This window comes from Schistocerca americana, chromosome 1 (genome assembly GCF_021461395.2).
Source record: "Schistocerca americana isolate TAMUIC-IGC-003095 chromosome 1, iqSchAmer2.1, whole genome shotgun sequence".
Lineage (NCBI taxonomy): Eukaryota > Metazoa > Arthropoda > Insecta > Orthoptera > Acrididae > Schistocerca > Schistocerca americana.
The window spans coordinates 1,117,192,119-1,117,253,066 of NC_060119.1; the positions used below are offsets into that span (position 1 = coordinate 1,117,192,119).

The 60,948-nt window shown below is 39.2% G+C and overlaps 2 protein-coding genes across 3 annotated transcripts; one reads left to right on the top strand and one right to left on the bottom strand.

The window, feature by feature from the left end:
- Positions 1-9,600: 9,600 nt before the first annotated feature.
- On the bottom strand, positions 9,601-11,623 carry LOC124596780. Its single transcript, XM_047135895.1, has 4 exons — positions 10,877-11,623; positions 10,091-10,521; positions 9,969-10,026; positions 9,601-9,906 (listed from the first exon to the last, which is right to left on the bottom strand). Exons 2-4 carry the CDS (start codon positions 10,516-10,518, stop codon positions 9,601-9,603), a joined length of 792 nt encoding a protein of 263 aa, XP_046991851.1. The 5' UTR covers positions 10,519-10,521; positions 10,877-11,623.
- A 1,528-nt stretch (positions 11,624-13,151) lies between these two features.
- Positions 13,152-59,739, top strand: LOC124618910 (dynactin subunit 5). Of its 2 annotated transcripts, XM_047145385.1 has the most exons (4): positions 13,152-13,320; positions 18,049-18,236; positions 47,261-47,372; positions 57,541-59,739. In XM_047145385.1, exons 1-4 carry the CDS (start codon positions 13,273-13,275, stop codon positions 57,733-57,735), a joined length of 543 nt encoding a protein of 180 aa, XP_047001341.1. In that variant the 5' UTR covers positions 13,152-13,272; the 3' UTR covers positions 57,736-59,739. The 2 variants fall into 2 exon arrangements, 1 of the variants encoding a protein (XP_047001341.1); XR_006980056.1 differs by lacking the exons at positions 13,152-13,320; positions 18,049-18,236 and adding an exon at positions 33,978-38,180 and having other exon boundaries at positions 57,541-57,570.
- Positions 59,740-60,948: the final 1,209 nt, after the last annotated feature.

Consider the following 60,948-nt stretch of genomic DNA (forward strand, 5'->3'; position numbering starts at 1 on the left):
CAGGGCACGACGAGAGGTAATCAAAACCCTGGCGGAGAGTGTAGTTCAGTTGACCCAGTCCCGGATGGTACTGAGTTACGAGGGGAATGTTCCTCTGTGGCTGGACTGTGGGACTTTGGGATATGGTGGGAGACTGGAAAGATAAGGCACGGGAGATTTGTTTTTGTACAAGGATGGGAGGATAATTATGGTCAGTGAATGCTTCAGTGAGACCCTCTATAAATTTTGAGGGGGACTGCTCGTCACTGGAGAAGCAATGACCATGGGTGGCGAGGCTGTACGGAAGGGACTTCTTGGTATGGAATGGGTGGCAGCTGTCGAAGTGGAGGTATTGCTGGTGGTTAGTAGGTTTGATATGGACGGTGGTACTGATGTAGCCATCTCTGAGGTGAATGTCAACATCTACAAAGGTGGCTTGTTGGGTTGAGTAGGAGCAGGTGAAGCAAATGGGAGAGAAGTTGTTGAGGTTCTGGAGGAATGTGAATAAGGTGTCCTCACCTCCAATCCAGATAGCAAAGATGTCATCAATGAATCTGAACCAGGTGAGGGGTTTAGGATTCTGGGTTTTTAGGAAGAATTCCTCTAGATGGCCCATGAATAGGTTAGCATACGATGGTGCCATCCGGGTGCTCATAGCCTTACCAGGGATTTGTTGCAGGTTGTTGGTCTGGAATCCATAGGGCATCTGGAAAGGTAGTGTTCGACAGCAGTAAGGCCATGGGCATTACGAATGTTCGTGTACAGAAAGGTGGCATCAATAGTGAGCAGGGCACTGTGTGTTAAAGGGTCAGGAACTGTGGCGAGTCGGTCGAGGAAATGGTTGGTATCTTTTACATAGGAGGATAGGTTCCGGGTAATAGGTTGAAGGTGTTGGTCTACGAGAGCAGAGATTTTCTCAGGGGGGGCCACGGAGGAACATTCCCCTCGTAACTTAGTACCATCTGGGACTGGAGCAACTGAATTACATTCTCCGCTAGGGTTTCGATTACCCCTCGTCGTGCCTTGAAATGAGAAATGTCCTGCCCACTATCCTTGCCACCCCTCCTACCGTGGTATTCTGCTGTCCACCAAACCTACACAATACACTTGTCCATCCTTACACAACCCGTGATCCCAATCCCTTACCTCACTGCTCATACCCCTGTAATAGACCTAGATGCAAGACCTGTCCCATACATCCTCCTACCACCACCTACTCCAGTCTGGTCACTAATATCACCTATCCCATCAACAGCAGGGCTAACTGTTAAACCAGTCATGTGATTTACAAGCCAAGCTGCAACCATTGTGCTGCAGTCTATGTAGGCATGACAACCAACACGCTGTCTGTCCGCATGAATGGCCACCGACAAACTGTGGCCAAAAAACAAGTGGACCACCCTGTTGCTGAACACGCTGCCAAAACCACCAACACCAGCTTTTCTGAATTGCGCAGGCAGGAACTTACCCTGCAATACATCCTACGTTCCCGTAACCCTCCTGGCCTCAACCTTCATTAGTAACTGTCCTCACCTACCCAGCCTCCTTCCTGTTCCCATTCCAGCACTACACAGCCGTCATTCCACCGCCACACCCAGTCTTTTAATTTCTCTCCTTTCCGCTACTTACCCCCTCCTCCCTCCGCATCTTCTCTCCTGCCCTCTGTCTAATATGCAACACTTCACTGTCCACCACTCCCACCATACTATCCCTCCCCCTCCCCGGCCCAGCCTCCTCCTTACCCCCACCCAGTCGCCACTCCCATCATGCACTGGTGCTGCTGCTCGCAGTGTAGTTTCAGCTCTCTCAGACTGCAGACGTGTGTGCAAGTTGCATTTGCATCAGAGTGTGTGTGGACAAAGGCCTTAATGGCTGAAAACTATAATTGTGTGAATCTTTTTGTTGTGCCTATCATGACTCAGCATCTCTGCTATATGGTGAGTAGCCACTTTCCTTCTCTGGTATTGTTACATTCCATCCTGGATTTTCCATTGTTTGAAAAGTGTGAGTTGGGTTTTACATGATCTATGTTTTAGAAATCCGTGCTGGTTGGCATGGAGTGTCATTCTATTTGAGATAGCCCATTATGCTTGAGTTCAGGATGTGCTCGTAAGATTCTACAACAAAAGGATATCAAGGATATTTTATGGTAGTTTTGTGGATCACTCGTGCTATCCTCCTTGTAGACAGGTCTGACCTGTGCTTCCTTCCATGTAATAGCCACAGTTTTTTGTTCAACAGATCTATGATATTTTTTGTAGCTATCAGAGGGGTAACTTACATCATGAATTGCATATAGAACCTAATATGGACCCACCAGGCCCTGGGGATGAGTTCAATTTTAACGATTTCAGCTGTTCCTCAGTATCACTGACACTAATATCTGTTTCACTCTTCTTTTCAGTAGTACGATAATTAAGTTGGTGACAATGCTTCAGTGTTTTGCTTTGTAAAAGATCATTTGAAAACAGAGGTAAGCATTTCTGCTTTTGCTTTGCTACTCTCAATTTCAGTTCCAGTCTCGTCCATGAGTGACTGGATACTAACTTTGGGGCCAGTAACAGCCTTTACACATGACCAGAATTTCTTTGGGTATTTCAAAAGATTGTTTGACAATATTCTGCTGTGTTAGTCATTGAAGACTTCATGCATTGCTCTCTTGACTGCCAAACATGTTTCTTTCAGCATCTTTCTAATTTATAGCCCTATGCTTTGTTAAGCATTAGACACACATTCTTTACAGTGACTGAATACCACGGAGGATCTATCTCTTAATAAACTGTTCTACTGAATAAGTATCTGTCCAGTGCATGGTCGACTATTCTTTTAAACTTGGGAGATAGTTTCTCTACATGCTCCTGTCCTGGGCTACAAGTTTAATGTTCCTCACTGAAGTATAACACTACTGTTACTCTTTTTAGTTTGCTGAACATATAAATTTTTCTGCTTATTTTAGATGCCCTTTGTGTTTTGGTACTCATTGTTGCCATGACTGCTTTATGGTCACTGATACCAATTTCAGAGTGGACTTCCTCAAAGAGGTCAGGTCTGTTTGTTGGGTCATTCCACGTCAAAGGGACCAATGTTAGAAAGTGTCCCCACTTGACCATCTCCAAATCTAATGAAATTTGGTGTGAAAGTTCTACATGGTCTTTGATGGTTATATAGCAAATTTCAGACCAGTATCTTGAGTGGTTGAATTCTTAGCTGATTTTAAAGAGAGGCTACTCACCTCTGCATCATGTACAAAGGTGCAAATGTGCTGACTTAGCTAGGCTTTTTTTAAAAGTTCTAGCAAACATTTGGTCATTTGCTTTAATATACATAGACAAAATTTTATGCTGAATCACACCATGGCAAAAATTAGGGATTTAGCCATAAATAAATATAGATACAAGTCACTAAAGTGGCTAAAAAATTTGTCGCACTATTCTGAGAGCCATGGTTTGACCAACCACTGCTACTTTTCGTATGAGCCAATCACACCAAAACTTCAGGTGGATATCCTTACCTATAAAGTCCATATATCAATCAAATTTAATTAGCACTGGATGCCCAAATGAAAAGATATGCATCTGCAAATTTGGCCAAAATTTTCTACTTGCAAATTTTAGTGTCTTTTTGGCGTGCAATATCTCAACTGTGTCTTCTTCAATCCTTTTTTTCTTGCCACAGGTGGATAAAGCATCCTTTAAGCTTTCAAAGCTATATTGTTTAATTTCTGGAGCTTGCATATTGATGAGTAAGAATACCTACGACAAGTAGGACAAATGGATTACTGATAAATCCAAAAATTACTACAATTTGAAGTTGTAAATAAAATATGTGTAATTGTAGTGCCTTTTAACAGTATATGATTTTCCTGTGGTTTAGGGAAAGTAACTATGCTAACAAGAAGTATTTTTACATTATTTTATGGTGTAGAATATAAATATAATAAAACCCCAGAAAGTGCGCTGAAGATTATAAGAACTAGAAGATCATAATGGAATGTTCTGTTGCTTTAGAAGGTTTTAACCCTACAATGCATTGTCACTCGGTTTCCATTGGTATTTTAAAGCAGCAATAGCTTTTTTAAGGCTCTATCCTCACAGCAGTGATATACATTGCTGAATTTTCGCAGTTTCAGTCTTTTGTGCGGTGTAATCTTTGATGTTGACACTGTACAGTCTTATTGTTGAGTGCTGAGTGTTTGAATAATCAGTAATCATTGTTGTAGCTGAAGGTAAGCTCTAAAACCATATGTTTTGATAGCCTAATTTGTATATTTTATGTAAAAACAACACTGAATACTGTCGGAAGTTATCACCATTCTATCATGGCAAAAGGGAACTGCAATCAGCTAAGGAAATGTCACCAATTGACAAGGAGCTTCTTCAGTGTAGGTATGGGCTTGGTTTTACTGAAGATGCACAAATTTGTTCCTACCAGAATACCTTGTTGATGACAAAATTTCAATTCCTGCAGAATTTCTGCAACCCATTTGGTAAAGAAAAACATATAACCAAGAAGGCTTGACCACCAGTAAACACTGCAATGTCTGATAGGTTGAAGTTACTGACTACTACTACTACTACTACTACCACTGAAGTTTTTTAAACCTGGTCAGAAAATTTGTACCAAATGTAGACAAGAAATGCCCAAAAAGAATCATCCCACCAGGATAAGCAGGAATCACCATCCACTGAAGACATGGGTGTTGCTTCTTCAATGTTAACACTTCATTATCATCACTTGGAGACTCACTACTAAAGCTTCAACAGGTCAGCGAAAGGGATTCAATGGGATACATAAAGTGCAAAGGTCTGAAAGCCCAAGGCAGCATTACTAAGGTAATTGCCACAGCTGCTGGTGTGAGCCAAGTAGTTATTGCTCAGATACAAATGGAAGAGTGCCATAAAAGCAAAGGTATGGACATCTTAATTGAACAACTTAAGATTAAACATCAGACTTCAAGCAGTAGTAGTAAAGTTCAAATGTTGACCCTAGTCCCAAACAGCTGCACTACTGAAAAAATGGCTTAAGAATTTTCTGTTCCAACTAAGATGGTGAAGAAGGCTAGGAAACTAAAGATGGAAGACGGGATTTTGGCAACACCTGCAAACCGAGAAGGGGAAAAGCTCATTGATGAAATAAAACAAAATGTCCTCACTTTCTTTGAAGATGATGACTTTTCTCATTTATGCCCAGGCAAAAAGGATTGTGTTGCAGCAAGAATAAATAGTGAAAGATGCACGAGGAAAAATGCCTACTCCTTTGTAACCTTAAAGAAATGTTCATTGCATATTGTAAGCACTATGGAAATGAACTAAGCTTCACAAAATTTTGTGAGCTCAGGCCAAAATGGTGTAGTACAGCTGGTAATTCTGGATCAATCCAGTACGTGTATGAGCAATTCATCAAAATGTCTTCAGCAACATCCATTCAAGATGACTACAAGGAATTAGTGACGAAAACTGTATGCAGTTCTGAAACAAAAAATTGTATGCTCCAACATTATGAGGAATGTTGAGGAAAAATGTGGCTAGAGGTTTTTCTTGGAGACTCTTTTAAAGCCATCACTTTGTGTCAGAACACCAAAATTTATATCTTAAGCAGCTAAAAACAAAATCTTGCAGAAAATGAATTAATTATATTGATAGATTTTGGTGAGAATTATTCATTTGTTGTTCTGGATACTGTGCAAGGATTCCATTGGGATAATAGTCAGGCCACATTTCATCCATCTCATGTCTATTTCGATGGCAAAGAATGTCAGAGTATTAGCATTCATATGGTTAGCGACTGTTCTGTCATAATACCATTGCTGTCCATGCCTTTCATATAAAATTGATAGCATATTTAAAGACAAAGACTGAAAACATTAAGAACATTTATTATTTCAGTGATGATTCAACTGCTCAACATAAGAATCTGTCATTGAAAAATTTGTAGAGGTGCTTAACCAAAAATGGAACTGACTCTTCAGTACTTTTGTTCTGCAAATTTGCTTTTTTTGTACTATACTTGTTTTTATGTCACGTGTTAAATTAATGTTTGAAACTGACGTATACATTTGAATAAAAATAATTAATTATGGGACTTAATGAGCAAAATATTTGACTTTTCATCTTCTCGAACTGCTAAAATAATAACTTTTGAAATGTATTCTAACTCGTCAAACTGAATGATCCAGAAATTAAACAACATTTTTTTGGAAGCTTAAAGCATGCGTTTTCCAGCTTTAGAAAGAAAATGAGGATTGAAGAAGACAAAATTGAGATATTGGCCCCCCAAAAATACCTTAAAATTTGCAAGTAGAAAATTTTGGCCTACTTTGCAGATGCATATCTTTTCATCTGGGTGTCCAATATATAGGCATCATAGATATGAATAACCCTATGGTGTGATTGGTTCACAACAAATGTAGCAGTGGCCAGCTAAATCATTGCTCTCAGAATGGTGTGACGAATTTTTAGCCAGTTTAGAGGCTTGTATCTATATGTAGGTAAGGCTAAATCCCTAATTTTTGCCATGGTGTGATTCAGCATAAAGCATTCAGCATGTATATTAAAGCAATTGATCAGATATTTGCTACAACTTTCACAAAAGCCTAGCAAAGCTGGCACATTTGCACTTTCGTACATGATGCAGAGGTGAGTAGCCTCTCTTTAAAATCCCCTAAGAATTCAACCACTGATGATACTGAACTGAAATTCGGTATGTCGCCACCAAAGACCGTATAGAACCTCTATGCCAAATTTCATTAGATTTGGAGATGGTCAAGTGGGAGATTCCTGGTCCTCTTTTCGTGGAATGACCCTGTTGCCATTATATGAGGCTTGAAACTTAAACAGTGGCAACTACTTACAACCGATACAAAAGAGTTACATGTTTGCACCCGTTACTGTCCTTCAGAGTAGTCACCAGCATTGTGTAGAACCCGTTGCCAGCGATGTGGAAGGTGTAGTATACCGTTAGCAGAGCCTGTTCTGTTGATGGCGCGGATCAAGCAGTCTACTGCCTGTCAAATCTCTGGAACGGTTTTGAAGCGAATGCCATGAAGTGGTTCCTTCATCTTCGAAATCAAATCAAAGTCACAAGGTCTTAAGTCTGGGGAGTATGGTGGATGGTACAGTACTTCCCACCAGTCCCATCAACTGAACAGAGCAGCCACAGCTTGCGCTGTATGTGCCTGCACATTGTTGTGAAAAATGATGGGTGGGTTCTGCAAAAAGTGTTGCCACTTCTTTCGCAAAGCTGGTCGCAGGTGATGCTCCAAAAATGAACAGTAATACTGTGTATTAATGGCCTGCCGTGGAGGAACGTAATGCGTTAGAGAATCAACATAACTTTAGACTGCTCCATTCACACCATCAACAGAACAGGCTCTGCAAACGGTATACTACTCCTTCCACATCACTGACAACAGGTTCTACACAATGCTGGTGACTACTTTGAAGGACAGTAACAGGTGCAAACACGTAACTCTTTTATATTGGTTGCGAATAAATAGTTGCCACAATTTAAGTTCCAACACTCTTATCCAATATATTTCCATCATGAGTGGGGCTCTGAGCTATCTGTTCTCGGTAGTTTTTGAGAAGGTGTTTAGTAATGTTTCACAGGCTGTCTTGTCATGCCCACCACTAACTAATCTCTAATTATCCCAGTTGATTGCTGTATGGTAGTCTCCTAGAAGATTACAGTATTATTATGGAACTTTGTACAAGCTAACTGGGGGATTCCATTGTCACGGGTGGGACAGTTGCACTACGTTTTTCAACGGTCAGATGCTGATATAACATAAAGTATACATAGAAATAAAGTAAAAATTGACTGGTTGCCTTACAAATAATTGTTTTACCTTCCCTTTAAATCTGAATGTCAGACGTTTACAAATTGAGCTGTTATTCATCTTTAAAACTTTGTCACGGGTGGGACAGCAAACAGACGTAGCATTGAATAACCACCAACATTTTAGAAGAATTCTGTGATTTATGCACTTATTTTCTTTTGAAAATATTGAATTAACATTAATAAAACAATTCTCTAGATGACATAATATCAATAAATATTAGATTAGTAATACTTACTTGCAATAATTGCAATCAAAGACTGTCACGGGTGGGACAAGGAATTGTCACGGGTGGGACTCATGTGAAGTACAATCTTTTTTTTATTTAAACTGATTTTATTATGTCAGTTAGCTATGAATCAGTAGGTAACATATACTTAGAGGGCACTTGAAGTTTTAATAACTTTGTAGAACATTTTTGTTGCTTATAAATAATATACATTTTGGTATAGTATTAGTTTACAATTATGAGTACTTAATTATTTCACTTGAAGAATGTACCACTTTGAAAAAATACACTTGACCTCTCACCCACTTTCGAAAATGTCTAAATTGCCGGGAAACTCATAATATAAGGTGTCTCTAACATGTTTGACATTTGGATTCGGGAGAATAGCAAGAACTTGTTTAAACTCTATGTAGGATACATCCTGCTCGTCAGCTTTAAATACCTTTGCTGAGTCCCCAACGTATCGCGTACACATAATCTATATTTCCCCATTGTCTTCTACACTTCTCTGTGCAATTGCAGCATATCTGTATGTAGTGGATTTCTTTCTTGCAGTTTGGAACTCAACTAAAATAAATGTTCCTGGCATGATTTGTTCCACAGCTGGTTCTGAACCTGTAACTTCTTGGGAATTGGGTGTCAACAGGACATCAGGATATGATTCCTCATCACTCATCTCTGAATCTGTGTAGATTAGTGAAAGTGGGAAAACCTCCACTTTCTCTAAATCTGATTTTAGGAAAGTTCTACCACATACTACGTTACAGGTATTGTAACCGTTGAAGTAATGCTTGCTGCGAATATCTTTTATTTTTTTAACAGCTTTCCAGCGGTCATCCAGAAGGTCTCTGTTTTCATCAATGTGATCTTTTATCAGAAGAAGAAAGTTTATTCCAGAAACAGATGATTAGGCACAGTCTAAAAATTCCTGTGCATTGCTGATGATGACTTTTCTTTGCTTAACTTTGTTCCAAACAGCCCTTTTTGTTACAGCTCCAATGCCATCCACTGCACTTTTCCCATGTGATGTTGCAAAGAGAAACCATTCTCCAGACACTCCAAAGTCTTGCATCATGTACCAGAGGTTAGAAATGGTGAATTTATTCTTAAATTGACCTGCGCAACCATCAGAAAAAATTTGTATCAAGGTCAAATTGGGAAGCTCTTGTTTCAGCTTACTTATTATACTCTTCAAACATGCATAAACAGAGTACTTGTCGTGGCACAGTTCATCGCTCACAATTGCAAATGACTGTAGCCCTGTTTTCATCCAAACACAAATAGTGACCACTGTAATCTGTGTATGACTCCAATGGGCACTTTGTATCTCATCTTGTGCCAGTGCTGCATAGTTTTCTGCAAAATCTATTTGCAATATCACTTCATCATCACTAACTGATGCTTTCACAGTCTTGAAAGCTCCAGATTGCATCCTTTTGACAAAGAAGTGCTCCTTGAACGTTTTTAGTTGAGACTGAAGTTCAGAGAGAGCTTCACAAAGTGTTCCACTGGTAGTAGTCTGTTTAGGGTGACACTCATGTTTGGTCCATTTTCTTCAAGATATTATGTCACACAAATCAAACTTTCCATCTATTAATGTGTGTAAATTCATGATGCATTTCTTGCATTGACTTGTCATGCGTATTTCACTTTCTACATCACAGCAAACAAGATTCATAAGGTGAGTGTGAGTAGCAGGGAAACTAGCTATTTCTTTGTGAATGGCTTCAATGATGAAGTTGAAGTTAGCATGATATCTGCACACACATACATTGTGAGGCATTTGAGACATTAGAACAACATTTTTAGGCCGCAACTCGTAGAATTTTGAAATCTTGATATTAATATCTGGATTGTCTTGCTTAAAAAGAAAAAAAATGCTTCCTTAACTGTCATATTCATGTGATGTTTCTGCAAGCTAACTCTTTTCCCAGTTTCATGGTCTACAATAGACTTTACATCCTTTATACCAGGTGTCTGCCTGCTGATTTCATCATTTGTGAAAAAATTTTGTATTTTGAGCAGATTATCACCCGTAAGTTTACGAGATGTTTTCTTCACTACTGGGAAAAATCTGCTTTACTACCTTTTTAGGTAAGCTTTCACTTACAAGCTTTTTTATTACTGCTGATTTTTTTGAGGGGCTTGAAGGAAGCACCTTCTTTACCCGAGAAACAGCTTTGCCAAGGGACTGAGGACATTTATATGATCCTAACTGGGAAATACAGGTCTCAGACTGATCTTCAATTAATACGGATTTTAGTTTAAGTCTGTACTTCCTTTTTCTTTCAGTTTCCTTCTTTCGAGATTCCAATAAAGATTTTCCACTGGAGGATACCTTCATCTTCACATTTTCCCTTCTTCTCTTATCCCGCTCTCTTTCTTTTTCTTTATGGACATTGTACTTGCTGGTATCTTTCTTCAGTTTTTCTCGAAGTTTTCTCATATGCTCTGCTGATGTTGTTTTCCCCATTTTCTGAATAAACAGTAAGTTTTTATTTAGTGTAAACCATCAAAGCACTTGTTATATCAACCAATTTAACTTAACAATAACAAGAAGTGTTAAATGGTTTAGATTTGAGTAACATCCAAAAAACTGTCACAGGTGGGACACAATTTCTTTTTTAGATTTATAAATGATCATTTACAACTTAGAAGGTGCCTTATGGTTCATTGGATGTTTTTATTTGTTTTTCTTACTTCTAACCTAAAATATATAGAATTACTATAATTGCTGAGTTAGAAGGTAAACTTTTTCATGTTTTTTGTCACGGGTGGGACACTAAATACATAGTAACTTTTGTAAATTAGTTGCATACTTAATAACTTACCTTTCTTTAAAAACTGAAGTTTGTCAGAAAGATAAGATTCTGCTCTTGAAATTTAACAATTAAAACATCAACAATCGCTGCAACCCAAATTTAAACAGCTGCCAACACAAAAAGCAAACCTTTTGTTTTCCATCCTCATCTGTAGAATCGCCAACTTTAACTATATTTCCTCAGATAATTATGTAATTTTTATAATTTTTTCAGGACAGTAAAATTCAACTTTTGCAGATTCTAAAAACTATAACATTGTTAAATTTGGCATTTTTCCAAAAAATAAGCCTCAGGCTCAGTTTGGCATGGAATGACCCAACTGCGGTTTTCTCTGAAGTAACATCAGGATGAGACTCTGGTGGTCTATAGAAGGATGCTATTATAACATTTTGACCATCCTTAATACTAAGTCTTACCCTAACACTCTTCACATACAGCTTCAATTTCTATCTTGGTAGTTTTGAAATTTTTTGTCTACTGCAACAAATACACCACCATCACTTCCTGTTTCTCTGTTCTTTCAATATGCACTTAAATGTTCCCCAAAGTCTCACTACTCTCAGTTTCAGGAATTAACCAGCTTTCTGTGCCTAATATTACAGGAGCTTCAATGCTTTTTAGGAGCCCTTCAAACTCTACCACTTTGTTGCGATTGTTTCAGCAATTAATCACCATGATTTTTATACTCTTATCTGTGGGAGGTATTTTTTCGGCTCTTACACTGATACTTCTGCGTTTCCCACAGCTATTATTATCTGGATTGAATGGAGAGTCACCTAATCTAAAAAAAACCTTGTGTGCGCCCCCCCCCCCCCCCCACACACACACACAATCAGCTGCCTGGTTAGCTGCCTCTGATTTGTAATGCACTCTACAACTCCCATCCCTATGACACAGGTCTAGGAATTCACAGCTTAACTTGTCACAGAACACTCAAGAGTCTCTGGTTCAAGCATTCCACTATACTAAAAACCAGGGGGGCCACAATCTGTTCCAGGGTCAGTGCTGCAGATTGAAACCTTAACTCTCGACAGCCCTCCCAACACACACATTTCACGCAGCTTCCAATCACTTGACAGTAGTCAAGGTGATTTCCGGTTGCTTATGAATAGCATCTAGCTCATTCCCTGCCAGAGAATAGCAAACGCAGTGGGACTACACGAGGCCTGATGCAATATTTTACCAAACAGTGAACAAATAACTTTAGACTAAGCTTGTCGAGTCTCTTGTAATTTAAGAGTTTGATATGCTACAGATATAAAGTAGTCTCTTGGAATTTAAGTAATTTATAGCCAAAAAAGAAATATCTATTGCGCCAACAGCAAACTTGATACAAGTTTTACTACTTCTCTGGAGCGTTTTTCTGCTTATGGTTATTAACAATCTTTATGATGTCATATATCCTGAACTGTGTGTTGTATAATGATTTAATTTTGCAAGTACATTCGGTGGTGTATGTGAACAGTCTGCAAAATATGTCGCGAATACTGGTAACAGTAAATAAGAAATGAATGAACGTCACAACCGAGGCGCGAATGAACAGCGAACGCGTAGTACGGGATAATTTTTTTCCTTTATCATTATTTGGACGGTGTCAGCGAGAAAAAGTTTCATAGAGGTTTAAATTATGTGAAGGTTTTCGAAAACGGGAAAACAGCGTTTCTAGATAAATATCTAATGAATATAAAGTTAAAATTTGAGCCGTTTGCTATGGTAGTTATTAATATAATTGCAGCCCGTTGTGCAAAAGCCGGTTTTGCAGTTTTCTAAGAAACTGCCCATGAACAAATATAGCTTTTATATGCATAAGACACACACTAGATCACCCGTAATGGAAAAGAATCGCCGATTTATTCAATTTGTCTACGCTGGAGGAAGTTTGTAATAGGCCTATTTAAATTTTGCCCCTGTACTGTTGGCATACAAATGGTCGCTACGTCAAGGGCTAGCCAATTCCAAAACACTTGACCCTCATGTCTCTCTTCAACAGAAGAAAAATTCATTTTCGTTACATTTTGGAACAAATTGGTTTCGTGCACGCACCAGTCCAGTAACGTGATGACAGTCACACCACAGTCACTGTTGCCGTGGCCAACTGTGAACTGAAACTGACCATCGTGTGTGATAACGTTAACCCTGTGATACTACTGAGTATTTAATTGCAGTGATTAGTGATCTCACTAGAGATCACAGTACTATTCATAATTCATATTGTGATCCCTATCGACTGAACTTATGATACACGATTAATATCGCGAGTATCGATGGATCGATTTTCTTGTATCGAAATATGTGTCAGTCAGTGCAAGACTGCAAATATTGGTGTTCACTGTTCTGTCTGTGCTGCAAATAGTGTCCAAGTGATGGTTGGGTGTTTGTTGTGTTGCTGAAGTCGAACATCAACAATGGAGTTGACAGATACATATTATAACAAATCTGAATATGTCGAAACGGTAAATATTTTAGCTGCCCTGTGTTACTGTAGTTTTCTTACTCCATTGCATCTCAGTGACTAGGGCAACTGTCAGATTCTAATCAGTTAAAAGACGCGGATGTTGTTACTAGTCATTACAACCACTGACTCTGTGTACAGACGAAAAAACCGAAAAATAATGTTCTTAAAAAATTTGTTTTCACCGCCAAAAGTTAATTTATCACTTTTGCGATTAAATCCGTGAATATAAATTACTGCTTGGAATGTAATGTTGTGCAGGTCCGGTTTGGGATGCTGCTGCTGCTCTTACATGATTAATGATAGAGTGACCGTGTAGCTGAAGTCAGAGCTTTTCATAGCCCATACACATCATAAAACTCGTTCTCCAAGAGCAACTCCAGTGATGAAAACTTGTTTCTTTACTATATATTCCCATTCCCTTTTACAAATATATGAATAATTTCCCTAAGAGTGTCAGGTGTGGGGTAAAAATACTGTTTGTTGATGACAGTGACTACAGACAAAAATTCAACGTATTTAACAGAAAAATCCAATGAAACTCACTGAGACATCCACAGCTGATCACGAAAGAAAAGAGTAACGTTAAATGTGAAAAAGACAAACTGTATAAACTTTTGATTAAGTTAAAAGCCAAGTGATACCACCATCAAAGTAAACGGTGATGTACTAGTGTGTGTAACTGGTACCAAATTCTTGGGGATGAATGTAGATTGTCAATTGAAGTAGACAGAATATGTGGGAAGTTTTTCAAAGAGGGTATCTTCAGCATGCTAGGCTCTGCCAATCGTTGTACATATTTCATGTCTCAATGTAGCCTACTTTGTATATATGCATTCAGTCGTAAGTTATGGGATAATATTTTGGGGAATAAGTGCTGGGAACATGCAGACTATTTTCAAGATACAGAAAAGAACTGTACCAATGGTAGAAACAGGGCACATTGTACAGAACTATTCAAAAAAACTAGAAATTCTGATAGTTCTGTGTGAATACATCTGTCACAACATAATGTATACAGAGTGATTCACGAAGATATGCAAATATTTTGATATGTTATTCTACAAGAAAAACTAAAGAAAAAAGTCCATGTAAACATAGGTCTGCAAATGTTTAGTTACGGCTAATAAAAGATTTTGCCCTAAATTTAGCAACTTTGCTAATATGAAGCCTTCACAAAACTATATGATGTTAAAGTAAAGCACAATTTCCATTTATTTTATTGTCACTGGTCTGGTGAATCTAATAAAACATGTCCCACACATGTATCTGCATTACTTGCTTGTATTATGAATGCAATAGGCCTAGGTGAAATTAAGAACAACCCTGTGAAACTGAAACAAGCAACAATATCTGTTCATACACATAGAGCTAAATGCCTTGAACTCAATGGAGACATTTTTTAACATTTGTTGTGAATTTGTATGTACACTGTACAACTTCCTTAACACTAAGCTTTGTTTTTTCTGGTTTAACATGAATTCACATGTGCTATGGTATTAATAAATGCAGATTATCTGACACATTCATAAAGTTTCAGTTAATGTTATTACCATCATTTTCCAAAATTAAATTCTCTACCTCTTCTGTTCAAAACTTTTTGCAGTTGTATGGAATTTTTTTCAAAAAAAAATAATGTCTTTGCTTCTTTGGATGTTCTGGAAAACTGCTGTAGATATACATGTCTGGGACATGTTTTACTAAATTCACCAGATCAATAACAAGAAAATAATGGAAATTGTGCTTTACCTTAATCTTGTACAGTTTTGCAATGGCTTCACATTAGTGAAGTTGCTAAATTTCAGGCAAAATCTTTTGCTACCCGTGACTCCGTAAGTAAACATTTGTGGACCTATGTTTATATGAACTTTTTTCTTTAGTTTTACTTGTAGAATAACACGTTAAAATATTTGCATGTCTTCGTGAATCACCCTGTATAAGAAAAATTCTAAATCTGGACACCACAAACATCACTCTACATGACCATAAAATAAAATCCACACACTTTTTGCATATAAACAGAGGAAACAATTGAAAAACTCAATATAGTGTATTATTTCATGGAATAAAATTGTGCAATAGACAGCTACAAGAAGTAAAAGCTGTAAATGATCCCCACACCTTTTTTAGCCAAAGGAGAAAAAATAATATTACTAAATAATAGTTTCTACACTGTAAATGTATTCTTAAAATAACTACAGATAGCAACTTAATGAACATTGTACTATATATTACATAATTGGAAAAGTAGGGCCTAGTATATGAGCTATAAAAACTGTAAGAGAAATAATTTTTATAATAAATATTGACAAACATTTGACAACAGCCTTACAATGTGTATTGTTCAACAGATGAATCAATCAGTCATTATAGATTCAACCATTTGCCTTCTTAACTTGTATATTTACTTTTCTTCTTCTTGCTGACTTTCCTCTTGAAGTTGTTCACTTTTTTATTAGGATGAAATAACATGCAGATTTATGACATGTCCGCTTCTTTCCAATGACCTACTTGCTTGAAGATTAGAGAAGCATATGGGCTTACTGGCAAAGTTTTGAGTGTGATAGTGGCCACATTCAAGATGATGGTTGTGGTGACAGATTGATGTGTAGTGCAGGCTGTCGTCTCAGTTAGGTTAGAAGGTGACAATTTGGTTGGCAGTTGGCAAAATTAATTGTATTGTATTTTTTATTGGTCCTGTTGTCAACATAGCAGCTTATGCATAAGACATTGGACAAGTCAAGTTATAAATATACAGGCTGAAAGTCATTTCAAGGCATACATACTGTATTTAAGGTTACAATAATGCACTTTACATGTAAGTATTTGTATAACACATTTCATAAATTTAATTATTCTTCAATGCAGTAAAAGCAGTGAAGCTGTAAATAGAACTTTAGAGATTTTCCAAATGTATTGACCTCTGTGATAGCTTTTATGTTTTCTGGAAGTTTATTATAAAGCTTAATTCCCATGTGAAAAGTACCTTTTTGGCACAGTGCTGTGCTGATTTGAGTCATATGTAAGTTTCTGTTTTGTCTGGTAAAGTGATCATGTATATCACAGTTTTTTTGCAGTCTCCAGTCCTTACCTATTACATTTAATTTAAAGATCAGAAGGGTTTTTATATAATGTATACACATGGTAATGAGGAATACCAGATTTCGTAAACAGGGGTTTACAAGAGTCTCTAGGCTTGCACCCAAACAAGATTCTAATAGCCCTTTTTTTTGTAGTTTAAAAGTGCTATTAGCTGTTTTAGAGTTTCCCCAGAAGGTGACCCCATATCTAAGACGAGAATGAAAGTACACATGATATACATTCAATACTGTTTTCTCACTACAGCATGATTTTAATGAACAAAGAAGGTAACATGTTTTGCTCAGTTCTGCATTGAGATATTCAGTATGCTTATTCCATCTGATGTTACTCTGCAGCCAAAGTCCTAAGAATTTGGTTTCAGTATTGTTACCAACTGGTTCGTCATTGAATAGAGACTGATGCGATAAACATGTCCTTGTTAGCAACATTGTGGAATTTTAGAGCAATGGTTTTCTTACTGTTTATTACAAGCTGATTACTCTGTGCCCAGCTGCTAAGTTGTTTCATGACCACGTTTACTGTCTGCTGTAACTGTTCATCGTCGTCTCCTTTTAGTAGAATTGTGGTGTCATCTGCAAATATGATTGTTTTGTGTGCATCAACATTTAAGCTTAGATCATTTATGTACAGAAGAAACATAAGGGGTCCCATTACTGATCCTTGGGGTACACCACATTTAATTTGTTTATAGTCAGATAAGTGATTAGATACAGTTTTTAGTTCAATATTTGTGTGCTTGATGCACACTGCCTGCTTACGATTAGTCAGGAAGGAACTGATCCACTTGTTGGACAAACCTCGAATACTATATCTTTCAAGCTCTGATAGCAGAATTTTATGGTCCACCATGTCAAAAGCTTTTGACAAGTCAATAAATACTCCTATTGTTTCCTGTTTTTTGTCCATCAGGTTTAGGATGGAATTGATGCACTCATAGACAGCAGTTGTCATTGACCTCCTATTTCTGAATCCTTGTTGTTCATTACATAGGATGCTGTTTTTATTTATAAATTTCATAAGTTTGTCACACATAACTTTTTCCAGTACTTTAGAGATGCAGGAGGAAATTGTGATGGGTCTGTAGTTATTTACATTCTCTTTATCCCCTTTTTTATATACAGGGATAACTTTTGACGTTTTCAACACATCGGGAAAGTGCCTGCCTGAAGTGAGCAGTCACATAAGTGTGTGAGTACTTCAATTAGGTTTGATGCACTCTTCTTTAACATTGTTGCAGGTGTACCATCAGTACCTGCCGATTTGGAATTTTTTAGTCCTTTTATTGCTTTAGCTACTTCATTTTGTGAAACAGAACTGATGTACATTGATCCTCTACATGCACTTATTCTATATTCATTTGCCTGGGTGCTCTTAAAATTTGATTGTAACGTATTATCAGCAACACCTGTGAAAAAGTTGTTAAATGTGTTGGCTACTTCTAAGGGGTTTGTTACTTTTTTATTTTTATGAATGAATTTGAATACAAAATAAAGCCTGTTTTAGATATGAACAGTTAAAAGGGATGGGTGAGACTCTACATAACAGATACTGCTAACTAAGAGATAATATGGTTGAAGTCCATTCAAAGGTATTTCAAGACCTCGCATAAAACCTCTTGTACTTTCAGGCATCAGGAAACAAGGTTAGCAGGCAGACAGTTTTGTGTGGCTCACAAAACATAGTACTGAGTGGAAAAGTAATTGTTCAATCTGATGCCATAATTAGAGGAGATTTAGCTAATGTACGGGCAGGCCGGCATTGCATTATCAGTAAGCATGCAGTCATTCGACCACCATTCAAAAAATTCAGTAAAGGGTAAGTGCAAATTGATTATTAGCTGAGATAATTGTTGTTAAGAATTAAAAATAACACTGAAACCATTATTTATTGTCGGTAACTTGTCAATGAATGCAGTTGTATGCCTACATAAATATGTATAAAGAACATATACATATGTGAAAAAGAACCTCACACAGATACATGTTGATTACAATGTAAAACTCTAAATGGCTATTACATGTTTTCCTCTTTCTTAAAATTTTCCACATTAATAAAATTTCCTTTTATAGCATTTTTAGTGTTTGCATTTGCAGTTTTGCATATATGTAAATAGAACACTTACATCAATTAAAACAAGATACATATATTCACGGAGATTAAAATGTAAAAATTTTCAGCATATGGTAGTTATCTTCCTCATTTATAAAATATTTCACACTGTGATAACATTTGCTTTTTAAGTATTTTACAATGTTTGGATCTGTAGTTTCTGCCTTGTTGTGCATGAACTTCAACCTTATTTTATTGCTTAGTTCAAAGCCTTGTAGGCTTTGTCAGTGACAAGACAACATATAGTCTGAAATGTGCTTTATTTAATATTTAGTTAGTTATATGTTCCATAGATAATTTGAATGATTCTTTTATCAAAATGACGTGGAATGCAACATTTTACAGGATATTTGTACATGATTAGCATCATAATTATGAACCCAATATTATTTTAGTCCTACCATTCAAGTACACTTGAGAAAGAGATTTTTCCAGTTTGTAAATAAAAATTCATCCATGGAATAGAATGAGTTGCCCAATAGAAATTATTTTAGGTTATATTTAAAACTAACTTTGCTACCTGTCAGACATAGTATGTTATTGGGCAAATGATCAAAAATATTTGTTGCTGCATACGGAACTCCTTTCTGAGCCACTGATGGCTTCAATAATGAGTCATGAATGTCATTCTTTCCTGTAATATTGTAGGTATGGACATCAATGTTCTCCACAAATTGTTATGGATTATTTACAATGAATTTCATTAGCAAATATATGTATTGTGATGATGCAATTAAAATACCTACCTCCTTGGAGAGTTACCCACATGATAACTGCATATGAACACCACATATTATTCTTACAGCTCACTTTTGTGTAATCAGTACTTTCTTTCTGACTGGTGAGTTAACCCAGAAAATGACATTAGGGATGAAAATATGCAAAATGTGTCAGGAGGTTGATTGATTTGTTTCCAAGATTAGTAATTATATGAAGAGAAAAAGTAGCTGAATTTAATCATTTAGGAAGCTCATTACTATGCTTCTTCTAGTTAAAGTTTTCATCAGTATGGGTACCCAAAAATATCTACATCTACATACATACTCCTCAAGCCACATTATGGTACATAGCGGAGAGTACATTCTGACACTACTAGTCATTACCTTTTCTGTTCTTCTTGCAAATAGAGCAAGGGAACAATGGCCATCTCTATGCCTCCATATGAACTCTAATTTTTCTTTTCTTCGAGGTCCTTACACAAAATGTATGTTGGTGGCAGGAGAATCGTTCTGTAGACGACTGCAAATGCCATTTTTCTACATTTCCCCACTAGTGTTTCGAGAAAAGAATGCCGTATTCCCTCCAGGAATTCTGATTTAAGTTCACAAAGCAACCCTGTAATACTCACATGTTGAACATCCCCATAATAATCACATGCTGCTTTAGCCTACCAGTAACAAATCTAGCAGACCGCCTCTGAATTGCTTCAAGGTCTTCCTTTAATGCTACCTGATGGGCATCCCAAACACTCAAGCTGTACTCGACAATGGGTCACACTAGTGTTCTCTCGCTGATCTTCTTTATAGGTATGCTGCACTATCCTAAAATTCTCCAAATAAACTGAGGTTGACCATTTTCCTTCCCTTTCACCATATTTACATGCTCGTTCCATTTCATATTGCTTTGCCATGTTATACCTAGATATTTAATCAACTTGACTGTACCGCATATCACATTACTAATGCTGTATTCGGACATTATGGTATTGTCTTTGTACCTATTTGTGTAACTTAAATTTTTCTACATGTAGAGCAAGCTGCCATTCATCATACCAATGAGAAACTTTGTTTGAGTGATATTGTATCCTCCTACAGTCACTCAATGGTGACACCTCCCTGTTTGCCACAGCATCACTAGCAACCAGCTGCAGAGTGCTGCTCACTGTGTTCATCAGTCCCATATACTCGCACCTTTCTTAACAGTCTGCGGTGGATCACAGTGTCAAATGCTTTCCAGAAAACTGGGAATATGGATCTGCCTGTTGCCCTTCATCCATGGTCTGCAAGATATTGTGGGGGAAAAGAGCAAGCTGAGTTTCGCACAAGTGATACTTTCTAAATCTGTACTGATTTGTTGACAGAAGTTTTTCTGTCTCAAGGAAATTTATTGTCTTCAGATAGAGAATATGGTCAAGAATTATGCAGCAAACCAAGTTGCAAGATACTGGCCTGTATGTTTGCAGGTCTGTTCTTTTACTCTTCTTAAGAATAGGAGTCACCTCTGCTTTTTTCCCAGTTGCATGAGACTTTGTGCTGAATGAGAGCTTTGTGGTAAATGCAACATAAGTAAGGGGCTACTGCTGTAGAATACTCTATGTAAAACTAAATTGGGACTTATTTGTTTTCAACTCTTTCAGTTGCTTTTGTACACCAGGGATACCTATTACTATGTTCTCCATATGTGAGCCTGTGTGACGGTCAAACAATGGAATGTTTGTTCAATCCTCCTGCATGAATGATTTATTAAAAGCATAATTTAAAACTTCAGCTTTCGTTTTTTGCTGTCTTCTATCGCTACACGTGTCTGGTCAGAATTTTCTTGGTTTCTCAGCAAGATCTTTTGCTGTGGTATGATGGTGGAAATTGTTGTATGCTTCACGCATCCATCTTTTTACTGGTGCACAAGTTTCTGCTAACTTTTGCCTGTTAACATTTGCACTTTTTTTTAATGGAGAGTGCAACAATCTCTGCTTCTTCAACATTTACTAAATTTTTTTTTATTAAATCACTGTGGGGCTTTTTTTGTCCTTAATCCATTTACTTGGCACACACTTCTCCAGAGCCAATTTACAGTCAGTTTTACTTTTCCCATAATTCCTCTAGATGTCCATTATATTGGAACTAAATGGTATCTATTCATTGCCTAAGTGGAACGCTAACAATTACTTACCTGCTCTTTCTAGCAAAAGTACTGTCCTACCCTTCTTGATGAATTTATGAACTTCAGTAACCATTGTCACTGTGGTGACATCATGATCACTAATCACTGTCTCTATACTGACATTGCCACTAAGGTCAGGCCTGTTTACAGCTTCAAGGTCTAAAATATTTTCATTGTGTGTAAGCTGTCAAACTAACTGTTTGAGATAGATTTTGGAAAATGTAGTCAAAATTACTCCACAAGACTGCTTGCCCATACCATGTGCCATGAATCCATAGACATTCCAATCTATCCTGGGTACGTTAAAGTCGCCTAAAACTAATATTGCATGATCTAGATATTTCCGCTCTACTCAGCGTAGACTTTCTTTGAATGATTCTAAAACTATCACAGTAGAATTGGGTGGCCAGTGAAAACATCCAATTATTAACTTGAGTTTGCCTAGACTTGTTACTCGCATCTAGATAAGTTCACAGTCAGACTCAGTTTTGACCTCGATAGACACAATATTTTTGTCGACTGCAGTGAATACTCCCCCTGCTCTGACATCTAATCTGTGTTTATAATATAAGTTCCATGCCTAGCTAAATATTTTGGCATTTTCTTCCTCATGATTTAGCAAGCTTTCGGTTCTGAGAATAAGTTGAGTGTGACAACTTCCCTGAATAGCAGTAAATTGGGGAACTTTGTTAAGAATACTTTTTTTGTCCGGTAGTGAAGCTTGTAATCTCCTCCCTCTTTCCTTATTCCATCTATTGTCCACATTAGTCTTTTTTGTAGATTTGAGATGAGCGAAGATTACAGTAAACTTTCTAGTTTACTTAGCTTTTCATGTAGAGTTGGCTCCAGTTCTTCTTGTCTAGGGGTCTGATTCTTGAAGCTGAAAATGTCACATTTTAGATCCACATTGTTAAATTGGTCTAATGAAATTTGAAGAATTTTTGTTTTTACATAAATAAATTTTTTGACATTTTAGTATATCATATAGTCTTTTGATTTTTCACAGTAACAAAGCCGAAATTACATTGTTCGCAAGTTGTTGTTGTTGCTGTTGTTGTTGTTGTTGTTGTTGTGGTCTTCAGTCCTGAGACTGGTTTGATGTAGCTCTCCATGCTAATCTATCCTGTGCAAGCTCTTTCATCTCCCAGTACCTACTGCAACCTACATCCTTTTCTGAATGTGCTTAGTGTATGATTTTTACCCTCCACACTGCCCTCCAATGCTAAATTTGTGATCTCTTGATGCCTCAGGACATGTCCTAACAAACTGATCCCTTCTTCTAGTCAAGTAGTGCCACAAACTTCTCTTCTCCCCAATCCTATTCAATACCTCCTCATTAGTTACGTGACCCACCCACCTAATCTTCAACATTCTTCTGTAGCACCGCATTTCGAAAGCTTCTATTCTCTTCTTGTCCAAACTATTTATTGTCCATGTTTCACTTCCATACATGGCTACACTCCATACAAATACTTTCAGAAACGACTTCCTGACACTTAAATCTATACTCGATGTTAACAAATTTCTCTTCCTCATAAACGCTTTCCTTGCCACTGCCAGTCTACATTTTATATCCTCTCTACTTCAACCATCATCAGTTATTTTGCTCCCCAAATAGCAAAACTCCTTTACTACTTTATGTGTCTCATTTCCTAATCTAATTCCCTCAGCATGACCCAACTTAATTCGACTACATTCCATTATCCTCGTTTTGCTTTTGTTGATGTTCATCTTATATCCTCCTTTCAAGATGCTATCCATTCCGTTCAACTGCTCTTCCAAGTCCTTTGCTGTCTCTGACAGAATTACAATGTCATCGGCGAACCTCAAAAGTTTTTATTTCTTCTCCCTGGATTTTAATACCTACTCCGAATTTTTCTTTCGTTACCTTTACTGCTTGCTCAATATACAGATCGAATAACATTGGGGAGAGGCTACAACCCTGTCTTACTCCCTTCCCAACCACTGCTTCCCTTTCATGTCCCTCAACTCTTATAACTACCATCTGGTTTCTGTACAAATTGTAAATACCCTTTCGCTCCCTGTATTTTACCCCTGCCACCTTCCGAATTTGAAAGAGAGTATTCCAGTCAACATTGTCAAAAGCTTTCTAAGGCTACAAATGCTAGAAATGTAGGTTTGCCTTTCCTTAATCTTCCTTCTAAGATAAGTCGTAGGGTCAGTATTGCCTCATGTGTTCCAACATTTCTTCGGAATCCAAACTGATCTTCCCGTTCCAACATTTCTTCGGAATCCAAACTGATCTTCCCCGAGGTCGGCTTCTACCAGTTTTTCCATTCGTCTGTAAAGAATTCGCGTTAGTATTTTACAGCTGTGACTTATTAAACTGATAGTTATCTGTCAACACCTGCTTTCTTTGGGATTGGAATTATTATATTCTTCTTGAAGTCTGAGGGTATTTCACCTGTCTCATACATCTTGCTCACCAGATGGTAGAGTTTTGTCAGGACTGGCTCTCCCAAGGCTGTCAGTAGTTTAATGGAATGTTGTCTACTCCCGGGGCCTTGTTTCGACTCAGGTCTTTCAGTGCTCTGTCAAACTCTTCACGCAGTATCATATCTCCCATTTCATCTTCATCTACATCCTCTTCCATTTCCATAATATTGTCCTCAAGTACATCACCCATGTATAGACCCTCCATATACTCCTTCCACCTTTTGCTTTCCCTTCTTTGCTTAGAACTGGGTTTCCATCAAAGCTCTTGATATTCATGCAAGTGGTTCTCCTTTCTCCTTTTTGTACAAGGTTGGAGGGATAATTATGGTCTGTGAAGGCTTCAGTGAGACCATTGATATATTTCGAGAGGGATCGCTCATCACTGCAGATGCGATGACCATGGGTGGCTTGGCTGTATGGAAGGGACTTCTTGGTATGGAGTGGGTGGCAGCTGTCAAAGTGGAGGTATTGCTGGTAGTTAGTAGGTTTGATATGGATGGAGGGACTGATGTAGCTATCTTTGAGGTGGAGGTCAGATCAGTAATTTTATCTGAAATTATAAAGTACCTATTTAATTCTGCATAGATCTGTCTGGTGTCTGCAACAGTTTCCTCATCAGTTTGTAATTTAAGGTTAAAATCAGTAGTTTTCTTGGTACCTACTTGAGTTGTGACAATCTGCAATACAGCTTTTGATTTGTTTATGGCATTTGAGATGAGCTTAATGTTTGCCATTTGCTTTGGATGTTTAATAAGTTTGCTAAATATTCTTTTGTATTTGCTTACATATATGAGAAATTCTGTATCATAGTTGGTCTTTGCTTCCATGTGAAATTTCCTCTTTCTGATGCTAGAGACTTTGATGCCTTCAGTTATACCTGAGTTTTGTACTAGATTTTTCACAAACTCTTATGAAAGGAAAACATTCATTGAATATACTCTTGATTTCTGATACAAAAGCTTTGTAGTTAGTGTGTACTAAACACTGGTTGCTGAATTACAAAGAAGTTTCATTCAGTTTTGAGACAAATTCACATTTTGTCTTAAGTTCCTGAACTTTTCACTGCATGTTGATTTAAATTTGGCGATGACACAAACAGGACTGATTGGTCATGTATCCTTCAGTCTAAATTGAACTGCCAGATAAATCACTGCTTCTGAGGAAGTAAGACAAGACTAACAACCATCACTAATCAGTAGTCTTACCAATTGCAACATGGCCGCGTGTACAAACAGCGATCCAATACTGTCAAATGTTTTTTTATTTTTCCAGTCTTTAACCATAATACCAGTTCTTTAGACGATGACCGGTTTCACTCCGTAATGATCATCCTGAGATACACAATATACAAATACATACACCTAGTGAGCAGTGTGTCTTTCAACATAATACAGCAATATGTATCACAATATACCATCAAAGGGAAATGCATAGATAAAATATGGTAAAACGTACATTTTTACACCATGTCCTAAAGTGATAAGGCTTAATGGCATCGTCGAAACATATAAATATAATCAGCACAGCATCATCACATATATCTAAAATTAAGGTGTAGAATAGGCCACAATGTCCACACAGTCATTATTGCAACTGGCTACTGAAGTACAGTAGCTGCCAGAAATCTGTTTGCCTACATTCTCCCTAGATGTCGCTATTGTGGGCTTAGATGTAGCCATCATTTACGCAAAAAAACATGTTGTTGTTGTGGTTTTCAGTCCTGAGACTGGTTTGGTGCAGCTCTCCATGCTACTCTATCCTGTGCAAGCTTCTTGATCTGCCAGTACCTGCTGCAGCCTACATCTTTCTGAATCTGCTTAGTGTATTCATCTCTTGGTCTCCCTCTATGATTTTTACCCTTCACGCTGCCCTCCAATACTAAATTGGTGATCCCTCGATGTCTCGGAACATGTCCTACCAACCGATCCCTTCTTCTAGTCAAGTTGTGCCACAAGCTCCTCTTCTCCCCGATTCTATTCAATACCTCCTCATTAGTTATGTGATCTACCCATCTAATCTTCAGCATTCTTCTGTAGCACCGCATTTCGAAAGCTTCTATTCTCTTCTTGTCTAAACTATTTATCGTCCACGTTTCACTTCCATACGTGGCTACACTCCATACAAATACTTTCAGAAACGACTTCCTGACATTTAAGTCTATACTCGATGTTAACAAATTTTTCTTCTTCAGAAATGCTTTCCTTGCCATTGCCAGTCTACATTTTATATCCTCTCTACTTCGACCATCATCAGTTATTTTGCTCCGCAAATAGCAAAACTCCTTTACTACTTTAAGAGTCTCATTTCCGAATCTAATTCCCTCAGCATCACCCGACTTAATTCGATTACATTCCATTATCCTCGTTGTGCTTTTGTTGATGTTCATCTTATACTCTCCTTTCAAGACACTGTCCATTCCATTCAACTGTTCTTCCAAGTCCTTTGCTGTCTCTGACAGAATTACAATGTCGTCGGCGAACCTCAAAGTTTTTATTTCTTCTCCATGGATTTTAATACCTACTCCAAACTTTTCTTTTGTTTCCTTTATTACTTGCTCAATACACAGATTGAATAACATCAGGGATAGGCTACAACCCTGTCTCACTTTCTTCCCAACCACTGCTTCCCTTTCATGCCCCTCGACTCAACTGCCATCTGGTTTCTGTACAAATTGTAAATAGCCTTTCGCTCCCTGTATTTTACCCCTGCCACCTTCCGAATTTGAAAGAGAGTATTCCAGTCAACATTGTCAATAGCTTTCTCTAAGTCTACAAATGCTAGAAATGTAGGTTTGCCTTTCCTTAATCTTCCTTCTAAGATAAGTCGTAGGGTCAGTATTGCCTCACATGTTCCAACATTTCTACGGAATCCAAACTGATCTTCGCCGAGGTCAGCTTCTAACAGTTTTTCCATTTGTCTGTAAAGAATTTGCGTTAGTATTTTGCAGCTGTGACTTATGAAACTGATAATTCGGTAATTTTCACATCTGTCAACACCTGCTTTCTTTGGGATTGGAATTATATTCTTCTTGAAGTCTGAGGGTATTTCGCCTGTCTCATACATCTTGCTCACCAGATGGTAGAGTTTTGTCAGGACTGGCTCTCACAAGGCTGTCAATAGTTCTAATGGAATGTTGTCTACTCCGGGGGCCTTGTTCTTTCAGTGCTCTGTCAAACTCTTCACGCAGTATCATATCTCCCATTTCATCTTCATCTACATCCTCTTCCATTTCCATAATATTGTCCTCAAGTACATTACCCATGTATAGACCCTCTATATACTCCTTCCACCTTTCTGCTTTCCCTTCTTTGCTTAGAACTGGGTTTCCATCAAAGCTCTTGATATTCATGCAAGTGGTTCTCCTTTCTCCAAAGGTCTCTTTAATTTTCCTGTAGGCAGTATCTATCTTATCCCTAGTGAGATAAGCCTCTACATCCTTACATTTGTCCTCAAGCCATCTCTGCTTAGCCATTTTGCCTTTCCTGTCGATATCATTTTTGAGACGTTTGTATTCCTTTTTGCCTGCTTCATTTACTGCATTTTTATATTTTCTCCTTTCATCAATTAAATTCAATATTTCTTCTGTTACCCAAGGATTTCTCCTAGCCCTCGTCTTTTTACCTATATGATCCTCTGCCGCCTTCACTACTTCATCCCACAGAGCTACCCACTCTTCTTCTACTGTATTTCTTTCCTCCATTCCTGTCAATTGTTCCCTTACGCTCTCCCTGGAACACTGTACAACCTCTGGTTTAGTCAGTTTATCCATGTCCCATCTCCTTAAATTCCCACCTTTTTGCAGTTTCTTCAGTTTTAATCTACAGTTCATAACCAATAGATTGTGGCCAGAGTCCACATCTGCCTCTGGAAGTGTCTTACAATTTAAAACCTGGTTCCTAAATTTCTGTCTTACCATTATATAATCTATATGATACCTTTTAGTATCTCCAGGATTCTTCCATGTATACAACCTTCTTTTATGATTCTTGATTCAAGTGTTAGCTATGGTTAAGTTATGCTCTGTGCAAAATTCTACCAGACGGCTTCCTCTTTCATTTCTTAGCCCCAATCCATATTCACCTACTATGTTTCCTTCTCTCCCTTTTCCTACTGTCGAATTCCAGTCACCCATGACTATTAAATTTTCGTCTTCCTTCACTACCTGAATAATTTATTTTATCTCATCATACATTTCTTCAATTTCTTCGTCATCTGCAGAGCTAGTTGGCATATAAACTTGTACTACTGTAGTAGGCATGGGCTCCGTGTCTATCTTGGCCACTATAATACGTTCACTATGCTGTTTGTAGTAGCTTACCTGCACTCCTATTTTTTTATTCATTATTAAACCTACTCCTGCATTACCCCTATTTGATTTTGTATTTATAATCCTGTATTCACCTGACCAGAAGTCTTGTTCCTCCTACCACCAAACTTCACTAATTCCCACTATATCTAACTTTAACCTATCCATTTCCCTTTTTAAATTTTCTAACCTACCTGCCCGATTAAGGGATCTGACATTCCACGCTCCGATCCGTAGAATGCCAGTTTTCTTTCTCCTGATAACGATGTCCTCCTGAGTTGTCCCCGCCCGGAGATCGGAATGGGGGACTATTTTACCTCCGGAATATTTTACCCGAGAGGACGCCATCATCATTTAACCATACAGTAAAGCTGCATGCCCTCGGGAAAAATTACGGCTGTAGTTTCCCCTTGCTTTCAGGTGTTCGCAGTACCACAACAGCAAGCCCGTTTTGGTTAGTGTTACAAGGCCAGATCAGTCAATCATCAAGACTTTTGCCCCTGCAACTACTGAAAAGGCTCCTGCCCCTCTTCAGGAACCACATGTTTGTGTGGCCTCTCAACAGATACCCCTCCGTTGTGGTTGCACCTACGGTACGGCTATCTGTATCATTGAGGCACGCAAGCCTCCCCACCAACGGCAAGGTCCATGGTTCATGGGGGGAGGCAAAATAACATAATCTGATACAAACACATAAGGTAAAATACATGTAGCAACTTTTAAAATTGATAACTATCATGGAAACCAATAGCGATACATTAAAAGATGAATACAGTTACCCATATAAAATTATTAAACGGAAATATATGAAGAGAACAGGACCGATCTTTTTTATGGTGAATATGTGGTCAACAATTAATATACATAATACATTGCCTGTAGCAACCTGTAAATTGGCTATGAAAGCTAAAATGTCTATATGACAGCTGAAAAAGGACAGATCAATGATTAGCGCCCTCTGTTGGGTCGTGCACCAGGCTGTTATGTAGGCGTGCACCGATCTTAAGAACTTAACCACTAGAGGGCTTTACATACAACGTGATATGTCTCCCACATAAAACGTTTAAACAACATATTAACAGTCAATACCAACTGCGACATGGCCGCGTATACAAACAGCGATCCAATACTGTCAAATGTTTTTTATTTTTCCAGTCTTTAACCACAATATCAATTCTTTAGACACTATATATATATATATATATATATATATATATATATATATATATATATATATATATATATATATATATATAATAGAGGAAAACATTCCACGTGGGAAAAATATATCTAAAAAGAAAGATGATGAAACTTACCAAACAAAAGCGCTGGCAGGTCGATAGACACACAAACAAACACAAACACCTTCAGCATATCCTTTCTTCTCGCTATCCGCCAGGCCTCAATCTCCGCTAATTTCTAATTTCAATTTGCCGCCGCTCATACCTCACCTGTCTTTCAACTTCATCTTTGCCTCTGTACATCTGCCCCGACTGACATCTCTGCCCAAACTCTTTGCCTTTACAAATGTCTGCTTGTGTCTGTGTATGTGTGGATGGATATGTGTGTGTGTGCGAGTGTATACCTGTCCTTTTTTCCCCCTAAGGTAAGTCTTTCCGCTCCCGGGATTGGAATGACTCCTTACCCTCTCCCAAAACCCATATCCTTTTGTCTTTCCTCCTCCTTCCCTCTTTCCTGACGAGGCAACCATTGGTTGCGAAAGCAGAATTTTGTGTGTATGTTTGTGTTTGTTTGTGTGTCTATCGACCTGCCAGCGCTTTTGTTTGGTAAGTTTCATCATTTTTCTTTTTAGATATATATATATATACACTATCCAAATTGAACCATGCCTGGAACAGTTCCGTCCTCCGTCACAGCGGGACCCACCTCCTCTTCCTCAAAATCACCCTCTCCTAACCTTCCAGGAATTTCTGACTTCCAGCCTTGCCTCTCAATCCTTCTTAAAAAACCTTAATCCTACTCCCAACATCACCACTGCTGAAGCCCAGGCTATCCGTGATCTGAAGGCTGACCGATCCATCGTCATTCTTCCGGCGGACAAGGGTTCCACAACTGTGGTACTTGATCGTCGGGAGTATGTGGCTGAGGGACTGCGTCAGCTTTCAGACAACACTACTTACAAAGTTTGCCAAGGCAATCCCATTCCTGATGTCCAGGCGGAGCTTCAAGGAATCCTCAGAACCTTAGGCCCCCTACAAAACCTTTCACCCGATTCCATCAACCTCCTGACCCCACCAACACCCCGCACCCCTACCTTCTACCTTCTTCCCAAAATTCACAAACCCAATCATCCCGGCCGTCCCATTGTAGCTGGTTACCAAGCCCCCACCGAACGCATCTCTGCCTACGTAGATCAACACCTTCAACCCATTACATGCAGTCTCCCATCCTTCATCAAAGACACCAACCACTTTCTCAAACGCCTGGAATCCCTACCCAGTCTGTTACCCCCGGAAACCATCCTTGTAACCATTGATGCCACTTCCTTATACACAAATATTCCGCATGTCCAGGGCCTCGCTGCGATGGAGCACTTCCTTTCACGCCGATCACCTGCCGCCCTACCTAAAACCTCTTTCCTCATTACCTTAGCCAGCTTCATCCTGACCCACAACTTCTTCACTTTTGAAGGCCAGACATACCAACAATTAAAGGGAACAGCCATGGGTACCAGGATGGCCCCCTCGTATGCCAACCTATTCATGGGTCGCTTAGAGGAAGCCTTCCTGGTTACCCAGGCCTGCCAACCCGAAGTTTGGTACAGATTTATTGATGACATTTTCGTGATCTGGACTCACAGTAAAGAAGAACTCCAGAATTTCCTCTCCAACCTTAACTCCTTTGGTTCCATCAGATTCACCTGGTCCTACTCCAAATCCCATGCCACTTTCCTTGACGTTGACCTCCACCTGTCCAATGGCCAGCTTCACACGTCCGTCCACATTAAACCCACCAACAAGCAACAGTACCTCCATTATGACAGCTGCCACCCATTCCACATCAAACGGTCCCTTCCCTACAGCCTTGGTCTTCGTGGCAAACGAATCTGCTCCAGTCCGGAATCCTTGAACCATTACACCAACAACCTGAAAACAGCTTTTGCATCCCGTAACTACCCTCCCGACCTGGTACAGAAGCAAATAACCAGAGCCACATCCTCATCTCCTCAAACCCGGAACCTTCCACAGAAGAACCCCAAAAGTGCCCCACTTGTGACGGGATACTTTCCGGGACTGGATCAGATTCTGAATGTGGCTCTCCAGCAGGGATACGACTTCCTCAAATCCTGCCCTGAAATGAGATCCATCCTTCATGAAATCCTCCCCACTCCACCAAGAGTGTCTTTCCGCCGTCCACCTAACCTTCGCAACCTCTTAGTTCATCCCTATGAAATCCCCAAACCACCTTCCCTACCCTCTGGCTCCTACCCCTGTAACCGCCCCAGGTGTAAAACCTGTCCCATGCACCCTCCCACCACCACCTATTCCAGTCCTGTAACCCGGAAGGTGTACACGATCAAAGGCAGAGCCACGTGTGAAAGCACCCACGTGATTTACCAACTGACCTGCCTACACTGTGAAGCGTTCTATGTGGGAATGACCAGCAACAAACTGTCCATTCGCATGAATGGACACAGGCAGACAGTGTTTGTTGGTAATGAGGATCACCCTGTGGCTAAACATGCCTTGGTGCACGGCCAGCACATCTTGGCACAGTGTTACACCGTCCGGGTTATCTGGATACTTCCCACTAACACCAACCTGTCAGAACTCCGGAGATGGGAACTTGCCCTTCAGCATATCCTTTCTTCTCGCTATCCGCCAGGCCTCAATCTCCGCTAATTTCTAATTTCAATTTGCCGCCGCTCATACCTCACCTGTCTTTCAACTTCATCTTTGCCTCTGTACATCTGCCCCGACTGACATCTCTGCCCAAACTCTTTGCCTTTACAAATGTCTGCTTGTGTCTGTGTATGTGTGGATGGATATGTGTGTGTGTGCGAGTGTATACCTGTCCTTTTTTCCCCCTAAGGTAAGTCTTTCCGCTCCCGGGATTGGAATGACTCCTTACCCTCTCCCTTAAAACCCATATCCTTTTGTCTTTCCTTCTCCTTCCCTCTTTCCTGACGAGGCAACCATTGGTTGCGAAAGCTAGAATTTTGTGTGTATGTTTGTGTTTGTTTGTGTGTCTATCGACCTGCCAGCGCTTTTGTTTGGTAAGTTTCATCATCTTTCTTTATATATATATATATATATATATATATATATATATATATATATATACACACGCACACACACACACACACACACACACACACACACTTACTGGCTATACATTCCATGAATAGGTAGCATAATCAGTTACAGGATTAGAGCGACTAATGTATGGAAGTAAGGCAAATATCTACTGTTCTCGACATGGATCATCAAGTAAGGCTAGGTAAAATTAGATTCAGGGAGCATTTGCAGGCACATAACAAAACTGCATTGGGAATGCATTTGGCGGAAACCGGCCGTACTGTAGGCAATATCGAGAGTTGTATGCGTATTCTACATAGGGCAGAGAAGGGTCGCGCCCTCAACTTGTTGGAGGAAATGGAGATTTGCAAAGTCAAAAAGCATGACTCCACTAGGGTACTCAATGGACAAAGCAATTTTGTGCCCAACGCCTACTTTGTTTTGTGTGATAATGTACTACGATAACCAAATAATGCCTCACGTATTATACTTAGCCTTACTTGATGATTCATGTCGAGAACAGTAGGCATTTGCCTTACTTCCATACATTAGTCACTCTAATCCTGTAACTGATTATGCTACCTATTTATGGAATGTATAGCCAGACTATATAATTTTATTTAATGACTGTTAATGTGTTGTTTAAACGTTTTCTGTGGGAGACATATCACGTTGTATGTAAAGCCCTCTAGTGGTTAACTTCTTAAGGTCGGTGCGCACCTACATAACAGCCTGGTGGCCGACCCAACAGAGGACGCTGATCATTAATCTGTCCTTTTTTCAGCTGTCATATAGACATTTTAGCTTTCATAGGCAATTTACAGGTTGCTACAGGCAATGTATTATGTATATTAATTGTTGACCATATATTCACCATAAAAAAAGATCGGTCCTGTTCTCTTCATATATTTCTGTTTAATAATTTTATATGGGTAACTGTATTCGTCTTTTAATGTATCGCAATTGGTTTCCATGATAGTTATCAATTTTATAAGTCTGCTACATGTATTTTACCTTAAGTTTTTGTATCAGATTATTTTTTTTGCGTAAATGATGACTACATCTAAGCCCACAGCTGGTAGCTATTGTACTTCAGTAGCCAGTTGCAATAATGACTGTGTGGACGATGTGGCCTACTCTACACATTAATTTTAGATATATGTGACGATGCTGTGCTGATTATATGTTTTGTTGATGCCATTATGGCCTTATCACTTTAGGACATGGTGTAAAAAAGGTCCGTTTTACTGTATTTTATCTGTACATTTCCCTGGTTGTATGATAGTATATTGTGATACGTATTGCTGTATAATGTTGAAAGACACACTGCTCACTAGGTGTATGTATTTGTATATTCCAGATCTGAGGATGATCATTATGGACTGAAATCGGTCATCGTCTAAGGATTGATATTGTGATCAAAGACTGGAAAAATAAAAAACAATCAGTAGTCTCACAGGACTTCTGTGTTGCAGTGGAATTTAAATGGATACCGATAACATTTGGAAGAATTACAGGTCCTGGTCCAGGAGGAAGGAGGGACAATATTACAGGAGACAGGGCTAAAGGTGGAATGGCTGTTTTCATTGAAGACAGATGTCACTAGTCTCCTATACATCTTACAATTGCCATGCAAGCAGTTGCCATGAAAGTTCTAACGCCACAATGCATTCCTTACATCTTCCACCTGATGATACTTTTGGGCACTCCCACACCCATTCCTCCTTGTGGGGGACTTCAGCGCACACAATGTGTTGTGGGGCTCAGCTGTCACTTGCTCCAGGAGTCATATTATCCAGTGACTCTTCCATTCTGAGAATATCTACCTTTTGAGTTCAGATCAGCTGACAACTTTTCCACAGCTAAAGAGATTTTTATGGCCTTAGACCTTTGTTTTTGCTCCCCAGCTATTGCGGACATGGTTCAGTGGTAAGTGGCTACAGATTTACATTCTAGTGACCACTTCCCAGTGTGGATCCGTCTGCCAGCTCGGATAGTGGTCAATAGGAGACCATGAAGATGGATGGTTTAAAGGGCAAATTGGTTGCTGTACAGTTGACAGGTTATTTTTTTAACAAAAGGATTGTGCATAGGACATGGTGGCCCATATCACTTGTGAGATCCAATGGGCTGCAACAAGAGTCCACCCCAAGCCTAGCAATCACCTCAGATGACGACCTGTACCTTGGCGGAATGATGACTGTTGATTTGAAGTCAGAGCCAGACGAACAGCTCTACAGAACTTCAAACACCATCCAACTACAGAAAACCTTCCTGCCTTCAGATCTGGGAGAGCACATGGGAGGCAAGAGATAAAAGAATGGAAGACATGTTTCTGGAAGGAATTCATGACTTACATTAATTGATCCATTTCCACTGCACAATTTTGGGGATTTCAGACAAGGGCAGTACGCGTCCCCTTACAGCCTTGTTGAGAAATGGAGTCTTGGCGGATGCACCTAAGATATGGCTCAGGTTTTAGCTGAACACTTTTTTTACAGTCACTAAGTTGCCCAGCCAAGCTCCTATGTTTCAGGTGTTGTAGCACAGTGGAGATGAGGAAGCTCCATTTCTTCTCACATAATGTAGTCTACAACCTTCCATTCTCCATGTGGGAACTGGAACCAGCTCTGTCAGCAACCAGAGACACTGCTCCAGGACCTGATGAGATTCAGTATGCCATGCTCTGTCATCTGTGCCCTGAAGTGAAAGGACAGCGCCTCTCATTTCAGTCAGATCTGGTTGAGGACAATACCCCACTACCTGAAAGGAGGCAATATTAATTTCATTATGGAAATCACGCAAGGGCCTTAGCACCCCTAACAGTTACCGGAGTGAAGCCATTACCACTTGTATGGATAAGACTCTTGAACGCACGGTCAACCACTGCCTCGTCTGGCTGCTAGAATTCTGAGGTTACGTGAGCCACTCCCAGTGTGGTTTCAGACACTACCATTCCACCCACGGGAGTGCAAATGCGACCTCCCACTCCTTTATCTGCCATGATGAATCTCGAGCTGTGACATCACCTGGCAGCTACTGCAGTGTGTTTACAACGGTGTCGCTCAGTGTTTCTATCGAAGGCGTGTATGTGAGTTCGTGTTACACGTTAGTTTGTATGTAATTCTATAAATACGTCGTATTGTGCAGTTGCTGAATGTCGTAATAGTGGACGTAAGACTGAAGGCGTAATTTATCATCGTTTTCCAAAAAATGTTGAACTACAGCGTAAGTGGATTGTTCGTTGTAAACGAGAGGACAAAATTAATGTTAATAATGCAAGAGTTTGTTCTGAACATTTTTGTGAAAGCGATTACAAACGAGACTTGCAGAATGAATTGTTAGGTCTACCTACACGGAAACTGCTACAGGATAATGCTGTTCCGTCTCTAAAAATACCAAACTGGCATGGAAATGTATTCAAAGTTCCAGGTCCCAGGACCGCGAATGTTACCAGTAGTGTTCTAACAGAGAGAGAACGTTGCTGTGACACCAGAACAGTAAAAAAAGAGCTCTCTCAACGTTGAAAACTTTATCTCCCAAGAAAAGTAAGCTGGACAAATCCAGCAACACAGACGTTTTTACTGATCTGCTAATTTCACTTAAAGACCAGGAAATTCAAGCACTGAAGAAAGAATTGGTTAGTTTGAAGATTAAAAATGTTTGACTGGAACAAAGAATTAAGTCCATGAAAGAAGTTATAAAGCAAGCTACATCTATAAAACATAATGTGTCTCACACTAAGAAGCACAAATGTGTATGCTCGGATGTGAGAAGTACACTTTCTCAGTGTTTCACACCAGGACAAATTTGTTGTCTGTTAAAGAAGAGGAAGCAAGTAAAGTGGTGCTCAGAGGACATTGCAAATGCTCTCACATTGAGAGCTTTGTCTCCTAAAGCATATGCCTACCTGAGGAGGAAGAATTATCCTTTTCCCTGCAGGTCAACACTCCAGACATGGACGAAACAGTTCAAGTGCCAACCAGGTATTTTGAAACCAGTTTTGGAGATAATTAAAGGTAGGTCAGAAATGTTCACATCATTAGAGGCGATTGGTGTCCTAAGCTTCGACGAGATGAGCATTGACGGTCGTGTGACTTACGATTCGTCCGACAATGTAGTACTTGGACCACACAACAATGTCCAAGTCGTCATGGTTCGCAGCTTGTTTTCAAAATGGAAGCAGCCAGTGTATTATGACTTTGATGTTGCAATGTCTAGTGATTTGTTGCAGAATGTCATAAAAGAAGTTGAAACAGCAGGAATCCGTATCGTAGCTGTTACGTGTGACATGGGACCAAAAAATATGTACGTGTGGAAGCAACTTGGTGTGTCTACATCCAAGACATTCTTTTCAAATCCTGTTGATCGTAGCAGAAAAGTCTGGGTTATTTTTGATGTTCCACATTTGCTTAAGTTATTAAGAAATCATTTTCTTGATGACGGAATCACTTTGCCTGATGGTACTGTGATTACAAAAATGGTTATAGAAGATTTTCTTCGACATCAGAAAGGCGATCTTTCGATCAATCACCACATATCGGAGGTTCATCTTAATGTTAGTGGACGTGATCGTCAGAATGTCCAAAGGGCTGCACAGATATTTTCACGTCGCACTGCCCAAGCTGTGAGATATGTTTTGCATGAAGATCGCGAAGGAAGCTTCATTGAGCTCGTGAACGATGTTTTCGAAGTGCTGAATTCGAGATACCCTCAAGATGAAAAAGCTCCCCTTAGAAGTGATTACGGGTTTAATATCAGAAGTCAGGAAAACTCTCTAAAAAGATTTCTTGAAATGTGTTCTAATATGCGAGTAGGAAAAAGAAACAGTCTTCTCCCGTTTCAGAAGGGATTCATTATATCAATAAATTCACTTTTTGGACTTTACAATGATATGAAAAATTCCGGAGCTACTTACATGTTGACAGCCAGACTTAATCAAGATTGTCTGGAAAATTTCTTTTCCAGAATCCGTGGCCTTGGTGTCTTCTACAACAATCCCACTCCTTTCGAGGTAAAAAACAGAATTCGTTTATACTGACTGGAAATGCAAGTGAAACACCTTTGTCTTCTGGTGCTTCAACTTCAGAGGACAGAAATGAGAATTCTGCTTCTGAAAACTACCTGACACCAGCTGATGAAACTGAGGAAGATTTTGCACGTTTTCTCTCGAGTGAATTATGTATAAGAGTAACTGATAAATCATTTGACGTCGCCACAGATGACGAAAACTTGCTCTTAGATTTCGAGCTCAGTGATTCAGTGTGTACCAGTGAAGACATGAATGATGATGCTTTAAAATATCTAGCAGGATATATAGCATTCAAGTGCAAAAACGTTGACAGTTCTTTGGGAAATACAGCAGGGCAGTGTGTTGTTGATACAGAATTTAGTCTGAAGCAAGACTGGATTACTATTATTTCAAAAGGGGGCATCATTTCTCCCTCTACTGACTGGTTTGCTAAAATACATGAGTTTGAAATTATATTTGCTGCTTTTCATGGATCAAATATTTCTCATTGTAATAGAGTGATGGCAACCTTAGCAGATCATGTAAGTGCGAAATTTCCCAAACTTAATAGCAAAATAGTTCAGTTATACGTCAGAACAAGAACTTTTATACAGACTAGACATTTAATCAAAAGAGCCAAAATTGATGCAATGAAACGGAATTCGGCAAGGAAGAATCGGCTCTGGTCAGCGTTGCCTTCAGCATCTTCGACATAGCTTCTACATCAGCTTTGTAAGGTAAGTTCGAAGATTACTATCTTTTTATTTACAAAAACATGTGTAAAATAGGCAGTACCCAACTGTAAAACATTTACAGTAGTCAGATGCCTAAAACACGAGCATGAATGCGGATGCGAACATCGGCCACTAGTTTTGGGTGGCGATATATCATCATTGCTACTAATATTTAATGTAGTTCTTTCGGAAACCTTGTATAAAATATTAACATGAAGTGTGTTCAACCCTGTGAGCGCGAAACTTTAAGTTATATGAGAAGAGACGTGAAAACAGTTATTTTGCAATCTCTCATATTCTACAAACGGAGACTGCTGCCGTCTGGCTGCCGGGTGACATAACAGGTCGCTGACCAATGAGAGCACACTAAGCCAATCTGGCATACCTTTTTTATTCTATGTTCCTTGCATTCCACCCATGACAAAGATTCTACTGGAGACGGCGATACAGGAGTCCTTCTTATGCAAAAACCATTTGGTTTGTGTGTTTTTTGACTCGAAAAAGCATACAGTACCACTTGGAGGTACAACATCCTTCACCAACTTAATTAATAGGGACTACGTGGACATCTGCCACTTCTTATCCCATCCTTCCTGAAGGACTGGCGCTTTCGATATTGCATTGGTAATGCTTTCTCTGACAGCTATGTTCAAGAGAATGGGGTCCGCCAAGGCAGTATACTCAGTGTCATATTGCTTGCCATTGTTATCAAGGCATTTTCTCTGCAGTTAGAAGCCCTGTCAAATGCTCTTTTTTTTGTGGTTGACTTTGCAATCTTCTACTCTTCCTCCAATCTTACAGTGATGACGAGGGAGCTACAGCTGACCATCAAGAGGCTGGAAATCTGGGCCAAAACAACTGGTTTATGGTTCTCCCCGGAGGAGACTATGCGTGTCAGTTTTAACCATGCTTGTTGAAGTTTTAACTGACTAGTATTCACAAAGGGGGATAATATTTTACATTTTCAGTAAACTGGTCGCTTTTTGGGTTTATTATTTGACTCAAAATAAACTTGGCGCTCACCTGAAAGACCTATGAACAAAGGGGTTTCAGTTACTGAATATTTTGAAATACCTTAATGGAAAAGCATGGTGATGGGTCTGGTCTCCTCAGTTTTATAGGGCATCTGTTCGATCAGTTTAGATTATGGCAGTGTGGTCTATGGATCAGCCTGTACTTCCTACCTCAAGATGTTAGACGCTATCCACCGTGAGGGCATTTGGATATCAACTGGAGCCTTTTGGACCAGTGATGTTCAGAGTCAGTGTGCAGAAGCTGGTGGGACTACCACTCAGGATTTGGCAACATATCCTTTTGGCACATAAGCACTGAAAATATCAGCATCATCTCAGTCATTGGCATTTGGTGCAGTGGGCGAACCCAGCTTTGAATGGCTGTTCAGGAATCGGCCCCATGCGACGAAGCCATTCAGGGTAAGTGCTGCTGTCTGTCTAAAAGATCCAGATCTATCAGACCTCTGAATACACAGCCAGGAATGGAACATGTTGCCACCTTGATGTCTTCAGAGCCCAAGGTGATTTTAATCTTGATGTGATACAAGAAAACGTATACTCCAGATTTCATGTTTACAACTTTGTTTTCTTCCATTTTAGGTACGTACCACAGTTTTATCGTTGTTTATATAGATGGATCCCAGCAAGAGAATGTCCATGGTTGTTCTGCTGTTTTTCCTGACAGTGTGTCTTCCGGAACAGTTTACAAATTATGATGCAGAGCTATAAGGCATTATGGCGACACTGGAGAGGATTCAGACATCACCATATAAGGTTTCTTGTCTGTTTCGACTCGCTTAGTGCACTACAAGCACTTCACCAGATATATCCAGTACACTAGTTGATTCAGCTCATCCGTGACTCCTTAGAATGGCTCCAACACTGTGGCAAGGGGTGATCTTTTGCTGGGTACCTGTCCACATTGGGATACAGAGAAACGACATGGCTGACAAAGCAGCCAAGGAAGCTTGTCGGGATGGTGGTGTCTGTCAGTGCCCCATCCCATTCGTGCTGTGATCTCATTGTCTGACAGACACATCATGCATCAGTGGGAGACTGAATTGTTTAAGATGACAGAAAACAGACTGTGGTCACTCAAATTGACCACACAGGCATGGCATACTTCATATCAGCGTCACCGCTGGAAGGAGGTTCTGCTTACCAGGCTGCACATAGGACATAGCCCTTTAACACGTGGCTTCCTCCTGCAGTGGGAGGTGAGGTTTGTGGCATGCCACTTTCAGTTCAGCATATTTTGGTGATGTGTGCCTTATATACTGATATCAGGGCAGCCCTCAATCTTGATGGAGATCTCCTCACCATCCTCGCCAATATTGATTCCAGTGTTACAAGAGTGGTAACGTTTTGTGAACTGTCAGGCCTCATCCCTAAATTGGTAGGGAAGGGAGACAGATTTTAATACATTATAAATAGCCTTTGTCCCACCCATGAGATTGGCATGCTGACGTTTTGTCAGGGCACTGATGACAAAGATGTTGCTTGCCCCTCACCTAAAATATTGTCATCATCAGGTTCAAGTCTCAGTTCAGCACACAGGTTTAATCTGTCGGGTAGTTTCAACATAGAAGAATTCAGATAGTAAAAATGTTGAGTCACTTCAGCTAATTTAGTCACTGTGAAGATATATGAAAAGGGATGAGTAGGTTTTATTTTTTTTAAATTTTTTATTCTAGTGATTTGTCTGCCTTTGATTCCCATGCACCCTCCCACCACCACCTACTCCAGTCCTGTAACCCGGAAGGTGTACACGATCAAAGGCAGAGCCACGTGTGAAAGCACCCACGTGATTTACCAACTGACCTGCCTACACTGTGATGCATTCTATGTGGGAATGACCAGCAACAAACTGTCCATTCGCATGAATGGACACAGGCAGACAGTGTTTGTTGGTAATGAGGATCACCCTGTGGCTAAACATGCCTTGGTGCACAGCCAGCACATCTTGGCACAGTGTTACACCGTCCGGAATATCTGGATACTTCCCACCAACACCAACCTATCCGAACTCCTTCAGTATATCCTCTCTTCTCGTCATCCGCCAGGCTTCAATCTCCGCTAATTTCAAGTTGCCGCCACTCATACCTCACCTGTGTTTCAACAACTTCTTTGCCTCTACACTTCTGCCTCGACTGACATCTCTGCCCAAACTCTTTGTCTTTAAATATGTCTGCTTGTGTCTGTATGTGTGGATGGATATGTGCGTGTGTGCGAGTGTATACCTGTCCTTTTTTCCCCCTAAGGTAAGTCTTTCCGCTCCCGGGATTGGAATGACTCCTTACCCTCTCCCTTAAAACCCACTTCCTTTCGTCTTCCCCTCTCCTTCCCTCTTTCCTGATGAGGCAACAGTTTGTTGCGAAAGCTTGAATTTTGTGTGTATGTTTGTGTTTGTTTGTGTGTCTATCGACCTGCCAGCACTTTCGTTCGGTAAGTCATATATATAAAAATATAAAAATGCAGCAAATTAATCAGGCTAGAGGAAAGATGCAAAACTATAGAAACATTTATAACTTGGAGAAAGATAGATGGCACCTATAGCAAAATTACAGAGTCCTTTGGAAAAAAGAGATGCAGCTGTATGAATATCAACAGCTCAGACAGAAAACCAGTACAAAGCAAAGAAGGGAAAGCTGAAAAGTGGAAGGAATATATAGACAGCCTATACTAGGGAAATGAACTTGAGGGCAATTTTATAGAAAGGGAAGAGGAAGCAGATAAAGATGAGATGGGAGAAATGTACTACAAGAATAATTTAATAGAACACTGAAAGATGGATGGAGGGCTAACCATGACAAAACTTTTCTTCCTGGGGTGCAAACTTTATAGACAAAATACCCTCACAGACTTCAAGAGGAATGTAATAATTCCAACTCCAAAGAAGTCAGATGCTGACAGGTATGAATATTACCGAACTATCAGTTTAATATGTCATGGTCGCAAAATACTAACATGATTCTTTACAGAAAAGGAAAAAAAAAACTGGTAGAAACTGATCTCAAGGAAGATAAATCTGGATTCCGGAGAAATATAGGAACACGCAAGGCAATACTGGCCCTACAGCTTCTCTTAGAAGATAGGTTAAGGAAAGGCAAGCCTAATTTTCTAGCATTGGACTATGCTGACTGGAATCATTTTTAGATTAGATTAGATTATTACTTGTTCCATAGATCATTAATAAGACACTTCGTAATGATGTGGAACGTGTCAGGTTAATAAAAGGAGTCTATACAAGATATTACATTACACAAACTACTACATGACATTCAATTTTTTTGTGGGGGTACATGACACTTAATATTTTTAATTTTTTGTGTGTGTATGTGGGGGGGGGGGGGGGGGGAAATTACCCACTTACTATATCCAAAAATTCATCTAATGAGTAGAAGGAGTTGCCATTAAGAAATTCTTTTAATTTCCTTTTAAATGCTATATGGCTATCTGTCAGACTTTTGTGGCAGCATAATTTACCCCCTTCGGAGCCAAAGTTAGATTTAACCTTGAATAGTGAAGATCATCCTTTCTCCTAGAGTTGTAACCACGTACACTGCTATTACTTTTGAATTTTTGGATTTGTTAATAACAAATTTCATACTTGAATATATATATACATATATATATATATATATATATATATATATATATATATATATATATATATATATAATGGAAGGAAACATTCCACATGGGAAAAATTATATATAAAAACAAAGATGAGGTGACTTACCGAACAAAAGCGCTGGCAGGTCGATAGACACACAAACAAACACAAACATACACACAAAATTCAAGCTTTCGCAACAAACTGTTGCCTCATCAGGAAAGAGGGAAGGAGAGGGGAAGACGAAAGGAAGTGGGTTTTAAAGGAGAGGGTAAGGAGTCATTCCAATCCCGGGAGCGGAAAGACTTACCTTAGGGGGAAAGAAGGACAGGTATACACTCGCACACACACACATATCCATCCACACATACAGACACAAGCAGACATAAATATGTCTGCTTGTGTGGATGGATATGTGTGTGTGTGGGAGTGTATACCTGTCCTTCTTTCCCCCTAAGGTAAGTCTTTCCGCTCCCGGGATTGGAATGACTCCTTACCCTCTCCTTTAAAACCCACTTCCTTTCGTCTTCCCCTCTCCTTCCCTCTTTCCTGATGAGGCAACAGTTTGTTGCGAAAGCTTGAATTTTGTGTGTATGTTTGTGTTTGTTTGTGTGTCTATCGACCTGCCAGCGCTTTTGTTCGGTAAGTCACCTCATCTTTGTTTTTATATATAATTTTTCCCATGTGGAATGTTTCCTTCCATTATATATATATATATATATATATATATATATATATATATATATATATATATATATATATATATATTCAAGTATGAAATTTGTTATTAACAAATCCAAAAATTCAAAAGTAATAGCAGTGTACGTGGTTACAACTCTAGGAGAAAGGATGATCTTCACTATTCAAGGTTAAATCTAACTTTGGCTCCGAAGGGGGTAAATTATGCTGCCACAAAAGTCTGACAGATAGCCATATAGCATTTAAAAGGAAATTAAAAGAATTTCTTAATGGCAACTCCTTCTACTCATTAGATGAATTTTTGGATATAGTAAGTGGGTAATTTCCCCCCCCCCCCCCCCCCCCCCCCCCCCCCACATACACACACAAAAAATTAAAAATATTAAGTGTCATGTACCCCCACAAAAAAATTGAATGTCATGTAGTAGTTTGTGTAATGTAATATCTTGTATAGACTCCTTTTATTAACCTGACACGTTCCACATCATTACGAAGTGTCTTATTAATGATCTATGGAACAAGTAATAATCTAATCTAATCTAAAAATGATTCCAGTCAGCATAGTCCAATGCTAGAAAATTAGGCTTGCCTTTCCTTAACCTATCTTCTAAGAGAAGCTGTAGGGCCAGTATTGCCTTGCGTGTTCCTATATTTCTCCGGAATCCAGATTTATCTTCCTTGAGATCAGTTTCTACCAGTTTTTTTTTCCTTTTCTGTAAAGAATCATGTTAGTATTTTGCGACCATGACATATTAAACTGATAGTTCGGTAATATTCATACCTGTCAGCATCTGACTTCTTTGGAGTTGGAATTATTACATTCCTCTTGAAGTCTGTGAGGGTATTTTGTCTATAAAGTTTGCACCCCAGGAAGAAAAGTTTTGTCATGGTTAGCCCTCCATCCATCTTTCAGTGTTCTATTAAATTATTCTTGTAGTACATTTCTCCCATCTCATCTTTATCTGCTTCCTCTTCCCTTTCTATAAAATTGCCCTCAAGTTCATTTCCCTAGTATAGGCTGTCTATATATTCCTTCCACTTTTCAGCTTTCCCTTCTTTGCTTTGTACTGGTTTTCTGTCTGAGCTGTTGATATTCATACAGCTGCATCTCTTTTTTCCAAAGGACTCTGTAATTTTGCTATAGGTGCCATCTATCTTTCTCCAAGTTATAAATGTTTCTATAGTTTTGCATCTTTCCTCTAGCCTGATTAATTTGCTGCATTTTTATATTTTTCCCTTTCGTCATTTAAATCCTATAATAATGAAGCTTTCTACTAGGCCTTCTCTCTTTATGTTTGTAAACCTCTGCTGCCTTTACAGTTTCAGCTCTCAAAACTACCCATTCCTCTTCTGCTTTAGTCCTTTCCCCTATTTCAGTCAAATGTTGCCTAATGTTCCTTTTGAAACTCTCAGTAATCTCTGGTTGTGTCAGTTTGTCAGGGTCCCATCTCCTTATAATTTCATATCTTTTTGCAATTTCTTCAGTTTTAATCTGCAGTTCATAACAAGTAAATTGTGGTCCTGGCAATGACCTACAGTGTAAAATCTGGTTCTGAAATCTCTACCTTAGCATTATATAATCAATCTGAAAGCTTCCCACCCCTCCAGGCCCTTCCTTAAATGCAGTATTATTTAATGGTCCTTGATCCAAGTGTTGGTGATGTGTAAAATTCTATTAGGTGGCTTCCTCCTTCATTTCAAGCACTCAGTCCATGTACTTCTACTATCTGTCCTTCTCTTCCTCTTCCAACTATTGAATTCCATTTCCTCAGCACAAATAAATCTTCTTCCCTCTTAACTATCTGAATAATTTCTTTTACCTGATCATACATTCTTTCTATTTCTTCATAATCTGGGGATATAATCGGCATATAAACTTGTACTTCTGTTGTGGGTGTTGGCTTCATGTCTGACTTGGCTACAATAATGCATTGACTTTGCTATTCATAGGAGTTTACCCATATTCCTGCTTTGTTATTCATCATTAGACCTACTCCAGCATTACCCCTGTCAGATTTTGTGTTTGTAACCATGTACACACCGGACCATAAGTCTTATTAACTTCAACTTATCCATTTTATTTTTTAAATTTTCTAGCCTACCTGCCCGACTAAGGGATCCAAGAGTTCATGCTCCAACCCGTAGAATGTCAGTTTTTCTTTTGTTGATAGTGACTTCCTGAGTAGTCCCCACATGGAGATACAATTTGGAAAATATTTTACCTCAGGAATGTTGTAGCCAATAGGACGCTATCATTTTTTAACCATACAGTAGAGCTGCACGCTCTTGGGAAAATTATGGAATTCAGTTTAATTACTAAAAGAATTAAAGATATAAGTGACTACACACAGAAAAAGGTAATTTGTGGTTTGAACTGAGGAGGCCATTGCTGGAGTCTTAATGCTGGACATAATACTGATAACTCTGAATTTCAAGATATCAAGTGCAGATCCTTGTGTTTATAATGGAAATTGAACAAAGAAAATGTCCACATTGCAGTTGACACAGATTTTTTTTAGTGATTCCTAACAGGAGAAAAGTTTTCAAGAGAAGCTGGATGAAAAATTCGAATTTGTGGATCCTGGGGAAATTGGAACCTGCTAAGACATTATGAGAGAGGGCTCATTATGTGAAGCAAATTCTGGGTAAGCACAAGATTAAATACTGAAATTTTATCTCAGTACCACAATGCAAAAATCAACCCCTTGCCCATTGATTTGGTTTTAAAACTGAAGACCAAAGAGGAGCAATGAGGAATCTTCTTTATAGAGAACATGTTTGTAATCTCAGACATGCACAGTTCTGTGACCAGACTGAATCTTGTGTATATGCTGTTGCTATAAGTCCATCCAGTAATAATCCTGGTATGGTGAGCAGTGTAGATGATTTGGGATTATCTCAAAGTGATCAAAGACATGAAAGAACATGTCATGAAAGAAGATGGCCTCCACATGGTTAAATATTGTGATGTAGATTGGGCAGAAGATTCTGAAGATGAAAAATATGCAACAGAATATGGAGCAGTCATGTTCTGGATCAGCCAGGAACAACAAACAGTAGTTCTTTCAGCACCTGGCATTGACTTCATCATGTCTAAAGGCATTATAACTGCAAATATTAATGAGTTCATCTCCATTTTTTGAAGATGGTGCTATCCATCTTTTGCGTGACAATAAAGGAGTGATAGATTTGTCAAAAATAAGTTAATATAAGGGTCACATAAACCATTTTCTGTTAGAGAGAAGACTGACTGAACTAAAATATTTGTGGAAAATATCTTAATAGATCATACCACTGATATGATGACTAAGGGTGTGACAAAGTTCTGACATCTGATTGACTACTTTAGACTATTAGTTCCAGATGATGCATATTACGAAAATCTTGTATGCCTGGTGTGCTGTATACCATGACGTGCATGTAAGATACATATAATTTTCAGAATGGTATTCTGGCATACAGCTCATTATCAGTGACATATATTATGTCTCGTATGTGATATCTACAATGTTAAAATTGATTTGGAGCTCAGTGGTACACAGATTGTCATGAGCACATGTTATAGCCATTGAACACTAAAAGGCCTCACTTCTTGGTCATATTGAACACTACTGTCATAGGATGAAAACATGTTCCGTATTCTTTTAAGATCTTTGTAAATTTGGCATGTCTTGATCATCTGTTTATAACAGTACAATACATGTGTGTGAATCATTGTTAAGTCAGTGAACTAATAAATACCACTTCAATTACAGTGTGGCCTTTTTCCCAATACACATGGGTGATCATGTGTTTGTTGGTGAACGCTCAGTGGTAAATGCAGCAAATGTTGGTTCATACGTTTACATCGGCAAAAACTGTGTTATTGTGAGTATGGTATAAAATTACAAACAGTAGTTGACAGTGTAGTGTTTTACATTAGTGCTTGTTTTCCAAATAGTTGGCATACTTCAATAAATTTGATAACTAAGGATTCAGTGTATGTTGGAAAGTATTTCTGAAAATAAATAAACGATGTCTCAAAAATTCAACAGCAGTCAGCTAATCCTTGGGCACGTCAGCGCTGACCTGCTGTGCTACTCAGCAGCACTTAGGATGTAGTGGGTTCAGACTACTCTGGCAGCCCATTGCAATCAAACAGTTAATATGCACCACTTGTTTTTAACATGTATAGAATTTAAGCAAATATAGTTCTTCCATATTGAAATAATTACTAATGAAACACAATAATTTTTATGTTACAGGAAATTCATCATCATCATTAGTGTTCTGCCAAAAGGCAGGTTTTCACATAGTGGTTCTCCAGGCTGTCCGGTCTTCTGCCATCCTCTTCAGGTCTACATAATTTCCTCTTCCCTTTACATCATCTATCATCTTGTATCTACTTCTTCCTCTCAGTCTTCTCCCACAAACCAGTCCTTCCAAAGCATTTGCTAGGAAGCACTCCCTTCTCAATGAATGCCCCATCCAGTTCTTTTTCCTTTCTCTTATAACCTTCAGCAGACATTTTCTACATCTACATCTACATATATACTCTGCTAGCCACCAAGCGGTGTGTGGCGGAGGGCACAATTCGTTCCAAAGTCATTTTTCCCCCCCTCTGTTCCACTCGCGGATTGCGCGAGGGAAAAATTACCGTCTGATTGCTTCAGTACAAGCTCTTATTTCCCTTATCTTTGAATGATGATCATTACGCGATTTGAAAGGTGGTGATAATAATATATGCTCTACATTCTGGGTGAAGATTGGATTTCGGAATTTAGAGAGCAGCCCCTTCTGTTTAGCGTATCATCTATCTGCGAGTATGCCCCACTTCAAACTTTCTATGAGACTTGTAATGCTCTCATGTACCAGTCACGAATCTTGCCGTTCTTCTTTGGACCTTCTCAATCTCTTGAATCAGACCCAACTGGTAAGGGTCCCATACAGACGAACAATACTCTAAGACTGGACGAACTAACATATTGTAAGCTAAGCTATTTCCTTTGTTGAAGGACTGCATTGCTTCAGGATTCTACCAATAAACTGCTATCTAGAGTTTGCCTTACCCGTTACTTGTGTAATCTGATCATTGCATTTGAGATCATTTTGAATAGTCATGCCCAAATACTTGACTGATGTTACCGCTTCCAAAGACTGATCATTTATTTTGTTCTCATATATTAATGGGGATTTTCGCCTTGTTATACGCAGTAGATTACACTTACTAATATTGAGAGATAACTGCCAGTCATTACACCACACATTTATTTTCTGCAAATCCTCATTGATTTGTTCACAACTTTCGTGTGATACTACTTTCCTGTAGACTACAGCATCATCAGCAAACAGTCTAAGGCCGCTGTCAATACCATAAACCAGATCGTTTATGTAAATTGTAAAAAGCAGAGGACTTATTACTTTGCCCTGGGGCCCACCTGAAGTTACTCTTGTTTCTGTTGAAGTTACTCTGACCAGGACAACATACTGCTCCCTGTCTGTTAGAAAAATTTCTATCCAACCGCATATGTCAGTGGATAGACCAGGAGCACGCACTTTTTGTAGCAAGCGACAGTGTGGAACTGAGTCGAACGCCTTTTGAAAATCGAGAAATATGGCATCAACCTGGGAGCCAGTATCATGCACAAAGAGGGCCAACTGTGTCTCGCATGACCGCTGTTTCCTAAAACCGTGCTGGTTTCTGCAGATGAGCTTCTCAGAGCCTAGAAAGGTCATTATGTATGACCACAAAATATGATCCATGATTCTCTTACCAACCCTTTCCAATACTCTTTCATTACTCACTCTTTCCATCCAGCCCATCCTCTCCATTCTCCTCCACATCCGCACCTCAAATGCTTCTAACCTTTTTTCATCCTCTGGTCTCAGTGTCCATGTTTCAGCCCCATATAGTGCCACACTCTAGACAAGACATTTGCCAAACCTTTTCCTTAGACCTTCATCTAATTTGCCACATAAGAGTCTCCTCTTTTTGCTGAATGCCTCCTTCACTGTGGTAATTCGAGTTTTCACCTCCTGGTGACATCTCAGATCTTCAGTTATTGTGCTTCCAAGATATTTAAATGCACTTACTTGGCTAATGGTAGCTTGTCATATTTTAATATTGGACAGTCTGGAGTCTTGTTCTGATGACTGTCCTCTTTGTTTTTGCTGTGTTTATTTTCATCCCTTATTCCACACAACCTTCATTCGGTTCTTTCAGCACGTTATTCACTGTCTGCTCACTTTCTGCCACTAATACCATGTCATCAGCAAATCTTACACATTCTATTCTTTCCACCAATACATACTCCTCTTTTCCCATCTAAGCCTTTCTCAATAATCTCTTCAAGATATGCATTAAACAACAGTGGGGAAAGGCAACAACCTTGTCTAACAGCTCGTCTAGTGCTGCGTCCTTCTGACATTTCATTTCCAATCCTTACCCTTACTTTCTGGTGTATATACTGATTCGGTATCAGTTGTCTCTCTTGCCAATCTACACCTTTCCTCTTCAGAATATTCACCAGCTTGTTCCACTGAACTCTGTCAAAAGCCTTTTCTAAATGTATAAAAACAGCAAAGATTTCTCTATCTTTTACCATATATCTTTCCCCTATAGTTCCTAACAGGCCAATAGCATCTCTTGTTCCTTTTCTTCTTTTAAATCCGAACTGCTCCTCTGCAATCCCTGTATCCAGCATGCCATATAGCCTCCTGTTCAACATTCTCAGCAACACTTTAGCTGCATGAGACATTAGACTAATGGTCCTATGCTCTTCACATTTTTTAGTGTTTCTCTTTTTCTCTATTGGTATCATACCTGTTGCAAGGAAGTCCTCAGGCCATTCCCCTTTGTCATATATCTCATTACAGAGGTAGACTATTTCTTTTCTTGCCTTGTTTCCCAGACTCTTCAACAGTTCTGCAGGCAAATCATCAATTTCACATACCTTCCTATTCTTCATCTCCTTCAGCACCTTTTCTACTTCTACTTCCAAGATGGTGAATCTCTTTCTATCTTCCGGCACATATTGCTCCTCTTCAACCTTAATTTCACTTTGTATTTCATTGCCTTTATACAGACATTCAATATATTCTTGCCATCTGTTCAAAACCATCTATTTTTCCCTTTCTTTTTAATTCATTATTCAGTTTCCTGTACCTCTTTTTGCCTTCTTCAGTTTCTACATTTTTCTACTTTCTCCACCTTTTTCAACATGTGTTCTGTTATCAAAAATGGCTCTGAGCACTATGGGACTTAACATCTATGGTCATCAGTCCCCTAGAACTTAGAACTACTTAAACCTAACTAACCTAAGGACATCACACAACACCCAGCCATCACGAGGCAGAGAAAATCCCTGACCCCGCCGGGAATCGAACCCGGGAACCCGGGCGTGGGAAGCAAGAACGCTACCGCACGACCACGAGCTGTTCTGTTATCCATTCTTTCCTGGTCCTATGGGATACTGTAATTCCCAGTACTTCTTTGGCAGAGTCCATGAGTCCTTCCCTCATTTTTATCCATTTGTCATTAACACTTTCATCAACACTATGTCTGTCCCATTTTTCCATAAATCTGTTTTCTGAATCTGATGCCTTTCCTACCTCTTTGAGTCTTTCTATGTTTAGTCTTTCTTTTGCTTTCCCTCTCCAGACTTTTTTCAACTTCACTTTTATTTCTCCACTACTAGGTTGTGGTCTGAATTTATATCTGCTTCTGGATAAGCTTTGGCATTCTTCAAACAGTTCCTAAACCTTTTTTGTATCAGATTGTAGTCCATCTGATATCTTTCCCTACTCAAATTTGATATCCATGTGTAACATCTCCTTTTATGGTGTTCAAATAATGTGTTACCCACTGCTAATGAATTTTCTTTACAGAAACTACTTAGTCATTCACCTCTCATTTCTTATTCGTAATCCAAATTTCCCTATTGTATCTTCTTCTCTTCCTTCACTCACCACTGCATTCCAGTCCCCCATGATGATAATGCAGGCATTTCTATTTTCTTTTTCAGTGGGTTCTTGTATTTTCTCATAATATTCTTCCACTTCCTCATCTCTATGCTGGCTGGTTGGCAGCTGTATTAACACCAAATCTTTTGAACTACCCTTCAGTCGTGTCATCATCAGTCTTCCATCAATATATTGTACCTTCATTACCTTATTTTTCAGCTTTTGCCCTATCAATATTCTTACTCCGTTTTCACCACTCTTGATTTCTCTTGAGTAAAAGAGTTTATAATCTCCACTTTCTTTCTCCCCATCTCATTTCACACAAACCAATGGCATCTAATCTGTTCCTTTTCATCTCCTGTTTTGCATTCTCTAACTTTCCTGCTTGCAGTGGTGTCCTCGCATTCCATGTACCAATCCTTATCTTTCATTCATTCATTGTCCCTTTCTTCCTTTCAATATGTCTACTCTCAATGTGTTCTCCTCTCGGGTATCCAAATGAGAGAAGTTTTAACTCCGCAATCTTTCACTTGGTGAGCCATACCATGTACTGCTTGGGAATGTAATGTGGTAGTTTCCCATTTATTTCCACATAAGCAGTAGGTTGCCCAGCATAAAATCAGCCACAAACTATGAGTCAGTCACAGTCTGTAGCCATCACTCTGGGGTACAGTCACTACTTGTACTCTTTTTGTACCCAAAGAGAAGAGGTGCCTCTTCCGGAAGCTTCACCGTTCCGAAAGACTCTTTCTCCGCTGTTGAGGTCTTATACATATAACAGGAAATGACAGGAGAATGACATGGTGAGGACAGGTTTGGGTTAGGAAAGGGGGAGCGATAGGCTGTGGTGGGACACACTTTGTCTGGCTCCTCCCCTTTGGCCTGTCTGGTTTGGGTGACCCTTCTGGTAGCTAAGCTACTGCTGGATAGCCCTTCGGATCCAGAGAACGGACAGTGCTACGTTACGGCGGTGTCCCCTGAGGAGGACGGGAAATACAGTATGTAATTTTTTGTTGAATACTATTAGAGGGTAGTGAAGTGGAAGAAACAAGTCCTATCCTACATACAGGACTTGCACAGGCAGAGGTATAATGCAGAGATAGCATCTCCTGTCTCTCTCAGGCAATGACTGTAGTTTGACTTTGTACTGAGCCTCTGTCCTCACTGTGGATAATGAGCTTTCTTTTCCAAAAAGTGTTGTAGACAATACTTACATTGGACTGATACTGCTTCATCACCTATTCCAGTACTAACAGCCCAAACTCATTACAGCACAGCAAACTGTAAAATGGCCTTCAACAGTGGCTATTACAGTGCTGCTGTATACAGCATTGCCTGATCGCTAATGCTGGCAGTGGCTAGATACAAAATATTATGTGACCAAAGTCTCCCAACTTCTATAGATTTAGAAGTTGGGAGTGGAGCATTCAATAAAAAGTTTACAGGCTAACCTACACTTTCACCTGTTTTCTGCAAGTCAACAAGTGGCTGTGATGCAGGAAGCACAGTTTACTGTTGTCATTTACTCTTCTTGTTCCACTTGTGAATGGTGCTAGAGATGAAATACCATCTATAGAACTCTGGGTCTGAATTTTTCTAATTTCATCATTTTGATTATTATTCTCAATGTAAATTTGATTAAAAGATATCTAATAGGTACAGAACATAGCTTTGTTTATAGAATGTAACAAGTAACTTATTAGTAAATACAAAACCAAAAGCAAACTTTCAACTAAGGGACTGAAAATGTGAAGGGCTCAACTTTCAGATGTATGTTACAAAAGGCAATGTTGAATCAGAAAGATTCACTGCAAGTTATGTCTTGAATAAAATATGTTTGTGACTGACAGATTGCAGTACCTGGAGACAGTGTTGAAAGTATGCAGGCAGTCGCACTTGACAAGGCTCTGCATGCACGTGCAAAACACAGCAAGCATTTGGCGGCTGAGGAACAACTATGAATGGTGTGTAGCTGGTCACTAGTGCCCAACTTTGAAATGTCAATCACAAAATTGTTGTAGTGAAAGCTTGATGGTAGTATCAGAAAGTTACTATGAACACAAACTGAAAAGAAACCAAAGTTTTGCCAAGAAACTAAGTCTAAATAGATAAGTGGGGCACAAATATAGCATAAAAGTTGTACTTGGTGCACTAGAGCAGAATTGAATTCTCAAAATTTCCCAACAATTATGGCACTTATTTAAAGTTAATTAACAGGGCAAAAACAGCTTCTTGAAGTTCACATTACATGTACCAAAACAGACCATGACCAGTGTGTGCTGAAATTTATAATTCTGTCTTTAACACAGTTCCGTGGAAAAATAATATGAGGGCTATCCATAAAGTAACAGACAATATGGTCAAGTGTGGCAGTGGGCAGAGCTACAGCCGCCATGTTGATGCCATAATGTTCCTACACTCAGTACACATCTAGTGGTGGTAGCATGTGGTCTGTGTCTCTGCTACTTGTGATGTGTTAAAATATGCGCTGCAATAGAAAATCCTGCCATTTGTGAAGTGTGTTCTGTGATCATGTTTTTGTTGGCAAAAAACTGCAAACCACTTGAAATGTATCAGGACCTTTGTGGCGTGTATAGAAAAGGAATAAAGAGTGAAAGCTGAGTGAGGCAATGGTGCATTGATTTAAAAAATTGCCATATCAATGTTCATGATGAGGACTGTAGTGGTAGCTCTGTGCTGTTGACGTGACCAGCACTTGGATGGGTGACAGTCCAAGTCTGCCAAGCACTTTTGGCAAGAAGGGAGCACTTAGACCTTGTGAGACCAGTTGAATAACTGCTTGATTGAGAAGTAGTTACTCTGGTCAAGAAAACTGACAACAGCAGGGAGGACAGTGTGCTGACCACATGCCCCTCCATATCTGCATCCAGTGATGTCTGTTGGCTGAGGGTGACGTGGTGATTGATCAGTATCATTTGGCCTTCTCCAAGGCCTGTTCGGGTGGAGTAATATGTTTACTACCAGAATGAGTGCTGAAGCAGTACCTACTCCATTGAGGGCATTACCTGCAACTCTTTTTCGAAAAGTGAGAGGAGATGCTCCATACAAGACTAAAGTACAGGCATTGTTTGAGGGTGACAGCAACCATTTCTCTTCCTGTGCCAGTCTTTGTGCAGAATAGAACTTGCTTCTTCTACTCCCAGCAACCCACTCTCTTATGGCTTAACAAAATGAATACAGAGTGTTACCTGTAATACACAAAATTAGTGTGTTTCATCAGTAATTATTTCAACACTCTTCTTGCTTTACAGACTGTGTCATTTCGAATAAATCATCGAGTTTTTTTAATTTGAAGTGACACAACTCATAATCCAAGAAGAGATTGTCATGCACACCGCCACAAGAAACTCAGAGAGCAACACTAAATGAATTTTGTACCATATCTCTATTTGCTTAGATCCGCATTCAAGCTGTATGTGTTCAACACAAATGCTGAAAATTAGTTCCATTTTGCTGCAATGGACTGCCATAGTAGTCTAAGCTTGCTGTGTCCTGAGTGCTGTTGACTGTTAGAACAGCTCAGCACTGTCTTGCCCATAGACTGGTTGACAGCTGTTGAAGTATTAAGACATTTGCACGTTTACCTCTTAGCTGTGGCAGAATACAAGATCAGTTTGAATGCAGTTCTATTGGTGGACTCTCACTGCATCACATCATTTGGCGTAAACCTAAAGATGGCCTTTGAATGTGTAGTAGATGATTTTGTTGTCAGATCTATGTCAGTGCTGTAGATGACTGATTAACACTGATCTATGTAATTTACTGTAAACCTAACATATGCCATTACAGTTGTCAGTAAATGATTTCATTGTGAGTTCAATGTCGGCACTTAAGGCAGCATTTCGCATCACTTTTTAGTTTGTTATAAGTTCAATAGATAATGTTTTAATCAAATGATTTCTGTTGATTACACATATTCACACTTTGCTGTATTGGTGTTGACTGTAGTAAAAAAGTGTCCATCCATAAGGAAAAAAAAATCTGCAAATGTTGAGTTTTTTTTAATATTCAGCACCCATTGCATAGTGAGAGGGATGGCAATGTAACACCTAAGGCATGGCAGCCAGTTCTTACACTTCCAACATACTTTTAGTTTGTTGTATTTACAGTTATCAGTACCAATTCCTTATACCTCATTTCACTGCTCTTCTTATGGTTAATTTACGTACCATATCAAGACATGTTATGGTTAAAATACTGAAGAAGTACAGTTCAAAGCCTTGACCATACTCTATCTAAGTCACTGTGATAGACGGCTGAGGGCAAATTTCTATGTAGGTACTGATGTGATCCTTCTGTGAGAGACATACAGGAGAAAGTAATATGTTACTTGGTTGTAATATGCATTCTCAGAATTTTAGCAGCACAGTGCCTCTCTTGCAGAACCAGCCGCTTGAGTGTCTTTGCAATGATAACACATTTCCTAAATAAACCCATGATGAAAAGTGTTGGTTTTTTTCAAATATTTCCTTTCTCTGCTGTTAATCCAACCCAGTAAAGGTCCCGAAGTGACGTGCAATATTCAAGATTTGATTAAACAAGGGCACTGTAAGATATATGAATTACCTTTCCTTAGAATCCATCTGAATTTCAGTCTGTATGTGCTTTTTCTACAACTGGTTTTTTCTACAGCTGTTTAAATTGCTCAAGATGCCTTGTACCATTGTGACTGTCTCAAGTAACGTAATCATACAATAATGAGTCTTTGCACCTATTTATGTGTGGTATGTTACATTTGTGAATATTCAAGGTCAAGTGCCAATCCATTCACGAAGTGTTTGTTCTCTGCATGTCTTCTAGTTTCTGTGCAACAGCACCATCTACAAACGACCTCACAGAATTCCTGATTGTGTTCACCAGGTGACTTACATATATTGGTTGGTTGGTTGGTTTGGGGAAGGAGACCAGACTGCGTGGTCATCGGTCTCATCGGATTAGGGAAGGATGGGGAAGGAAGTCGGCCGTGCCCTTTCAGAGGAACCATCCCGGCATTTGCCTGGACTGATTTAGGGAAATCACGGAAAACCTAAATCAGGATGGCCGGACGCGGGATTGAACCGTCGTCCTCCCGAATGCGAGTCCAGTGTCTAACCACTGCGCCACCTCGCTCGGTGTACTTACATATATTCTGTACAATAAAGGCTTTAAACTGTCCATTGGGTAAAAGCAAAGCTAGTTTCACATAAAATGATTTTCCCCTTAAGAACAATGTGCTGAGTTCTATCTGTTAGGAACTCTGCAATCCAGTGACAAAGTTGATCCAATGTTCTATAATATGTTGCTCACTAGAATTGTGTGGAACTTCTTTCAGTATTCAAGGAACATGGTATTAGCCTAGGCACCACTATCCACTGGATTGTTGGATCCCTTGAAAATAGCTTTCTGTGTTTCAGAAGATAGCTGCATGCTGATTCTCACATATGAGATTTCTGGTCTCCAAAAAGGTTGTAATATCTATCTATCTATCGCTTGTGCCTTGTTCCGTGGTTATGCAGAGTTGGCCATGGTTAATCAGATTTGGCACGTTAATTTTAAGGGGTGGCTGGATGCCCTTCCTGCCGCCACCCGGTACCCCTCGGGACGAAGTTAGTGTACCCCATCTGTCTGTGTCCAGTGTATCCATGGAATAGTGCGAAGGTGTGCAGATGTCTGTGAGCCGTGGAACTTAGGCGGAACGTGGGGACCAGCCCGGTATTCACCTAACAGGATGTGGAAAACCGCCTAAAAACTACATCCAGGCTGGCTGGCACACCGGCCCTCGTCAGTAATCCACCGGGCAGATTCGATCTGGGGTCAATGCGCCTACCCAAGTCCAGGAAGTGGCGCGTTAGTGCTCTCGGCTACCATGGCAGGTCAAAAAGGTCGTAATATGTGATCCCATAATTCTACATCACACTGACATACTAAGTCTAGGCTTATAGCTCTGTACATCTGTCCAATGATCATTAAAGTGACAATGGTCGGCATCTTTTTTATCATATGATCTATCACACGTATGCTTTGTCTGTATATCATTTCACTTGCAAATGTAATTCGAAAGACAGAAAAGTAAGTTCATGTTTGTGTTCTACAGGGCAGACGATGTGTTCTCAAAGACTGCTGCATGATTGAAGATGACACTGTACTACCTCCAGAAACAGTTGTTCCATCATTTACGCGCTACGCTGGATCACCTGGTGTCTGTGTTGGTGAATTGCCAGAATGTACACAGGATCTAATGATAGAATTTACACGAAATTATTATCAGCATTTTCTACCAGCAAAATAAGACATGTATTTGTGTAAACCTACTGTGTGACACTTTTTCTGTTACAAGATTGCTTCAAAGTTGATATTTACTCATATAATTCAAGTGTACAGTTGAAGTGTAAATAACAGCAGTTACATTGGAACGATGTGCAAGTTCTCCTTACAAGGAATTTGCACCAAAATTTTGTGATACTTTTGTCTGCTGCCATGTTAAAGCAATTTCGTTTTTCTACCTTTATTTATAGTAGTTTCATTTTAGTTCTTTTCGTTAACATATGTCCATTTACACTGAAAGGTGTGTGTGAAAGAACGCTACAATCAGTTATGAAATTTTTCTTCTTTGAGCAGTTTATGCCGCAGGAAGAAATCTGCAGATTACTAAGCTCACTGGACAAAAGAAGCAAAATTTAATACCCTGTAATTCCACGCCTGGACCTAAAAACTATCTGGATTTGATTAGAAAGTGAGACCATGGGGTTGTGCGGGTACACAGCGTCCAGATTAAGCCACCTGCTGCGGATTTGATCTTGCAATTCCACCAGATGTGGGGATGCTGATGTCGGTATTTTACGTGGTGTTCTATATCCCACAGATTTTGAATGGGATGCAAGTTAGGTGACTTTACAGTACAGACGAGATGTAATAGTGTGGGGGAGTGTTCATAAGACCAGTGGCACACACTTTCAGCCTGATGTGCTGTGCTGTTGTCATTATTATGTGCTTGCATGAGTAGTGGCATCTTGTGAGGTGACAGACTCTGAATGTTGATTTCATACAGTTCTTGTCAGAAGGTTCTCTCACTGACAGACTAGGATGGACCTTCATTCACTGCCTGAGGCAATTACTGCTGGGTTTGGAAGCAATTTTGATTCACAAGCTTTGAAACGGGTCTCCGATCCCTCTCAGTCAGAATCGTTCTGTGACCACAACTCTGATGTGTTTTGTGGCAACATGCATTACACCACTGCCTGTAGGCATGTTCAACAGTCTGCTGTGAAATACAAACAAATTCAGTAACTTCACACATGATATGACCATGGGCATGGCCAAACACAATTGCCCCTTTTTGCCACTCTGTCATACCCTTACATTTACCCATGTTTATGTACAGTGTCCACTTCAAACATAAATGTCTCACTAATCACTACTGCCTCAAGCTCACTGAGAGGCAGTGCTTGCACTGTTGAGCACATGACTCAATCACTGCACCACCTGTAAAGGCGTGACGATTCGTCTGTGTCTGTGTCTGTGCTGGTGAGCTTATGTTTGATTTACATACCAAACACTGTTTAAGTATCTAAAACTGACAATGTTAACAACTATATCATTAATATTCTATCAGAATCATACCATTAACATCGCATGAGTATTTAGTGAATGATTTTTCCATTATAAATTATTATCAATTAGTGGAATAAAAAACTGGTTCAGACACATATACTTAGTGACATGAATGTGTTACAACTAAAGGTACGGGGCTGGATAAAGTTAAATATTCCACTAATTTATCAGATGCATTGGTAAAAATTGCTGCTTTAGGCATTCAAATACAATATATAATGAAAAACGCTATTTAATCTTGTAGAACAAATCAGTGTGAAGAGGCTCATGTAACAGTAGAGGAATTCTACAAATGGTCTAGAAATCTCATAAAATGAAACAGTCAACTGATATTTATACTACTTTTATTCATACTACTTACTGCAGCATACATATAAAACTTTTTTTTTAATACCTGCTGAAGCCTTTCCTTTCAGTACTATTGTAAAAGAAAATCTTATGATCTGAAGTGTGTGTTCTTAGTGTACAAAATGTGGAGGACGATGTGTACTGAAGGAAGTTATATTAAGGAGCTTGAACACAAAGTTTTCAAATGTTACAAATGACGACTATTTAGCAGCCAGTCTTTGTGTGTTTGTAAGCACTGATCATTGAACTTTTATTTACTTTTTTCTCTATAGTCATAAAATTGAAAGCTTTTGCAAATACAATGATTATGATTGAACAAAATTATATAAAACAATCCATGCCTTATATACACTCCCAGGCAAATGTAATAGACCACTATTATTTTCTGTATACATAAATGATATGACGGACCGAGTGGGCAGCAATCTTCAGTTGTCTGCTGATGATACTGTGGTGTATGGCAAGATGTGTACTGATGTAGATGTAGATGTCAAAGTTGAGTGGCTATAGGAGGGACAAGATGACCTAGACAAAATTTCTAGTTGGTTTGAAGAAGGGCAGGTATCTGTAAATGTAGAAAAAATTGTTAATGAAGATGAGTGGGAAAAACAATTCTGTAATTTTTGGAAACAGCATTAGTAGTATCCTGCTTGACACAGTTATGTTATTTAAATATCTGGGCATAACATTGCAGAGAAATAGTAAATGGAACAAGCATGTGAGGATTGTGGTAGGGAAGGTGAACAGTTAGCTTCAGTTTATTGGAAGAATTTTGGGAAGGTGTGGTTCATCTGTAAGGGAGACAACATATAGGTAACTACAGTGATGCATTCTTGAGTACTGTTTGTGTGTTTGTGATCTGCACCAGGTCAGATTAAAGGAAGACATTGAACCAATTTAGAGGCCGGATGCTAGATTTATTACCAGTAGGTGAACAACACACTAGTAATACGAGATGCTTCGGGAACTCAAATTAAATTCCTAGAGTGAAGGCAACTATTGAGAAAATTTAGAGAGACGGCATTTGAAGTTGACTGCAGAATGATTCTACTGCCACCAACATGCATTTCGCTTAAGGACTGCGAAGATAAGATATGAGAAATTAGGGCTCATACAGAGGCCTGTAGATAGTCACATTTCCCTCGCAGTTTTCGCTAGTGGAACAGGAAATGACAAGTAGTAGTACAGAGTACTCTCCGCCATGCACTCTATGGTGGCTTGCAACGTACGTATGTAGACGTGTATGTTGAGATCCGCTTTATACATTACATTTTAGTTCATGTGTTATGGTCTCAAACTGATTCATAACTCAAACAATACCATGTAACACATAATTCTCATTTAAATTAGATACAAGAATATAAACAGTCTATAAATAAAAAAAAAAATACTTTGTGCTGAGTAAGTTTAGCAGCTTGCTAACTCAAATAATTGATTAACGGGCTTTAGTCTGCCAGCTATAATCTTGCCTTTTGTCAAAAACAATTATATTTTAGACTGGTGCTCAAAGGCATGTATGGGGCGGGGGGAGGGGGCAGAGTTA

Bases quoted from the DNA above. Each gene is read 5' to 3' on its own strand.
- LOC124596780 (XM_047135895.1), bottom strand. From the start codon at position 10,518: ATGGGGAAAACAACATCAGCAGAGCATATGAGAAAACTTCGAGAAAAA. The intron at 10,027-10,090 runs GTAAACTTACGG...TGAAATCAGCAG, and splicing joins AGTAGTGAAGAAAACATCTC to GCAGACACCTGGTATAAAGG. The intron at 9,907-9,968 runs GTTAGCTTGCAG...TTTCTTTTTAAG, and splicing joins ACCATGAAACTGGGAAAAGA to CAAGACAATCCAGATATTAA.
- LOC124618910 (XM_047145385.1), top strand. From the start codon at position 13,273: ATGGAGTTGACAGATACATATTATAACAAATCTGAATATGTCGAAACG. The intron at 13,321-18,048 runs GTAAATATTTTA...TTGTACTTTCAG, and splicing joins AATCTGAATATGTCGAAACG to GCATCAGGAAACAAGGTTAG. The intron at 18,237-47,260 runs GTAAGTGCAAAT...CTTCAATTACAG, and splicing joins TTCAAAAAATTCAGTAAAGG to TGTGGCCTTTTTCCCAATAC.